Here is a 71828-nt window from a genome sequence, read left to right as displayed (position 1 = left end):
ATTTATGTGCGATAGAGTTTTTATTTATCTGCCCTGCTCACCTCGACAAGAGCTGGACATATTCCTCAATTAGTTCCATACTTCTCGAAATGACATGTATCTCCTGCAACTTGAGGCCAGGGAACAAAGACACTCGAGCCTCGGCTGAGTGGCCTTTTTAAGGAGAGGAGAACCTTTATCTCCGTCAGGGCGCCTGAATGCTTTCAGCCGAACGCGTAGTGAAAGGCATTTCAATCTGTTGTTCTGGAACCTTCTCTGCAATTAAAAAAAAAAAAAAAAAAAGATGGAATAGAAGAGAGGCTTTGCTTATTGTTTTTGCTCTTGCCACAGAAATGTAAGTTTCTACTCCCCAAATTCAAGTGTGTTAGGCGAGCCAAGCCCTTCCTTGTCCTGGGCTTCTGAATTCTGAATCCAGCTGCGCGCAGCGAGGGTAGGAGGTGAGTGCCGGGCTGATTTTTAGATTCATTGGCTATTTAAAGTCAGCATGCCTTCACGGAAGGGCTTGTGTTCTCCGTGTTTGAAGTAAGAACGTTTCAAACGCTACCAAGTCTTTTTCTATGCAGAAGATGAGGCCCTGGTCAGGACTTGGGATTTGGAGCACGGAGGTCAGGTTCCAGCCACAGCTCACACGGGCGTAGTGAAGACGGAGCAAGATGGAGCGGAGGGGCAGGGGCGGGGGCAGGCTTCAGGATGCCTGCCCCCGCCCCTGCCCCGCTCCTCCTTGTAGCTTCCTGCCAGCACGCCCTGGGAGGCTACGGTGAGCACTCTATTAGGTGGCTCCCTGCCACTAAGGTCAGAATCCCAGATTGAATCTTGGATTCATCCCAGCCCAGCCCTGGCTGCTGTGAACATTTCCGGAGTGAGCCAGTGCACACAAGATCTTCCTCTCTCTCACTCTCTCTCTCTCTCTCCCTCATCCCTTCATTTAAAAAATGAATGGAGCAAGAGAGCCCCTTCAGAGTCAGCCCAGCAGCAGCCAGTGTGAAGGCCGGGAGGTTGGGACAGAGAGCCGGGTAAGGCAGGGCACCTAGGAGAGACTCCCCACCCAGGCTGGAGAAAGGCTCTTGGGCCCTGGGCCATAGAGCAAGGAAACACAGCTGGAGGTGAGGGAGTTAGGCCAGCTGCCAGCAATGGGAAGCTCCGCCCCGTCGCCCCCCCCCCCCCAGCTAGACTCACACCCAGAATAGCCCCACCTGGGGTCCTCGGGCTGGGGAGCACACCTCCCTCCATCCCTGCAGGACACATCTACCTACCCAGCAGGCTTACCACTTGCCCCAGCTTCCCCTCCAGCTCCATGTTCTCATGCATAGTCCCTGAGTCTCTTCTAAGTGCAGACAAAGGGGAGTGCGAATTAGAAAAAGGCACAGAGGAGGCAAGGTTTTATCTGAGTGAAGACCCCTGGAATTGGCTCTTCAAAATGGGGACAGAGTGGGTAAAGGAGGCAGAAATACTGAGGAATGGTGATAACAAGGTAATGTGTGCAGTGTGGAGCAACTGTTTTGGCCAAGCACTAATGCGCTCCCCACGACCTATGAGGTAGGAACTGCTGTTAGCCCCATTTTACAGAGGAACAAACTGAGGCCCAGGCACATTATCTGAGGATACTTCGAAAAGTTCACGGCAAATGGAACTGAGAGCTAAGTTTGTGGTGCATTTTGCTGGAAAGGGAAAGAAACACAGGCTTTGTAGAACTCCACCCTCCCCCGTGAGTAGCTATCTGACCGTGGACCGTCTTTCTCCCTTCCTTGCCCTTCTCCACCTCTCTATGTCTGGAAAGCGCGTGCTGCTTTGCACCTGTCACGGGGCCATTGTAAAGATTAAGGGAGCTCGCTAGCTCAGGGCAAGGGAGTCTGTGTCTGACCCAGAGGAGCCGCGCTGGTCACGCCAACTCCATTCTTCCCAAGCCTATCCCGTCTCGTAGGCATTGTTCCTTTGTCACAAAGAATTTTTAAATAAATTTAGATTTTCGATCTGCAGCTACTGTGGGAGATAGTACAGTATGTTCCACAAGCATTGTCAGCATCTTCAACTGGTACGTTTATCACACGGAATGAGACCGTTCTGAGACATTGCTAACTAAGTTCATACTTCCTTGAACGTCTCTCACCTGCCCCGTCATGTCCTATTTCCACTCCGGGACCCCATCCGGGATACCACGTGGCATTGAGTCACCTTGACCCCTGAGGCTCCTGCTGGCTGTGACAGTTTCTCAGAACATCTTTGTTGATGCCTTGAGGAGAACTTGCCGGAGCGTCCTATAAATCGAACCTGTCTGGTGCTTCTTCTCATGACTGGTGCCTGGGGAGGAAGATCGCAGAGCTAACAGTGTCATCCTTGGCCCGGCCTACGAAGGGTAAGTACTATCAACGCCACTGAACTCTCGCGGTGTTGACCTTGACCCCCGGCTGGGAGGCCTCTTGGTCAGATTGCTCCTCTGTGAAGTTACCTTTCCTGTCTTCCCACACCGTGCTCCTTGGAGGAAAGCTATTATGTTTGGTCCACACTTAAGGATGGGGGACTGACACTCTGTCTCTTTAAGAGCAGAGACTCTACCCAAGCTCATGTTCTACTGGACACAGAGATTTGTCTGTGCTCCCGCACTTGTTGACTTATTCACACAATTTATGGCACCTTGAGCTCATGGACTTTTTTTATTCTTTAGGTTATAATCCATGCCTCTCCATCGTGTTGCTCAGGTTACTCTCCCCATGGCCCCCACGTCCTGGATCCCTTTGATACAGTCGCATCATGGGGGGTTTGGTGTTTGAGGTTACGTTTGTTGTTTGTGTTTCAAGCATTTCTGACTTTCGGCACTATGAGATGTTCCAGTCTTGTGTGTTTCCTGTCCCAATCCTGGAATTGGCCATTTCTCCCTGCCCTGGACAATGATGTTGGAAACCAAGCTCTCAGCACTGGATGTGGACATTTTAAGTAGCTATGGGTGTCATGACTTTTAAGCCATTTCCGCTAAGGGAGCAAGGGGGTACGCGTATACTAACCCATGAGTATGCACAGAGCTATAAAGATGCCCACCTGTATCTGGTGAAGCTTATCGTGAGCTCATTCTGATGTCTCTGATCCATTTCCTAATGGCTTCTTCTAGTGCGACCTTGCAGATCTGTAACATCCCACTGCAGCCCTGAGAAACAGGGCTTTACCATCTGCCATCCTTTACGTCATCGTTCAGTTCCAGCACACGGCTGTAGAGCTTGTGGAATTGTGGATGCCCACCTTTGAGGGAGACAACTGTCAGCTGGAGAATGGTGTTTGTATTTACTTCCTTTGCCCTTAGCCTTCCACACCCCACTCATTGCCTAACTTGCTTATTTCACACCCGATCCTCGCACCTACTCCAATGAGTTGCTTCATACACTTGCAGTACAGCGGGATTCCTTCCTCACATTCTGCATTCCACTTTGACATTCCCCAACCTCCTAAGTTTTATTCTCAACTTGGTAGATGAAGCCTTCTCTTTGTGCTATAAAGTTCTGTGGGTTTTGACAAATACCTTGAATTCACCGTTACAATATCCTACAAACCTTTCCCCCACCCCACCTTGAACCTCGATACACATTGATCAAAAACTGTCCCTATAGCTTTGACTCTTCCGGAAGTTCACGTTGCTAGAACCATGTGGTAGGTAGCTTCTTCAGATTGTTGTCTTTAGCTTAGCAATAGCTTGACTATTCACCCATGACGTTTTGTGACCTGAGAACTCGTGACTGCCACATAACGTCCCACTGTATGTACATACCACATAACGTCCCACTGTATGTACATACCACAGTGTCTTCACTCATTCATCTATTGAAGGACATCTTGGTTGTTCCAGATTTGATCGTGGATAAAGCTGCTATGAACATCCGTGTGCAGGTTTCTGTGCAGAAGTGCCTCCAAATCAGTTGAGTAAATACCTTGGAGTTCAATGGCTGGATCATATGATAAGATTGCATTTAGCTTTATAAGAAACTACTCAGTTTTCTTCCCCAAGGATTGCACCATTTTGCATTCCCACTGGCAATGATTAAAAATTTCTGTTGCTAAACATTCAGCAGTTGATATTGTCAGTTTAGCCACTCCAATAGATGTGAAGCGATATCTCATTTGTGTTTTAATCCTTAATGACAAATGATATGGACTATTTCTCGTATTTTCCTTTGTCCATCTGCCCAGCGTTTTTGGAGAGGCACCTGTTCAAATAGTTTGCCCATTTTTTTCAAATGCGCAGTGGATGTTTTCTTGTTGTTGAGTTGTAAGGGTTCTACACTTTGTGTGTTTATTCTGACCCATTTTCTTGTCATTGTCACACTCCCTGGGACAGCTCTGTGCATGTTGACCTTGCAGCCTCACAGCTGTAACTATCCTGTGCCCAAACACAAGAAACATGCCGTCACCCCGGCCTTGCAACCCGGGCTCCAAGAAATAGAAAGAGGCAGCTCCCAGTGCAACCAGCAGGCTCTCTGCTGAGCCCTCACCCTTCTCCACATCCCCAGGGCCCCCAGGGAGTTTCAGAAATGGCCCGTGTACCTCACAAGGTCCTGTTCCCAGGACAGACGCCCATCCTCATTCTGGAGTTGACTCAGCAACAATTCTGGCTCACTGCACCTGTAGGCTGCACTTGCTAAGTTGCAAGGGTTCTTAAAGAGCATTCAGTACGTTTTATAGATGAATCAATTGGGGTTCTGCTCAGCCGTGTTACCAAAAGAAGGCAAATAGGGATTGATACCCTTAGGATGAAACACAGCTAAACTCTTTAACTGGGCTACATGAAAGGCAACATCAGCATTTCATGCGAGCCTATCAGAAATACAGAGTCTCAGGGCTGGCATTGTGGTATAGTGGTTCAATTGCCACCTGTGGTGCCAGCACCCCATATGGGCTCCAGTTCGAGTCCCGGCTGCTCCACCTCTGATCAGGCTCCCTGCTAATGTGCCTGGGAAAACAGCAGAACATGGCTCAAAGTGCTTGGGCCTCTGCGCTCACACAGGAGACCCAGATGAAGCTCTTGGCTCCTGGCTTCTGTCTGGCCTAGCCCTGGCCGATGTGGCTATTTGGGGAGTGAACCAGGGGAAGTGAAGATATTTCTCTTTCTGTCTATCCCTCTCTCTGTGTAATTCTGACTTTCAAATAAAATAAATAAATCTTTAGAAAAAAGGGGCTGGCACCGTGGCTTACTTGGCTAATCCTCCACCTGCGGCACCTGCATTCCACATGGGTGCCGGATTCTAGTCCCAGTTGCTCCTCTTCCACTCCAGCTCTCTGCTGTGGCCTGGAAGGGCAGTGGAGGATGGCCCAAGTGCTTGGGCCGCTGCACCCGCATGGGAGACCAGGAAGAAGCACCTGCTCCTGGCTTTGGATCGACGCAGTGCCAGCCGTAGCGGCCATTTGGAGAGTGAACCAATGGAAGGAAAGACCTTTCTCTCTGTCTCTCTTTCTCACTGTCTATAATTCTACCTGTCAAAAAAAATAAAGAAAAAATAAAATAAATACAGAATCTCAGGTCCCACTCCAGGCTTCCCGAATTGGAACTTGCATTTCAACAGGACCCCCTACTCCCCACTGGCTTTGAGTGTTCACTGAAGTTGAGGAACATTGTCTTAACCCAGGGATTTCTCCAATCATGGAGTGTCTGCTCCATGGTGCTAAGTATCAGGGATTCCTTACAAGACAGAGAGCATCCAGCCTCGTGGAACCAGTCCTCCCTGGTCATGGACATCACAGGAACTGGTTCCTCAACTCCGCTGGAGATTTCTACCACGAAGGGAGAGTGTAGTTGAGAATCAGCGGCCGAAGGCTGCGTCAGATGGAGCCAGGCTGAAGCCAACACAGAAGAAGAGAACAAACCTGCAGAGACCCCCATGCCTTGCTGACCCCCGCCTTCGGCAGAGTGTTTTGGGGGCACTGATGTTTTGCACAACAACACTGTTTAGAAGACGCTCTCTTGCCAGTTACGTGACCCACCCCGAGAGCCAAAAGGATGGTAGACCCGGAACCCAACCCCAGCTCTCCTGCCGCCCAAAACCAAGCCTTTCCCTTCAGCCACACTACCCCGTCCCGGTCACCGGGAGTACCCCCTGGATGACACGGAGGACCGAGGCCCTGGGCATCCGGCTGGCTGCCAGCCAGGCTGGACACACATGTGAGTTATTTTCATGGGGCAGCAAATTCTGGAAAATGTGGTTTAGAAGCAACCTAATTATCATCCTCTAAAATTAGGCTCATAGTCTAAACAACCCCAAGTCTTCCTTCTGCAAAAAAACAAACAATTCCAGGCAGGAAGGCTGCAGCGCCGCATGTCGTGTGGGCCAGCAGGCCCGCGCATCTCTCCTGCTGAGCTGAAAAGGCAAAGTAGCATGGAAAAATGTAAATATTACGTTCGCTTTCAAATCCCACCTATTCCATTCTCACCCCAGCTGGCTCCGTCTATCCACCCTGGCACCCTCCATGGTACCCACCCCAGCCCCCATGCCTCAGCCGTGAAATGCCTAGATGTACTTTTTTTTTCAGAAGCCATTATCTAAACTGCTGATGTAATAAGGCCCCGGTATATGAAATTCACTTAATAACTCACGCGTAGTTATTTATTGTGAACCTGGGTGCCTTCTCCTTGATTCCACTTCCCCACGAAATATAAGTGCAGCTTTCATCATGAGCGCCTGAATTTATGGCAAACAGACCAAGTGACATTAAGAAAGCCGCACAATCCCTTCATTCAGTCTTTAATAAGGAAGCCAAGGAAAAATTATCCTAGCTGGTTTGCGGGTGACAGCACAAGAACTTTCTGGAGTCAGAAAGTTAGCACTGCGCCTCCTTGTCAGCCCATTAAAAAGCCAAGCTGGCATGGCATGATATTAGAACCATGTGTTGAGCAGAAATTCCTCCTCGGATAAGACATTCCAAATACTGTCTCCGAGCCAAAGACTTCGGTGTTAGACTAATTTAAGCAGCATGTTGAAATCAGCGCTCAGAACTTTGATCATACGGAGATCGTTTGTTACAAATTGAACTAACCCAGTCTCTATTTCTGGCGGATCAGAACTTTGGATTTGTTGAATTAAATGCCTCATTTAGTGCCGTTTGCACATGAAAAGGAACTCTATGCTCAGGCATCTGATAGTGAATTTTTCACCTAACCAACAGGTCCACGTTTTTATTACTTTTAAACCTAATCCATACTCCCGTCCACGCCGGTCCCAAGAACCCCCGGGGCTGCCGGGAGTGGAGTTTTAAATCAACCCCCGTGTTATTGGGGGCTGGGGGTGGGTGAGGGACGATGGCAGGACCATCTCTGAATTATCAGACCCTGTAATAAAGAACATATTGGAACCCGGTGCCAAAGGAACAGCAAAAAGAAAAAGGAACAGAAATTAGTTGTTATTTACTGTCTAAATAACCCCGTTTCCTTTCTTGACAACCGTGAGCTAAAATAGCAAAATGATTTCGCAGACCTAGGATTTCTGTACTGTGGCCTGTCTCGTCCGGTTGAAACTCGGAGGAAGGAGGGTTCAAAGGGCACAAAATAGACCACTTCCACATATGGCTACACTTTCTTTTCATTTTTGAAGTTATAATATCTTTAACTGTAGATAATGATATTATAAACTGTCATTTAGTGCATTTTAAGTATATTACATACATGAAACAAAGATCTGGAAGGAGCTGCAGTTGAAATCTTAACAAAAACATTGTGACTCCAATCTGCCAAGCAGGAGACAGGTATTGGAGTTGCCGGGAATGTGGCACAGCAGATAATCACAAACACGGATCTCGAGCTGATTCCTGAGCGGCGAGCGGGGGGCCCAGCCGGGACCGGGCCAGGAGGATTTCACAGTAATTAACTGTTCATTATCCGCACGCGGGGGCCAACAAGGTGCTTGGTGGTACAGTTTAACTCTTGCATTATTTGGTTCAGCCACAACTTTGCTTCCCATCATTGATGTGGCTGGCCAAACAGCTCTGCTGTCTCCTGTGGTAGAAAAAAGAAAAAGCCCACTGATATTTAGAAAGGTGAATTTTCCCCAAGCTCCATGTGCAAGCTAATTTACAAATATTCACCTGCAAGCTTAAAACGCCTCTTGAATGATGATTGAGTTCATTTAAAAGGAAAATAACGAATTCATGACTATTTTTTAAAATGCTATAGCGCTTGCGTGCCAGAAAAATCAACAGATGATTCCTTGGTTTTATTGGCATGAAGATGAGGTTGTTTTTTTTTCCCCCATCTTTGGAGAAAGAAAATGGTTACGAAACAGATAACGATAATAAATGTTTTATTGGTGAAAAAAGAAAGATCAAATCTTTAATGAAATCAGGATGGGCTAAGAGATGAACTCCATCTGAACTCGCCGGGATTCATGGAACTCCAATTAAAACTATTTCAGAAGGGCAGCTGACAGCAAGGCGCTTGGAAGTATAATTAAAATTGAGCAACATTTTAGCACCGGGTTTTCTGGAAGGGTCTTGGGAATGTGTGGGAGCCTAGGGGAGGCGTGCAGTGCAGGGGAAGGGGTCTGAGAGAAGGGGTGGGAGTTCGAGGTAGTGCAGGTATGAAATCCCACAGGCACCAGCTAACAATATGTTATTTTTTAATCCACTGCTTTCACCTTCATCCATATGGTTGTAGAGGGGCAATTTCAACCTGATTCTTGAAAAAAAAAAAAAAAAGAAAGAAAGAAAAAAAAGCCTTTCATGAAGTTACACAAAAGAACTCCAGTTAGAAGATCACATAATGTTTCAATTAAAAGCATACACTCCAGAGTCAGAATTCCTGGGTTCCAATCATGCTGTTCCATGTTCCAGCTGTGTGACCTTGGGCAAGTTTCTCAACTACTCTGAGCCTCATTTTCTCAGCTGAAAAGCAAGACGGTGATAGCTGTTAAAATTGTCAGGAGCTTTAACAAGACAGTCTATGAGCAGGGCTTAACTCAGTGCTTGGCACCTAGTTAGCACCCCATAACTGTGGGCCAATATTGTCATTTATTGGGGCTGAAGTTAGAGACGGTAACTCCTAAGCCCAGCTTCTCCTTTAAGAGCCTTCTACCAGATGTGACAGCGGTAGCACAACACAGACAAAAGGCAAGGTCTTCGTGAGGAGACAGAGGGCCCCTCGGCCAAAGCTGGGGAGCCTTACCTAGGAACCCGGAATAGAGCTGATGGCCACCTCGTAGAGGGGTAGGGCTGGGGAGACGAGGAGCAGAGGCCTGGGAACTTGGAGAAATGCTGGTGCATTTCTCCCGTGACCAGAGAAAAAGGAGGCAAGAGAAAGGGAGAGGACCCAGGGGAGGGAGGGAGGGGAGGAAGGGAGGGCTTTGGTCCCCAGAACTCTAGCCCCAGCTCGGCCTCGTCGTCTTGGGTTCCACGAGAGTTTTATCCCTGCAATAAACCCTTGTCTGACTCAAGTTAGCCTGAGTGGGTCCCAGTCCCTTAGAAAACATCCTCCCATCACTGCGGAATCACACTAAACACCAGAGAGGGATCCTCCAGCTCTGCCAAGGCAAAGAAGCCATGTTCCCGGATTCCCAGTCCCGCAGAGCACAGTGGGAAGAGCAGCATGGACACACGGGCTCCTGGGGGTCCTGGAGAATCACCTAGAACAAACACAGCAACACTCAGTAGCAGGCCAAACCCCAAACAGGCACCACAGCCCCCTGGGGGGAGATTCTGTCCAGCCCTGCGCAGCCCGTGGCCAGGGCTGACTTAGCAGTCTGCCTAAGGTTGACAACCTCTCTAGCAAGAGCTCCATATTGGCTTTGCGCAACTGGCTCACGATTGGACATCAAGTCAACCGTCTAATGGTATAGAGACTCCCAACTTGGGAGCAATGGGGAAAGCATTAATTACACGTCCTTTGGAGTGTTCTCTGTGGGTTCAGTTCTCATATATCTCTATTACTGCAGCAGCAGAATTGCTTGCCAAATTATATTGGCCCAGGTTATGAAAATGACTTTTGATTCCCAAGTACGCAGCAATCGACAGCAAAGTGGCGGAGCTGAACCACTGGGATTTTTTCCTTTCTATGTTTTTTGTTTTGTTTTGTGTGTGCGCTGCTTTTTAAATAACACCACCAACACCAACAACAAAACTTACTACACATAAGCCACATCCAGATAACCAAGAATTGACTGTTTCCATTTCCAATTAATCCATTTCCTCTGGCGTCTGCTGCTGGCTTCTAGACTTTGCCAGTTTATGGTACCAACCAGCACTCTTTTAATACTCCAAATCCATTAGACACTTTCCTTCTCCCTGGCGAACAAAGGAGAAATGTTTTCGTGCAACTTTATGGAAGCCATCAATCTCCTTGAGTGGCTTGCCACGCTCAACAGAACCCACATTATAACTTATGCAAAACAGAGGCTGGGAAGCGAGGGGGGAAACCCCGGTTTCTTTGAGCAGTAGCAATGCATTAAAGAAAACATGCATTTCTGCTGAAATTCATATTGGTAAATGGATTTCTCATCTGAAACATTGTTTTTCACTAAGAGAAGCTTTTAATCCCCTTAAGTTCCTTTCTAATCTGCCTTGGAAGTGCTTGTCTCAGGAATAGAACAGTGATAATATAACAGATTTAATTTATTAGAACGAAAGAGCAGCCAGCCCGCAGCGTACACAAGAGTGCACGGCCGCCGGCTGAGAGAGGCTGTCTTCCTGGGTAGCTTAGGCTCCTCCAGTCCGCTCCTGATCCTGCCCCATGGCGCTGCTGCCCACCCAAGTTCCACGCAAGGCTCCTTGGAGCAAACACCCCAGCTTCATGGGATGTAGCCCTTTCTTCTCTATTGGTCAGCCAAAGAAGGCAGGTAACCATCCCTAAGTAACCATCCCTGCCTCTTGGCTGCTCCCACTGCCCCGGGAAGCAGGGGGTCTGGGTGGGAGTGGAGATCCCCTAGCCTGTGCAGGATCAGCGCGGTAAGGCTTGGTGCACCAGGATCTCCGTGGGACATTCCTTTCCCACTACCTGCTCTGATGGACCACATGGGTCGCAGAGGGCCCCAGTGGGCCAGGAGGTGCAGAAACCACTCTGACCACAGCCGATCTTACTCCCAGTGAAGTAGAGACAGGTAACACCACTCCCCGGTGCAAATCCTCTTGACCTGGGGAGGCAGCAGAAGTTAATTCTTAGGGCTTGGCCTGCTCCATTCTCCAATCCAGCTGATTCGGTGTCCTGACACAGGGTGGGGGTGGCTGAGCCCACCTGGCCAGCCTGTGTCCAGACCAGCCTGGCGGCCCCGGGTACAACCTCTCAGAGCCCCATCCCCTCGTCCCTTGAACAGAAACCTGCTCACTTACTCACTCAGTGCCTCTGGTTAACGTTCTCCTGAGCTAGCCTGCCCCTCATGGGGCCGACACTCTTGCAGCCCCTCACGGGCACACAGGATTTCAGCACAGGCGGCCCCTCTGCTGTCCCACACAGAGTTCACTGTGTCAGCCAAGAAGGCGGCTTCTGGAAGCAGAATGGGCTAGAGCCAAATCCCAGCTCTAGGAGACATTGGGAAATTCGGCCTCTCTGAGCTGAAGGTTCACAGGTGGGTTGACTCATCTGTAAAATGGGACCATGACCGTCTGCCAGCAGTGAGGAGTAAATGCATCATTTTGCGAAATCCTCAGCAGTACCTAGCACACAGCAGGTGCTGAGGACTTCTGGCCATTATTCTATACATAGATTTACGTGCAGGCATATTTAACTCTTCTGTTCAGTCATTCATCCCCCCAGACACTACTGAGCACTTACGATACCCTTGGCTCTGTGTTAGACACCCAAGGGTGCCCCGTAGAAATAATCCTTGATGGGAACACAACTTTGTATTCGTTCTTTCATCTTCACTTCATGCCCCCATCCCCCAAAAACCACTCCCATGTCACCGTGCAGCGGACAGAGTCAGTTAGACCAGGAGACTTTCTCGAATGGCAAAGCACGAGGCGTCTGAGACCAGCCTCCACCCACATTTTTCCTCCAGTAGGCTTTTCCAGAAGATGATGATACTGAATCCGGCCACTGTAGAAAGAGTAACACAAAACCCACGTGGCCGTGACCCCTGGAGCCCTGGGATGCATCCCACCCCATGGCGAGTGTGTGCTTAGGTCGGAAACCGTATCCCACGCTCGGCGGGAGCCGAGACTCAGCTGTCTTCCTCACCAAGGAGGAGACCAGGAAAGAAAACGCGGCTCTAGACCTTGACACTTATTAAAAGCACTTGCTCGCAAGCTGCGCTCAGACCCACGTGGTCCCCAAACCCAGGGACCTGGGCCACAGCGGGGGTCAACGCCCCATCCTGACAGGCGTGAGCTGGGGAGTCTGGGCAGAAGATGGATGAGGGCGCCAAGCTGGCCTTGTGACAGCGGTAATCCGCGCGCCCCAGCAGCCCCGGCTGGTGTTTTGGCCACTTCCCTAACACTTTTTTTTTTTTTTTTTTTTTTTATGGGCCCAAAGTGGAGGGAGGGAATTTTCATCAGTTCAGACATAAATAACTCTGGGAACAGAGTCGAGATCGGACACCTGAAAATTAACCTGCTCCCTGCAGCGCCAAACCTTCAGCTGGGCTGCATGGATTTCCCAGGCTGGGCAGGGCTCCAGGGTGCACTGCAACTCAGCGGGCACTTCACCCCGTCCCTGGTGAGGCCCAGGTCCATCTCAGAGGGACACCAGGCCTTCTCCTGCCCCATAGACCTGGCATAAGTTCCTTGCCACCCACCCCGGGCTGACAACCTGGTTGCATTCTTCGTGGAGGAAATAGAAGCTCTGGAATTCAGGCTCTCCGTCCCCTCCACCTGATCCCCGAGCCTGCCTAGACGTGCGCTCCCCTCTCCGCCGTCCTCCCAGATGGAGTGGAAAACATGGGTCCTGAACTCTTCTCGGAGCATCCGCCTTCCAGCTCTCTCCGCTCGCACATATGCAACAACCCCTCTACCCCTCTCCCCCGGCTCCCTCTCGCCAGCCAGCCATACTTCCAGAAGTCCCATCTCAAACGAAACAAAGCAGCTCCCTTGATCTTGCTCCAGCTATGCCCTTCTTTTCTAAGTCCCCTCTTAGAAAGTATCTGGCAAGGCTTGTCCCCGAGGCCCATCTATACGTCTTCAATCAAATCCAATCGGACTTCACCACCACTCCAGAGGAACTGTTCTCGACAGGTTTATCAATGAGCCTGTGACGTCAACACCAGGGGCTCCCTGTCCTAGTTATCCGCTGACCTCGTCCCCCACCCCCACCCCAGGGCATCTCTCATCTCAGTTTCTCCTTGTCCGCTCCCTGCTCTTGCTGGCTCCTGCCTGCACTCTCTCTCTCTCTCTGCATCTCCTCCTCTCGCTCTAGGTGTTGGGGTGTCCCTAGGTTCAGTCCCCAGGGATCTTCCCCAGCTCTGTTCATCCCTTCTCAGGTGACCCTGTTTGTTCCCATGGCTTTAAATACCATGCAGACTGTCAGATTCTGACCCCAGCCCAGAGAGCTCCCCACCGCTCCAACTTGTCCACCTGGAGGCTGAGTCGGCCACTCAGCGATGTTTCCACGTGTAGGCGATCTGCAAACAAGAGCGGAACCGGCTTTGTAGACATGTCGGGGAAGCTTGGGCTCACTGAGCGCTCAGAAAAGGCAAACCACAACCACAGTGAGATATCTTTCACCACATTTCAGCAAAGAGCGATCAAAACACGTAAAAACACTGTTGATGAGTACTGGAGGGACAAGAGACCTTGTAAATTAGTGGCAGACACAAGTTGGTAAGATCCCTTTGTGGGACAAATTGTCCATGGCTACGAAAACAAAAAATGTGCGTCTTCTTGATGCAGCCATTCTGCTTCTAGGAATTTATCCAATAGACATAGTCAATTAGTGTATCCATAAGTGAATTTTTTAAAAGATTATTTATTTGAAAGGCAGAGTTACAGAAAAGTAGAGGCAGAGAGAAAGAAAGAGAGAGAGAGAGAGAGAGAGGTCTTCCATCCGCTGGTTCACTCCCCAAATGGCCACAACAGCCGGAGCTAAGCCTATCTGAAACCAGGAGCCAGGAGCTTCTTCCAGGTCTCCCACGCAGGTGCAGGGACCCAAGGACTTGGGCCATCTCCTACTGCCTTCTCAGACCATAGCAGAGAGCTGGGTCAGACGTGGAGCAGCCGGGACTCAAACTGGCACCCAAATGGGATGCCGGCACTGCAGGCAGCGGCTTTACCCACTACGCTACAGTGCCAGCCCACTCTGCACATCTTTGCACCCCCTCTGAGGCCCTGCCCTCTCTAACTCTGCATCCTGCCTCTTTGGGTGGATGTGCTTGTCACCACCCAAAACCTTCCGTGGTTTTCCGTCTGTCTCTCATTGGCCTTCCCGCATTGGAAGGGAGGTACCAGAGGGGTCCGTTTTGTTCCCGGCTGCATCTCCTGCAGCTACAGCAGTGCTTGGCCCATTGCAGGTGCTTAGCAAATATTTGTAGAACTCACGAAGGGTTCTACTGCTAAAAAAATAAATACAAAAATAAGTAGATAGACAAACAAATAAAATGACAGGGAAAGGCCAAAAATCTGGAGAAGGAAATATCTAAAGCCACCAGTTAAGTGCAGGGTCTAAAATTCACTGTTGGATCACCACCAGCACCTCTCTGCCAAGGGCCTGGGGTAGCATCACAAAGCACCAAGCGGCAGAGAGACGATGCAGGGAGCATGAGTGAGTGGCTGAAGCACAGAGCAGCAGAGATAGCTTCATTACAGCAAGCAGAGGCACGAGGGGCCTTGGCACCCCCCCCAGAGGAAGCACCTCGCCTTGTCAGCATCTCTTGGCCAGGGAAATTGGAGCTGGAGAAAGAAGAGAAACAAGGCAGAAGACACGGAGGCCCTGGGCTTTCTGTTCCCCTGCCTGAGCTGAGCTCGGGCTTCTGATGGATGATAGTCAAGGTGTCAAGCAGGCAAAGCCAAGGGAGGCAGTGAATGAATCATCAAATTACTTAAAACCTCAGAGATCTGGCGCAGGGCAGCGAGGCCATGAGTCAGCAGGTCCCTGGGAATCAGCGACGTTAGTGGCAGTGCGGGCAGTGCGGGTCCTTGGGAGGACCCTGGCATCCTGCCCCTGACGCAGCCCCTCTCTTTGCTGGACAGAGATCGGGGTCAACACCACGGCTCCCACCGACTTCAGAACACTCTATTCACAGCCCTGCTGCTTCGGAGCCAGCATCCATCCAGCTGCGGCCTGCTGGAACCTCAGGAAACCTCCTGTTTTCTAAATCGCACTTTTATGCGCAGCAAGCCCTCGGGCTGCCTGGGTAAAAGTTTACATTCAAAAGCCTTCATAATTGGTTTGTTTGAATGATGCCCTCTGCAGAGTCATCATGGCTGGCCGAGTTCATTAGCAGCAGCTCCCACGGAATCCAGGCAGTGAAACGTCAATCAGTCCAGGGCTGAACACCAGCACAAAGGGATCCAGGCGGGATGAGCCTGGTGCCGCGTGGTGCGAGCTAAGGTCTCACCTCCTGAGTACCACTGCCACTTGTTGCCAGGAGATTCTTGGGGAGAGATTGTGGGAAGGTTAGGGAGTTGGCCTCTGCTCTGTAGGCTGCTTAGCATCATGCTTGGCCTCTACCCACTAGATTCCAGTAGCACCTCCTAGTTACGGCAACCAAAACTGTCCCCAGACATGGCTCAGTGTCCCCTGGGGGGAACCGAAATCACCCTGGATTAAGACTCACTCTTCTAAGCATCTATTTGGCCACCTGGCATTCGGGAGAGAAAGTCTTCAATTCAGAAAGATGCTTCCCGAGGGCCTGCTCCATGCAGGCAAGAGGCCATGTGAAGAGGCAAGAGACGCAAGGCCCCCGAGCAGCTCTCTGGCGAGAAGGGAGGCCCAGCCCTTCGCTCCTTCTCCATGGCCTGGTTTCAAGTGCTGGGCTTCCAACAGGAGGCCATGGGCAAGATGAAGTCAGGCTGTCTCATTATAAGAGAGTTGGTGAAACTCCTCCAAAGAACGGGCCCGGCCATGCTTGCTCTTAGCTCCTCGTGTCAAGGGATGTCGCCGACTTGGAACAGAGCACAGTGGGCACACGGCAGTGAATCATCTCAGGTAATTATAGAGATCACCACAAAGCTGTGCAAAGCCCGGCCAAGCTTAGCTTGCAAAACCAGGCAGCAGCAACAGCCGCCGATGGTGATGTCCACGTTAATAACTGGCACTGACACAGCCACAGAGCACTCCCTGCTCCAGGCCCACGCCAGGAAAAACAGAGAAGGAGTCAAGAAAAACATGGTAGCGTGTATCACACCCTCAAGTGAAAGGCAGCCACCATTTTCCTCCACTGTGGCCTTGGAGACTGACTGGTGGACCCACGGGGTGTTACTGAGGCTGGGCGCTGGGTTTGTGCTGGGGGCAGGTGCAGCGGCCAGGAGTTAGACAGCAGAGAGATGAGGAGGCACAGGCCTAGGCAGCTTCACCGCACTAAGGGTTCGATCAAGCAACGGCACAACAAGCCCAGGAACTTGGCACTGAGCCAGATGAGGTCCCCAGCAAGTTTGATGAATAAAATCGACAGGCGCTGGGTAAGCAGAGCTCTCCCTGGAGCAACCGAGGACGGCCAGCGTGCAATGGGGCAGGGGGATTTGGTTGCCTGAGAGTAATTTTAAGCAGCCAGGCCAGGGAGATGACGCAAATGTAGCATATGGAAGGCTACGGAGGGTGGAGTTGGCTTAGAAGAACATGGCCAGCTGTCCTAGGGGATTCCGAGAGGGCTTGGGGGTGGTTTGAGGACACAGCTTTCCTTCCACTGGCTCATACGGGCGGAGAGGTGCCCCTTGTGAGTCTTTTAGTCGACCAGAGGACGACAGAGGGAGCAAGTCTGGGTTCGGTGCTGGATCCTCCCCACAACTTCAACATGAAGTCACCATTTCCTTGTTTGGCAAAGAAAAACAGATTTAGCTCAAACCTTGAGCAAGCAAGGATACCTGGCCAGAATTTAAAGACCCTGGCTTTTATTTTTCTTTTTTAAAATCAAATGTATCACGGCAGACTCTACACAGAGTACATTTCACCTTTTTGATGTCTAGTCTTGAGTTGTGGGAAACACATAGGTAGCTATAAAACCACAATCCCAATCCAGAGAGATAGGATTTCCACCACCAGAAAGATCCCCTGTGCTCCTGGAGGTCAACTCTCCATCCACCCCACCTCCTGACAACCAATGGTTTCTTTTCGGCCCCTGTACTTTAGTCTTTTCCAGAATGCTATAGAATTGGAATCATGCAGTATGTACACTCTTTTGGGTTTCATCTTGTATTTAGCTAGATTTATGAGATAGCAACTGGCTTTCCATTTAAGGTAGTTCAGAAAGTTTTCTTTTTAAAGTAATCAACAGTTTGAAAGAAGGATATGTTTCATGGAGCAATATTTTTTTAAAGATGTTTTTATTTATTTGAAAGGCAGAGTTATAGAGAGGCAGAAGCAGACAGAGAGAAAGAGAGGTCTTCCATCCACTGGTTCACTCCCCAGATGGCTGCAAGAGCAGGAGCTGAACTGATCTGAAGCCAGGAGCCAGGAGCTTCTTCTGGGTCTCCCACGTGGGCGCAGTGGCCCAAGGACCCAGGCCATCCTCCACTGCCCTTCCAGGCCATAGCAGGGAGCTGGACTGAAAGTGGAGCATCCAGGACCTGAACTGGTGTCCACATGGGATGCCAGCACTGCAAGCAGCAGCCTCACCTGCTACACCATAGCACCAGCCCCATAGAGCAATATTAAGGCAGCAATTGTGCAAAGATCCTGCAGCTATGGCAAAAATCAAGAAGATTGGATGGGAATTGTCCAGAACTGGGAAAGATGGGAATTCTATCCCCCTTGCAAGTTATATGAGCTTACAGTTTCACAAACACTGGCAGAAGATTTCCTGGCTAAGGAGCTTGATTCTTCTGGCAGCAGGAGGGTGAGGCAGGTGGTCGGGATGGGTGCCTGCCTGCTAGGGACTTGCATGAGAGGAGAGAAACCCTAAACTAGGGAAACCAGAAGCTTTTATAATGGGCAGTATGCATACCTGCGCTTTGTCTGAGAAGGAGACACCATCTCCCTCTTCTTCTGATGTTTGTTATACAAACATCCTTTGGAAGATAACAAAGACCAGGAAGCACTTCCCTAGCAAGGCAGGCAACAATGAAGAGACCCTGGAGACTTACCTCCCAACAGGAATGACTGAAATCTGGGCTACGCTGGCTTACAGGACAGAAAAAGAAAAGCTAGGTAGTCATACAGGGAAGAGGATATCAGCGTTGAACACTGCATTTCTTTCTAGAAGATTCCTTTGGAGAGATTGCAGGCTTCAGATCAGCTGAGACCAAATTCTAAATCCCTTTCTTCCCACTTCATACTTTCCAAAGCATTAGATTTTGGTCTCCTACAAGTGAGAAGGTTCCTTGCTTTGCCCATGTGACCCTGTCTTGTTCTCAAATAGCTGTAGTTCTGATTGTCATCTAGCTGGTATACACTCAGGTTTATACCTCAGACTCAATGTTGGTTACTATGAGTCAGTTTTATTCTGACTTTGCCCATGCTATTGAGCTTCTGATCTTGAAAAGTTGAGAATCTGATCCCCAAACTGCACGCAGTGAAATGAATGATAAAAAGATCCACAGAGACTTCAAAGAGCTCATGGAAAAATAATTAAAAGATAAGTTTACTTTGGTGCCAAAATTATTTTGAAATTCATGCATAGGGTTCTTCTTAATAATATGCATTTTCCATGAACTTTTGGAGGCAACTTTTGGAGTGCCCAGCACCCATTATATGTTCTGAGATCTTTCTAATCCATAATCTCATCGGATTCTCCAACCAGCCATTGGTTTGCTAGGGTCATCTATGAGCCCCGTTTTACAGATGAGGGAAGTAAACACAGAAAGGGTTGATCAGTTAACTGTGGACTCACAGCCGGAATCTGAATGCAGTCTGCCTGAAGCCAGTCAGCTATCAAGCCACTCATCAGCCTATGACGTCATCAGGGCAGCTCTGCGTGGGAAGGCCTGGCAGGTGGCCTGCCAATCTTCTCTCTGGACCCCCCACCGCGCTGTGCGCTCTGTGCTGAGCGTGCCAGGGAGCCAGGAGCAGGTGAAACCTCGGGCTCCCTCTGGGGAGATGCCCTGAGAAGGAGTCTAAGCAACCGCCAACTCAGGATGCGTGGTGCTTAGCAGCACACTCAGCCCTTCCAAGTCAAGCACACCTAGAGATAGTCCTCTCTCCTGTCCCTGGCGCACTTTCTCTCATGTCCAGTGCATCTAAGGCCACACTGAAGATTCTCATGAAGCTTCAGCTTCCGGTCCAGTTAGTGTGCTTACATAATACATTGCCCCCCAACCAGCTGCTCAAAAAGATGACTTTGTTCTCTGGCAATTTTGCAGGTCAAGAATTTGGGAAGGGCTCAGCTGGGATGTTCTTCTCCCTGGGCATCTTTCATGAGGTTGCCATCAGCTCTCAGCTGGAACTGCACACATCTGGGGGCTGGACCCGGCCGGAAATCCTCAGATGCTCCTCCGCAGGTCTGACACGCAAAGCAAGCCCGGCCTGTGCTCGCGGCCTCTCCAGCATGGCAGACTGGAGTCACGTTGCCTGCACGGTCTGGCTTGCCCCTGAACAAACGACCTAAGGACCACAAGGGAGCTGCACAGCCTTTTCCTGACCTAGACTCGGAAGCCCCATGGACTACCTTCTACCATACTCTGTTGAACGGAGCCTGGCTAGAGTGAGGGGCCCCATCCCTCGATGGGAAGAGAGTCAAAGAATTTGGGTTCACTGGTTTAAAACTGCCCACAGAGTCCCACCAGTTTCCCACTTCCTGGCCTGGAACTGCAGCCTGGGTCTCCTTGCACTTGGACATGAGGAAACAGAAAGTGGAGCAGGACTGGAGGCTGTGTTGAGGGGGGCACAGGTGGCTTCTGGTCTCCCTGGAGGGAAGACAAAGCAACTTTTGACTTCATGGAAGAGTGACTCACTTGCGAGTCAGCAACCTCAGCTATGCTAAACTGAGCTCCCGGCCTAGACACGGGTCTTCAGGAGATGAAGACCTCTCATGTTCATACGGTGGGAAACCAACAGGCAGGGGCCCTTAGTAGCCTGACTCCCCAGGGGCCTCTGTGGCCTCCCTTGCCCCCCCCCCCCCGCGCCAGGATGCCCCAAACAACTCTCCCACTCTCCTCCTTCTTGGTGAAGCTCCAGCTTCAATAGTCAGTGGTGGTCTTGTGGATCTGGTACCAGGTGCTTCTCCCCGCCCCCATCACCCCCGTGACACCCCCTGGAGTAATGATGTTCATGGCTCGAGGATGGGCAGCAGCCAATGGGAAGCCGGCCCTCGGATTCTCTGTCCTCTTAGAGAGATGGTTTCCAGGAGCTCCTGCACCTGCAGGGAGACCTCCAGGCCCTGGGATTTGGGAACAGAGGCGGAGGCATAGCTTTAACTGAGATACTAAGCAAATTCTTGACCAGGCAATGTAGTCTCACCCATAGACAGGAGCTTTGGTGTGCACACCAAGACCCTACCCATCCCGTGTAACGGACAACGCTCTCCTAGATGAGGCACCTTGGGCACAGAGGGAGCCATCACTTTAATTTAGATACGCGCTTTTCCATCCAGTGCACTCCACACACGTCTCACAACGAAACCACGCCCTCTGCACATGCTTCAGGCTGCAAGCCCAATTTAGTATGTGACAAAGATCAGGAGCTGAGAGCCTGGCACCGGGGGCTCAAATGCGGCTCTGCTCGCTTGCCAGCTGTGCGACCTTGCGTCCCTCCTGACCCCCCACTTCCATGCCTTCCTGGGCTAATTAGAGTCGCGCCGTCCAAGGGTCTCTGCGAGAGCTGTGCAGAGTCATGCTGGTGCTACAGTTCGAATGTGTTTCGCCGCTCCAAAGCTCCTGTTGACACAGGGTCCCTGGTGCAGCGGTGTTGAGAGGCAGTGGGCTTTCAAGGGGTGATTAGGTCATTAAGAAGGATTAATGCCTGTCTCAGGTACTGCGGTCTGTTCTGCTGGGAGTGACTTCTCACTCTCACAGGCCTGGGTGACCTAGGAAGCAAGGCTGCCGTGCCTGCTTTGTCTGTCTCTGCCCTTCCCCCGCCTCCATGAGCGGAAGCAGCAGGAGGCCCTCACAAGAAGCCTGAAGACTGTCAGCGTCATGTTCCACAGTCTTGAGCCCAGAGAAGCCGCTTTCCTTTATGAATCACCCAGTCAGTACTGGGCATTCTGTGATAGCAACAGAAAACAGGGGAGGGCTCATTGCGATGGATCGGGTAAAGCTGCCACTTGCAGCGCCGGCATCCCATATGGGCACTAGTTCAAATCCCAGCTGTTCCACTTCTGATCCAGTCTCTGTTATAGTCTGGGAAAGCAGCAGAAGATGGCCCAAGTGTTTGGGCCCCTGCACCCATGTGGGAGACCAGGATGAAGCTGCTGTTTCCTGGCTTCAACCTGGCCCAGTCTTGGCCATTGTAGCCAGCTGGGGAGTGAACCAGCAGATGGAAGATCTCTCTGTGACTCTGATTTTCAAAAAAATATTTTTTTTTAAGACTTCAGGCCCAAAAACCCCTGCAGGAAATTTGGAAGTGTTGCTCACTACACTGGGAAGCCACTTGTACACATACACGAATTATTTGGTATGAGTGTAGCCATAATAATTTTATTTTAAAGCATTTGGCATTCTTTAAAATTATATTTGGCATGTATAGTCTTAATATAATGTACACCACTGTATACCTTTTACATCTCTTCTCCTGACTGCTCGAGATTATTTAAAATGATCTGCAATTTGAAATGCATACAATTTCTGGGTTAAGTGCTGGTTTGCAGAACCTAGCATGCACTGAAGAGGAACGTCAACAGTATCCCACATTACCTTCCTAACAGCACTGGTGTGTGGGCCTCGCTACTGCAGTTCATGGCAGAGGAAAGCCGGGCTCACGGAGGCCTACCACGCCATTCAGTGTCACAACAGCAGAGCCAATGCAGAAGCCGCAGGCAGACCCAGCCCTCTTGAGGGTGCACCCCACTCCTCCCAGCAATCCCGTGCTGCTCCCAGCCCCTCCTGGAATACAGATTCGTCTCACCTGCCCTAAGGCAGTTGGAGTACCTCACCGCAACTTCAACACATCTTGTATGGAACAGCTATTGTTAATGCCCTTTTTAGAAAGGATACATTGAGCTCCATCCTGTAGGGCGTTGCGTCTGTACTGGGTGACGTGTTTGGTTAGGACTCTAGTTGAAAGAAACGCACTAACACAACTCAAACCGACTCAAACAGAAAGAAGAATCCATGGGTTCACATAAACAAGAAGTCTTTGGGCGTGGCTGAGTCCAGACGTGCCGCCGTGTCCAGCCTCTGTCTTGTCCCCCCTCGCTCTCAGCTCTGCGGTCCTGTCTCAGCCATCTCCCTCACCCCCAGTAACCCAGTATTTCTTTTCTAGCAAGTCCCAGAGGGAGTTCTGGGATTGATCTCTTGGACCAACCTTGAATCATGTGTCCTCTAGTATACTGGCTATAGCCAAGTGATTAAATAACCTGATTTGGGGCACAGTGGGTTAGGCCATCCCTTGGGACATCCACATGGTGTATGCAAGTGCCGGTTCAAGTCCTGGCTCCTCCGCTTCCTTTTGTTCACGCAATGCAGGAAATAGCAGACAATGGTTCAAGTGTGTGGGTCACCGCCACCCACATGAAAGCCCTGAGTTGATTTCCGCGCTCTTGGCTTTGGCCTGATCCAGCCCCTGCTGCTTGGGGAGTGAACCAGTGGATGGAAGATTCTCCACACACACACACACACACACACACACACACCCGCCTGTCAAAGATAAGCATTTAAAAACACATATTTTGATTTGCCAGACCTCAATCACAATCCCACCCCTTAACCAATCACAGGCTGGGCTGGAGCTACCCCTGAACCAATCACTATGGGCAGCAGCCGTCAAGGCTCTGATTGGCTAGTCCTGGGTTACATGTTTCTCTGTTGCTTGGCAGCATCACGTCAGCTCCTGTGCAGGTGAGGGGGGAGAAAGCGGGTTTCTCTGGGAGAGGGCGGTACCCCATCCGTGTAAACAGCGGACAGCGCACATCCGAGGGCCCCCGGAGCCGCGCTGACCAGCCGAGGCCAGCATCCCAGGCAGACCCCTTGGACAGCCAGCATGTCTAGAGAGAGGAAGCCGGCTCTGCCCGACCCGCAGCCTGTGACTCCTGCCGGGGCCGGAGACATCTGCTTTGGCTCATTCCCCACTGCGACACCCTGGGAGCTCCGAGTGCGCCTCTCGCCACCCGAGGGCCCCTGACACCCTGTTTAAGGAAGGAAGAGCACCCGCAGGCCCCCGCCAGCCGGGAGTCCGGCTTCCGTGCCTGACCCCTGCCCCTTGCCTGCGGCCCGCAGCCTCTCCCGCGCAGCCTAATCTCAGGAACAGGTGGGCGGCCCGAGCTCCCCGCTCTCAGCTTTCACGGCCAGGAGCACAGCAAGGGGAAACTCATTACATGGGTTTAACAGGGTTTAAAGGGCGTTAAAGAGTCCTGTGGGCCAAATTAAGAGGCCTCGACTTACAAGCTGAGTTATGAAGAGATCTAAGGCGTGTTCAGGCAGAGAGCAGGAGTCTGAAACTCGGCCTAGTGGAGTTGCAGGGAGAAAAAATGCACACCCCCGGGAGTTACCCCACAGAGGAGAAATAACAGGTGCTGGAGGCTGGGAGGCCAGCCTGGGGTCCTTGGGTGGAGAAGACCTAAGGGCACAGCTTTCCCTTTCTTCTGCATAAATGTCATGAGAAACCAGGTACTATTTACCAAGAAGCAGCTAGTTAAATACATGAAGGTATGCCTGCACGCTGGGCTGCTGCACGGCTGCTACAAAGCATTTCACAACTATTATCTCATTTCAGCCTCCTAAACGGCCTGTGATGTTGATACCTCTCACAGTCCCACTTCACACACAAAGAAACGGACAAAGAGCGGTTAGTGACTTGCCCATGGTGTCAGAGGCACACTTGAAGCCTAGCAAGGCCCATGGTTTTTACGCACCGTGTAGTAGGCCCTGCTCGGGCCGCTGCTGCCAAAGGACCAGCTCTCACCATGTCAGAGCAGCTGGATTCGAGAGCAAGATGCAGGTGTATTAGTCACCAGCTATCACCTGTAAAATGGGAATGTTGGCTTGGAGAAGACAGGCCAGTTACACCATGATCTCTGCAAGGCTCCGGGAACCAGGAGCTTTCTTTTTTGTTTTTTTCAATGATTAACTTATTATTTGAAAGGCGGAATTGCAGAGAGACAGAGGCAGAGAGAGGTCTTCCATCCACTGGTTCACTCCCCACATGGCTGCAACAGCCAGAGCTGCGCCGATCCGAAGCCAGGAGCCAGGAGCTTCCTCTGGGTCTCCCACACAGGTGCAAGGGCTCAAGGATTTGGGCCATCTTCTACTGCTTTCCCAGGCCTCAGCAGAGAGCTGGATCAGAAGTGGAGCAGTCAAGACTCGAACTGGCGTCCATATAGGATGCCCGTGTTGCAGGCGGTGGCTTTACCCGCTTACACCACAGCACCGGCCCCGAGCCTTCTGGTAGTTACAGCTCCTATCAAGAAATGTAATGACTGGGGCCAACGCTACAGCACAGAGGGTTAAGTCACTTCTTGGGATGCTGGCATCCCATATGGAGTACCAGTATAAGTCCTGGCTGCTCCACTTCCTCACCAGCTCCCTGCTAATGCATCTGGGAAAGCAGCAGAAGACAATGAAGTGCTTGGGCCCATGCCACACACATCGGAGACTAAAATGAAGTTCCTGGCTGCTGGCTTCACCCTGCCCAGCCCTGGCCATTGCAGCCATTTGGGGAGTGTACCAGTAGATGGAAGATCTCCCTCTCTCTCTGCCTCTGCCTCTGCCTCTCTGTAACTCTGCCTTTCAAATAAATAAATAAATCTTTAAGAAAAAGAAAGGCTATAAAAAATGTTGATTTTACCTAGAGTATGGAAGCAGATAACATTAACTCTTGCCAATGCCAAGCGTCTTGGTATTAGATTGGGTCATATCAGCTGCTGGAACAAACTACACAGGTCAAGAATAATAGGAAACGATTTCTTACAAGTAAAGTCTAAAATGGGTGCTCTTGGCCAGGGCTCTCCTCCAAGTAGTGATTCAAGGACCCGGATTTCTTGTATGTTGTTCTCTGCTGTATTTAACACATGACCTTCATGGGCATTAAGGTATGGGTGGGGAAAGCATGGAGAATTGCAAATGCAAGTGTTCATGGACTGGGCTGGAAGTAGTCCTTAGCTGTTTGAATCCCATTGGCTAAAGCTCAGTCACATGACTCACCTAATCATAAGGGTAACTGGGAAATGTAGTCTCAAAAGAGGACTACAAGGCAGGTCAGTGTCTGAAACAAGCCCAAAGGTGTTAATGTAACCCTATGAGAGAAGCTGGTTCATCCCAGCTCCAGGCAAGATGGCAGAAGTGTGAAGGGAGCCATGTCTTCTGCCTCCAGAGAAGACAGCTCTTCAATGGAAAATCAATCTACTTTAAATGAAGTTGCTCTAAAGGTAAAAAGGGGGGGGGGGGGGTTAAGAGAATGAACTTTACCAACATAGAAATTTATGTGAGAAAGGGATTTTCCTCTTCAAAATCTTTTCCTTTAATAAATAGGTATTGGCCCCAGAGGCACAAACAATCAAAGCCAAAATTGATGAATGGGATTACATCAAATTGAGAAGCTTCTGCACTGCAAAGAAAACACTCAGCAAAGTGAAGAAGCAACTGACAGAATGGGAGAAAATATTTGCAAACTATGCAACTGATAAAGGGTCAATAACCAGAATATATAAAGAGATCAAGAAGCTCAACAACAACAAAACAAACAACCCAGTTAAAAATGAGCAAAGGACTTAAACAGGCATTTTTCAAAAGACAAAATCCAAATGGCCAACAGACACATGAAAAACTGTTTGGGATCACTAGCAGTAAGGGAAATGCAAATCAAATCACAATGAGGTTTCACCTCACCCCAGTTAGAATGGCTTTCATACAGTAATCAACAAACAAAAATTCTGGTGAAGATGTGGGGGGAAAGGTACCCTAATGCCCTGTTGGTGGGAATGTAAACTGGAAATGCCACTATGGAAGACAGTATAGAGATACCTCAGAAATCTGATTGTAGACCTACCATATGTCCCAGCCATCCCATTCCTGGGAATTTCCCAAAGGAAATGAAATCATATGAAAGAGTTATCTGTATCCCATGTTTTTTGCAGTTCAATTCACAATAGCTAAGACATGGAATCAACCCAAATGTCCATCAACTGAAGACTGCATAAAGAAATTATGGGATATGTACACCATGGAATATTACACAGCATTAAAAAAATTCTGTCATTTGCAACAAAATGGACGAAACTGGAAAACATCATACTTGGTGAAATAAGCCAGTCCCAAAAGGACAAATACCATATGTTCTCCCTGATCTGTGATAACTCATAGAGCACCTTAAAGGTAATCTGTGGAAGTGAAATTGACACTTTGAGATGCAATGACTTTGAACAGCCCTTGTCTCGACTGTTTAGGAGTAACTTCCTTTTTCATACTATTTGTTGAACTCTTTACTTAGTGTATAAAGTTAATTGAAAAGAGACCTTAGTAAAAAAAATAAGAATGGGAATAGGAGGGGGAGGAGGAAGAGGGGTGGGAGTGTGGGTGGGAGAGCTGGGAAGAGTGGGAAGAATCACTATGTTCCTAAAGTTGTACTTTTGAATTGCATGAAGTTTATATTCTTTTAAAAAAAAGCTTTCTAGGGAAAAATGACCTCACTAATCTTCAAAAAGCAAAAATAAGTAGTTACTTGGTTCCTCCTCTGAGCTGAGCGTTCAGCTGGCCCTCAGGGATGAATGAATGCTGGGCTCTCGTGGGACGCCTACCTTTTGAGGGAGACGGACATTAGTCCAATAGTCACGCAGGGGAGTGATTCCTGCGCTAGTGCAGCTCCCTCGGAAACAGCTCCAGAGACAAGGATGCAGATGAAGGCACTCCAAAATCGAAAATTCAAAGATGCTCCAAAATCGAAAGCTTTTTCAACAAAGACTTGACTCCGCAAGTGAACTGTTCCAAACCTGACCTCATGTGATGGTTGCAGTCAAAACACAGGTGCATTAAAAAGATTATGTGAAATTACCTTCCGACTGTGTTGTACAAGGGTACTTGAAAAGGGCTGTGGAATTAAAAAATAACTATTTTTGGTTCAACGAAGTTTGAACACCATGCATATGAGTACAAAGTGATAGGAAACATGGAGTGTTCAGACTCGAGTTCCACAACCCCCCTAATGTATTATGCAAATGCAAATATTCCAGAATCTGGAAAGAAAAATCTCAAATCCAAAACATTTCAGGTAAAGGATACACCACCTGTCTCATCGGGGTACTTCAAAAAGTTTATGGAACATTCAATTAAAAGAGAAGTTTATTTTGATGCAGAGAAATTTGAAATTCATGCCTAGTTTTGGCATCACCCACATTTCCCATGAAGTGCCCTTTATTAGGAAGGTGATTCCGGGTGACACCAGCAGGGGAGTCAGGACTCGAGATGAGGAAGGCAGCGAAGTGTGCGTTTTCCAGCAAATTACCACTATGGGCAAATGGGACTTAGTGGCACTGGGGAACTCTGGGCAGGGGGCAGAATGCCCAGCTCAGAGGTGTCCCGTCCGGTGGGCGAGGGAGCTGGGGTATTTATACAACAACCACCGTCAGTCTTGGTATCAGCGTGTTATTTTCTTGGTGCTTCTGGCTCGTTACACAAATGACCAAAGAAATCTTTCAAGGCAAAAAAAGACACAGATACCAGTGGCTTGCAAGTTGGGCTACTAGCTGACACAGACATGATCAGGCCTTAGGGCCGAGGCCAGGGTACTGACAGCACCTGCTGTGTCCCCATGTGCTCTGAATAAGAAGCAGAGGGATAAAGACAAGAGGCTGATCAGGCACACGGGACCGGATAGGGGTATGAATTCTGGAGTGCCCAGCTCGAAACCCTGGTCCATGCACCTGCCAGCAATGAGAACATCAGGCCATTCGCTGCTCTCTGTCTCCTTTTTCTCACCTGCAAAAGAGTCGAATAATAGGGTGGCTGGGAGAATTAAACAGGGGAAGCCATTGGTGGGGAGCTCCCCTGCAACCAGCCCCTGGGGCTGGGCTCCCCATGCGTGTGTCTCTGGAGCAGGTGGCTTCCTTACTGCCACAGTCTTCCTCCGCCCACCACAAATCAGGAGGCGCTCTCCATCCCTCATCTGCAAACCAGGCTTCCCATGCCCCGTGCCCTGGGCAAAATCTGCCGCCCGCCTAGCCGCCCTCTGCGCTCAGTTGATCCCGCGGACACTTGATAGGCCATTTGTACAGGATGGCATTTACCTCCCCATTTGTTGGATTCCAGTTGCAGGCCAGTTCTGAGCACCCGGCCACGGGGAGAACAATGTCCCCTCTGTTCCCCCCAGCCATTCATGTCGACTTTTGTTACAGCCTAAAATAACACCGCCCTAGAGGGTATTTTCTTAACACGCCAAACCCACTGGAAGCTGTGACGGTTGAGCCGCTTGGGGTCTCCGGCTGATAAGGACGTGGTGATGTATAGGTGAACTCCTGCTCCCCCAGGGCCAAGGTGACCCCGGGGATGAGGGCCATGCCTATCTCCCAAGACATCTCGGAGCGCCTGGGATTGCATTTCACGTCGGAGGCCCTGGGGGCTGGAGTTATGTTCCGTGCTTATGAACAAAGTGGCCTGTTCCGAGGCAGGGCTGGAGCGGATTAGGCCCTGATCACTGGGCCTAAACCAAGGACATCTGAGAATGTTGAAGAGAGGAAAAGGGTTCCACAAACCCAAACAAACACGGACTTCAAGCGACGGCCCGGGCACTAAATGTTTTGAAAGGCCGTCCCCGGGCAGAGGTCCCGTGAAGAGTGGGCTCCCACAGTCGAAACCCTCTTCAAAGTCTCTCGCCAAGCTGCCGGGTTGGCTCTCAGCACAGCCTCTTAACAACTCCATAAATCACACCCCGGCAGCTTAATGCCAAAAGGTGCTATTAAAAAAAAATTAAAAATGGACTTGTCCAAAGGGCTTTAAAAAAAAAAAAAAAGGCCCAAACCCCACCACTTTCTTTATTAAAGTTCACAGAAAATAAATATCAAATTTCTTTCAGCCTGAATTTTCTCTCCAACTATAATCATAGAAACTAGAGATGGAGAGAGGAAAAAAAAAAAAAAAAAGAAGTGGGGGAGGACCCTGTTGGGTAACTTTTTCCATAATTTGTGCAGTAAAATCTGTTGCCACAGTCTTTGCGAATTCACCTTCCTGTTTGTCCTCAAAGCAAACAGAACCCCACAAACTGATTGTCGAGAGCAATCCCGGTTCTAGACGTTTCTAAAAACATGGTGGCGGGGGAGAAAAATTAAAGCAAAGCTTCCCTTTGACTACAGAAGAGTTTTCCCCTTCGATTTAGTTCAGCCCAGTCATGAAATGGAATTGAACTTCCTTTCTGATTCATTCTTCAAAACCTCAATGTCGGTTTTATCAGAAACAGATCTGACACTCTGCTGGTGCAGCCTGGGTCAGGCGCAGTCTCAGGTCCGCGTCTTCATTAATGCCCTCGCTGTTTGCTTTGCTTAAGGAGAAATCATAACAGATCGAGTTCGATTTCGTCTCCGTTCGGGGGAAAAAAAAATGCGCTGACCTTTCCCTTGCCTTATTAGGGTAACCAGAGGCGACGAAAGTCACAAAACACAATATTTTTCTAAGAAGGCCTCAAACGTGCAAGCAGAGACGCCCAAGCACTGAAGCAGCCCTGTGTTCTGGATTGTGGAGTTCCGGCCACGGGGACATCCCAGCGCTGGCTATCACCAGCTTGCTCCTTGCCATCAAAGATACTCAGGTGGTTGCAGAGGTCCCTGGGAGCCCCTGGGAGCCACTTAGGTCCCTCCCCCGCCCCGCCTTGGACCTTGGCACAGATGCCTCCTTTTCTCACTAACCTTAACTAAGCCACTTAAAAAGAAAGTGCAGGGGGCACTGGGCGAGCTCTTTATAGATCGCCATCAAACCCTGACCACAAATGGTTCCAATTTGCTGCAGTGATTAAATCTATGTGAGTTTAAGGGTTTTCATTCGGGTCATTTGCTACTTTGGAATTTTGCTGCATGCCTTGCTAAGAAAACGAACTTATGAGTCACCGGCGAGCGCGAAGAAGGAAGAAGGTTGCTAAACAAACTCCAAGCGGAGCTTATGTGGATCTGGGAAGCGAAGACTCTGATTCCTAAATATGGATCGCAGACGAGTGTAGGAGAGATTACCGCTGCCTTTGTGCGTGGCGGGGCAGCCCGAAGCCGGCTCGCCGCCCCCACCACGCCCCCACCTCCCCCACCCCCCCATCCCCACTTGCACAGGGCTGGCAGCCTGGGATCAAAGTCACAGACCCCAGTTTGTCAATATGCTAAGCTGGGTGTTTACACAAAAGTGTCAGCACGAGCTTTCCACCACAAAGGGGCTCCTACATTCGAAGATGGATTACTTCCAAAACAGAGATTGTGGCCAAATAATGGCTTTTCTGAGGCCCAACCTCCTTGGGGGGGATTTGCTTGGCCCCAGGCTGAGATGTGCTGCCCAAAGCAGAAAGTCGGGGGCCTGCGTCGGGGAGCTGCGTGAGGTCCACCTTGACGCCAGCACCTTCCTCCTACCAAGTGCGGTTTCTTGGCATTTCACCGTCCCTGGAATGCGCAGGCTGGACCCCAGGTGGCCAAGAGCCCCGTGGGGGTCATCTGCCTTCTCTCCTTCTCTCTTTCGCTTCTCTCTTTCCTATACTTCCATTGCAAAAGCAAATTTTCTGGCTCACCGCCTTCCCGCTCCTTCCCTGCACAGGCACCGGGAGTACAGGGGCGGCCGATGGAACTCAGGCTCCACGGTGAAGCGATCCCGAGCAAGCCAGTCAATTTCAGACCCCAGTGCCCTTCCCTGTAGAATGGACGTAGGGGACACACGGCCCCCATCCGCCGCACAGCCGCATTGGAAGAGTTAAAGGACAGGAAAGTCAGCATAATGGAAAGTGATAAGGTAGGGTGAGGATGGCAGACTTCTACACCAGGGTTCTGATAGGACCTGTTTTAGCAGATGCTGGAAACCTGCCTGGACGTGGCTATGCGCACGCGCAGACACACACACGCACACACGCACACACATACGCACACACGCACACACACACGCACATCGCCTCACTCCAACAGCCAAGCCTGGAGCCCAGGACTGTGAACTCACTGTGCTGATCATCAACGTCACTGAGAACTCAGTGTGTCAGGCTCCTTGGCGTCTTAAGACTGATTTTCTAGCTTATTGTTTGCTCAACGAGGGGCTCCTGTCACTCGTGGGACAAGGATGGCATTGGGTGGAGCAGCGGTCCATGTGTTTTAAAGAATGTTAGACGAGGGGCCGGCGCTGTGGCGTAGCGGGCAAGGCTTCTGCCTGCAGTGCTGGCATCCCCTATGGACTCAGGTTCGAGTCTCGGCTGCTCCTCATCCAACCAGCTCTCTGCTATGGCCTGGGAAAGCAGTGGAAGATGGCCTGAGTCCTTGGGCCCCTGCACCTGGGGAGACCTGGAAGATGTTCCCAGCATCCGGCATTGGATTGGCCCAGCTCCAGCTATTGCTGCCATTTGGGTTGGCATTGGATTGGCCCAGCTCCAGCTATTGCTGCCATTTGGGGATTGAACCAGCAGGGGAAAGACCTTTCCCTTAGTCTTTCCCTCTGTCTGTAACTCTACCTCTCAAATAAATAAGTAAAATATTTAAAAAGAATTTTAAATAAAAAAAAAAGAACATTAGGACAAACACAGAAGCCCAACAAGATTATTTCACTTCACAGAGAAGGTGACTGCAAAGCTAAGCAAAGGAAAAAAAGAGAATTATTTTAAAAATTACTAAGTAACTAGATTGGGGGTGGGCGAGGAGAGTGGAAGAAAGGAGGAAAGGCGGGGGGTCTTTGCTGTCTGAATGTGAGGGCTCCACGTGGAGATGAGAGGACCTGTGTTTCCCAGGGCTGGCCAGCCTCAGTGCACCAGCCTCCCTGGCAGCGCCGGGCTCTGGACACAGGTGGCTTCCTGTCTACTCACTCCTTGGTTAAAAGGGACGATGACTCAGCAAGGCCCGGGGTGCTGGTGCCAGATGCCAAGGGGTGGCTGCTGACACTGGGCCTTGAGCGCTGTCCCCGGGGTTCTGGGAACCGCTGGCACTGAGGAGAACTTACAAGGAAGGTATTTTATAGGAAGTGTGGAGCAGGGGTTGGCTGCGGGGGGAGGGGGTGGATCTTTCACAAAACCCTCCCTGGAACCCCTGCAGCTTTGCCTTTCTAGCTACGGATGCCAGTGTGGGTACTGGGTGGAATCCTTCTCAGAAGATTCTCTCAGGGTCGAAAGACCGAGGAAAGGAAGAACACAGTCTGGGGAGTGCCATCCTGCATCTCAAACAAAGGTGACTCACTGATCCACCCGTTCCCTCACTCGCTATCCAGCAAATGCTTGCTCAACACCTCTGTGTGCCGAGCACTGTTCCAGGCACGGGGGACAGAGTGGGTAAGGTTGCTGTCTTCAGGAAGCTCACAGCCCGGCAGGCAATGGCATCTAAACCAGGAAATGGGAGATACTAATGACAGGGCAAAGGAACTGACATTAGGTCCCGTGCTGGACCGAGGGTCCCTGAGGACGGGCCTCTGTGGAGTGGGAGTCAGGAGCGGCAGGTGTTCCGGGCAGGAGGAACAGCCCAGGAAGAAGGCAGACTGTGAGCGTGAGCGCAGTGCGGTGAGGGAAGGGAGGTGACGTCACACACATAGGCGGGGCGGATGGCTCCCGGCCCAGTAGGCCTGGCCAGGTAAGAGTGTGGACTGTATTCCAACTGTAGGGATAGGCCATCCAGGGGTTCTAGGGTGGAATCTGATTGATGTTTAGAACATCCCTCTGCCTGCAGGTGGAGAATGGTGCAGGTGGCACTGTGCCCCAGCCACGCTGGCCTCCCTGCTTGTTCCCAGGTGCCTCAAATGTGTTCTTGCCTCAAAGCCCTCACACTCACTTTCCGCCTCCAGGAATGTGCTTGTCCCAGAGCCATAAGACCTGCCCGCACCTGCTTCAGGTCTCACCTCAAATGTCCCTTCTCCTCACAGAGGCCAACCCTAGCACACAATCTACAAAGCAGGAGCACGAAGCTCCCTGGGCCTGAGCACTCAGTACACAGCTTGCATATGTTTGTGTGTGTGTGTATGTGTGTGTTTGTCCCCTCTGCCAATGTCACTGCTGCTGGGACATAGCGAGTGCTCAATAAATATTTGTGGGATGAATAGGGTGACCAAGTAGACTTGGGCTGCTCAGTTAACCTCTGAGAACCCAAGTTTCTCATCAGGTCAGACAGCACGGTGAGATCGGCACAGAGGTTAGGATGCCTACATCCCGTGTTTGACCAAGTCGTTGGGTCGGAGGCCCAGTTTCATTTCCAGTCCAGCTTCCTGCTAAGGCACACCCTGGGGGCCAGCGGATGATGGTTCCAGGGGTTGGTTCCCTCCGCTCATGTAGGAGATCAGATGGGATTCCTGGTTCCTGGCTTCTGCTTGACCCAGTCCTAGCTGTTGTGGGCATTTGGGGAGTAAACCATGGATGGACGATTCTCTCTCTCTCTTCCTCTCTCTCTCTCTTTCTCTGCTTTTCCAATAAATTAATTTTCCATCATTAAATTAAAGGTGATTCATATCCATCCACTCATTTGTGCATTGTTATTCAACCATTCATTATTTAAGACATAGTGAGCAGCTTCCATGTACCAGACACTGTGCTGTAATTAAATGAGATGATGCATCAAAGTAGCTAAATAATCATCAATTAGTTTGATCTACTAGATAATAGGTTAAGGGAACTGATACAGCACCTGCTGTATGCTACAGGTGTCTCCTAGGTGACCCCTATAAAGAGGCAGCCAGCAGCATCACTCGCACAGCCAAGGTAGACACTTGTGCTAGGGCATCATGCTGACTGTCTCCCTGCCTGTGCTGTCACACCACGCTTGCCCCATACCTCACAGCCATTCTCCTCCCCCTCTTTGCCCTGCCTGCTGCCCCATGGGGCTGACCCCGCGACAGCACCTCCAGGCTTCTGGCTCCCAGTAGGCCCACGGACCGCCCTGCCGAAGGTTGAAGACCAGGACAGAGTAGTGACTGTGCTTTCTCTTCCGGCTTTGGGCTGTGGGTTCCGGCAGTGGCTGAGCCCCTCCAGGGCTGCAGCTCTCCCCGGAGACGGAGCTGATCCATGGTCCTCTGCCTCAGAGAACTCTAACGTCCTGCCCTCCCCTGGCTTTCAGGTCTAGAGGGAGCCACAGCTGCTTTCTCAGGCTCTTGTCACCCTCGGAGCATGGCTGACAGCAAGCCCTTTCCTTAAAGACCTTTGACCTCTGAGCTGGAAGCTGCTCTCCATGGGGACTCCAAACAAGAGGCTAATGGATCAGAAAATGGCATTTACCTTGGCAGAACTTGTGGCATGAACCCTAAAGAGCTCAGCCCCTCCTCAGTCGCCCACCCCCACAGCCAGGCCCCCTCTCCCTCCCTCCACACGGCAGCCTGCACGACTCTGGGCACTGCAGAGCTTTGTAGAGGCGTCTACAGCCACCAGCTCCCATTGCCTTGTGGCCCCCACCCACGGCCACAGCTGTACTCATACCTCAGGACAAACTGGTCAGTTTCCTTCCAGCTTATGGATTGCAACTTGTCCTCAGGCCTGGGAAGGAGGCCACAGTGAGCAGGACAGAAAATAGACTTGCGAAACGAACTGTCAGCTCCTCGGGGGTGCTGGGTACATTCGTTCCGCAGAATTCATTCACTTAATAGTTTGTCACCGGCCAAGAACATCCCGGGCACAATGCCAGGCTCTGGGGACCCTGAGATGAATGGTTGGCCAACGCTGGAGGCTTTGGGAAGTTCTGTTGGGGTCGGCGGGTGGGGTGGCGGAGAGAGAGAAAGAGAGGAGCGACGTGCAAAGTGCAAGTGCAAACCAGTTTGCTGAGTCTACATTCTTGGCAGGAGGAATTGCTGCAAGGGGAACAGTAGGTTCCCTTCACTCAGGACCTACAAGAGACCCAAGCAAAGTTCTCCCGAATTGGGAGGACTCTGGGCGACATCTGAGGACCCTCATCATCTACCAGTGAGATCTTCAGGTGGCTGAGGATTGCAAGGCACCGTTCCTAAGGGGGCTGGGAGAGCGCAGGACACGCACACTGCAGAGAATGTGATTAGCATGGTTAATTACAGGAAGATGGAGAGATGGTAAGTGGAGAGCTAGCAGGTTGTTCAGCAAGAAAAATGGGTTGCCTGGTCTCACCGGTGTCCCGGGAGCTGGTGTGGGCGCCCCACACCTCTCCCTTGCTTTATCTCCCATCTCGATCATGTCCATGATTGCAAAACAGAGAAGGTATTATCGCTGTCATCAGCCCGTGGCATCTGATCATAGATAGCATGGAACAAATCAGTTTGCTGAGAGCGGCCCAGTGCCTGGAAGCTGACTTCTGAGTACAGGGTGCCCAGCAACAGGGTGGAGTCTGATGGAGAGAGCCGATAAGAGGGCTGCTTCCCGTCCTCACAGTCTGTTCACAACCCCTCGGTGGTCATTGATTTAGGAGAAATTCTCACCCTCCCACATGGGCTGGGGCAGTGTCTCTGGTCATGGCCAGGAAGGAAAAAACTTGTAACTCTTGCGAGAGGTGTAGTGGGAGCTGGCTTGCCACCCAGGGAGCTGAAAGCTGTGCCAAGGGAGGAGATAGGGCTCAGGGTTAGGCAGAATCAAGCATACTGGCCCAAGCTGTGGTTCTCCTCCAGGCTCCCGGCATCTCACCCCAAGCACATGAAATCCATAGCTCACAACGGAGCAGTGGGTTAAGACACCACCTGCGACGCTGACATCCCAATCAGAGCACCAGTTAGAGCCCCAGCTGCTCCCCTCCCAACCCAACTCCCTGTCAATGTGCTTGGGAAAGCAGCAGAAGATGACCCAAGTGCTTGGGCCCCTGCCACCCACATGGGAGAGACCTGGAAGGAGTTCCAGGCTCCTGGCTTCAGCCTGCACCAGCCCTGGCCATTGTGGCCATTTGGGGAGTGAACCAGCAGATGGAAGACTGAACTCTCTCTCTCTCTCTCTCTCTCTCTCTCTCTCTCTCTCTCTCTCTCTTTCGCTGTCTCTGTCACACTGTCCTTCAAATAAATAAAAATAAATCTTTTCTAAAAAAGTATAACAGGAAAGGCCACCGTGTGAGTAAAGAGATGTAGTCAGGTAGACTCCCTGAAGCTGCTCTCTTTTTGAACCAAGGGGCAGAAGGAGAGGAGGGAAACAGCCATTGAGCCAGCCACGGGAGGTTGAAAGGAAATACAGTCAGTGTAAATACCTAGGCTTTTGGAGAGAGCCAATCACACTCTTTCATGAGCACCCCCGGGAGCTGGGCTGGGGAAAATCGAGCAACTGTAAATGGCAGAGGGCACCTTTCCCTTCCCATGCTATCCTGAGGCTTCCTTAGCCTGGCACTAAGCAAAGAATGGACACAGGGGGTGACTCTCCCTGACTTGCCCACATGTTCCGTGGACAGTCGTACCTGTGTGCACCTGTCTGTTCTTTAAAGCTGCCGTGACCTTTACCCTAAGGTGTTGAAGAGCAGACCTCCATGAGTTGAAAGATGAGCAATACAGAGGCAGGGAAAGCAGGCATTTTGGCCCACGAGGGCTGGAACAGCCACTGAATTCCATGCAGCACGCAGCCTGGCACTGAGCAGGTGCTCCAGCACCATGGGAGTGAAACTCAGCTACCAAGCCCACACACGGGCACCCACGCCGGGCTGGCTCTGCCACAGCAGCCACAGGCACTGCTTGGGCAGCTGCTAGCAGCCAAGCACTTTTCATCTCGTATTAACGCGTGACTGCAAAGTAGGTACTGTTAGTCCATTTCACAGGCGAGATGGCTTGCCCAGGCCACCCAGGTGGTTAGGATTTGCCCTAGAGCCACCTGCTCAAAAGACTGTAATTAGGCAGAGGACAAGTACTGGGTCATCAAGTAGAGAAGGCCCCAGGCACCCAGGCCTTCAAAACTCGGGTCCTGATGCCCAGCCTGTCAGCAGGTGCCCAGCCAAGGGTGGAGGCCATGCCTTCTCCATTTGACCCACTGCTTCCATTCTCTGAACCCCACTGTAACTGGGCTGAAGGTGAGGGGATTGCAGTGTGCCCCAGGGTTCCCAGCTCTCCCACAAGATGCTCCAAGGTGATGGGGACACCATAAACGATGCTGTAACCTCTTAGTTGAAGCCACCAAACAGCCATAGATCACCCTGTCCGGGACTGACAGCTACCCTCTGCTGGTCCCGTGGGAGCCTCCGAAGCTCCACGTGGAACTTGCTGCTGGCTGACTTTGTACAGAGCCCTCAGGGGTGAGCAAGGCAAGGTGCTTGGTTTATAATCGGACGATGGGGCAGTGACCACGACAGTGTGGTGACTTTGCACCCAAAGCGATTAGGACTGATCCACTGGGATCTGCAGAAGTTTGCCAGCCTTTCCTCCTCTGGCGCCCCCACCCACCCACCCACCCACCCCCACACACAGGATCCCTGCAGTGGCTGGCAGGGGCACGTGGGGATGAAGCAAACATCCAACTGCAGAGACCAGTGGTCCTGCTGGCCCCGCCCTCCAGCTCCAGCATAGACTAAGTTGGTGCACTGTAGCCCCAAAGGTAAGCAAGACCTAGATGGGTGCCCGTGGCTTTGGGTTTGCAGGTAGACCTGGTGGTACACAGGTGAGTAGTTCTTACCTTGATATATCCCAATATAAAATGTGTGGATTTATTAACATGACTTGGGAGGAAATTCAGCCGGGGCCATGTTTGACACAGCCTGTTTCAGGGCCCAAGGCCAGACCTCCTGGGTTTGAATCCTTGTCACTTTGAGGAACGGACTTTGCCCTCTATGTCTCTGTTTCCTCATAGGTTACAAGGGAGGAAAATTTTTTTTTGACAGGCAGAGTGGACAGTGAGAGAGAGAGAGAGAAAGGGCTTCCTTTTCTGTTGGTTCACCCTCCAATGGCCGTTGTAGCCGGCGCACCGTGCTGATCCGAAGCCAGGAGCCAGGTGCTTCTCCTGGCCTCCCATGTGGGTGCAGGGCCCAAGCACTCGGGCCATCCTCCACTGCCTTCCCGGGCCATAGCAGAGAGCTGGCCTGGAAGAGGAGCAACCAGGACAGAATCCGGCGCCCCGACCAGGTCTAGAACCCGGTGTGCTGGTGCTGCAGGTGGAGGATTAGCCTGTTGAGCCATGGCGCCGGCCAGAGGAAAATGTTTAAAATGGAAGGAAATACTTCAGTGTGGACTCACCCTCGGGGAGTGGACACTGACCTGGGTGCTACTCAGGCTCCCTCTGGATGTGCAGGTTCTGCGTCTATCACTCATCCAAGTGCAGATTGGGAAGGTTCGGGATAAAAATCGCATCTGTGCTGAGCCCGTGCAGACTGCTTCCCTAAACACAGCAGTCAACAGCTCTTTACACAGCATTCCCGTGGTAGAAGTCGTTTAGAGAGGCTTTGAAGAAGCTGGAAGGGTGTGCCCGGGCTGCACGCAGACCCTAGGCGATTTTCTGTTTACAGAAATATGTCCTTTAGGACATGAGCATCCACAGATGTGGTATTTGATGGAGGGCCTGGGACCAAACCTCCTGCAGATCCTGGGGGGGTGACTGTGTTAGAGGTGCCCACACCGTGCTGGCACAGCCCTCACACTTTCTGAGGGACACTGCCTGTTCTACCACATGGTTGATGTGATCGCTGATCGTGGTGCTGGACTGTGTTGAACAAGTTCCGTGACTATGTATGTTTTTAGAAGATGGGTTCTCAAAAAGCTCTTGGAAAATGCTGACTATAAAAAAACGATGCGTGGGTTTCAAAAAGCATTTTCTGGGACTCCAAGGTGGCCGAACAGGGAGAAGCCACACTCATGTCAACCACAGAAAAATACCAGGACAGCACAGGACAGACCATGTTTCCAGGAGACTGATGGAGGGAAATTGTATATACCCAAAAGACATGAACTCACTGCACTATGTTTATAGCAGCACTGCTCACAATAGCCAAGATTTGGGATCCACCAAGGTGTCCATCATCAGATAAATGGATCAAGAAAATGTGGCCTAGATACACAACGACTATTACTCAACTACAGAAAAGAATGAAATTCGATCACTTGCAGCAGAATGGATGCAACTGGAGGACTTGATGTTGAGTGAAATAAGCCAGAGCCAGGAGAAAAGTACCATGTGTTCCCCCTTATCCGTGGGAGCTAAAAGTTAAAAAAGAAGAGAAAGAGGGAAAGAAAGAAAGGAAAGAAATGCCTATTTAAGATATGCTACTGTATATGCTACTATAGTTTTAATGATTTTGTGGTCATTTTAAAGTCAGTATGAGTGAGGTTGAGCATATTGTCATTTGATTATCATGCATAGCCCTTGCCTATTTCCTGCAAGACTACTGTCTTTTTGTTTTTCATTTGTTGAACGCCTTCTTTCCTAGAGCCATTAAGCCTTAGACTATAAATTTAAACTATGTTATCGAAAAGAAAAATAATAAATAAAATACTAGGTTGAAAACAATTGCTTTGCACAATCTTGTAAAGGACCCTCACATACACATGGGCCAGTGTAGGAACTGCAGGCTAAGGCAGCCCAGGAAGGTGGTCACCACCGCGCTGGCTCTGTCAGCCTGTCTCTCTGCTGACTCCCTGCCTGCTTCGCCCACAACCCCATTGTGTGTGTGTGTGTGTGTGTTTCCGTGAGCTTGAGCTGCACGTCCCCATGTGAGGCACTGTGCCCACGGGCCTGAACCAAAGGCAGCCAGGCTCTCCAGGTGGCCTCCCTGCTGAGTGGAGGGGGAAGAAGATCCCCTTTGTTCCACAGCAGCTCCCTGCTTATCTCTGCTCCAGTTCAGCCCAACTTATCTCCCTGCCTCCAACCAGAGACTTAAAGGGATTTAGCCGGCAGGCGTGGCCTGACTCATGAGACATTGGGTAGCAAGAGACTCCTGGAAGCTTCAGCCCTTCCCACTCTCTGCCCATGTCTCTGATCCTGAGAAACCAGTCTGCGGGGCTGAATCCCATGGGATACCAGGCTCAGCCCTGCCTTGCAGAGTCCCAAGACCCAAACACCTGCTCAGCGTCTTGCCACAGCCTTTGAGAAGAGTCCCCTGCCATGCTCTATGCCCCCTTGGCAACACTCTGCCACTGCCTGCAGGGCCCCCTGCTGACATGAACTTCGAGTAGATCCTGTTTTGCATGTCAGTACCCAATGTCCTTGGAGGGGAACCAAGATTAACTTGCCTTATCTTGAAGTCTGCCTTAGGATGCCCTGAGTTATGGCAAAGCTCCTCTGTAGGGAGAGATTCAGACTGTCCCAGAGAGCCTTAGTTTCCCCCCCCCCCCAAATTCTTCCAAGGCAAGGGCAGCCCACTGGCCCCCTGACCTCCTGCTGGCCACAGCCCTGCAGCAGGTGGGGATCCTCTGCACCATCAAGGTTTGTGCAATCTGACAAGCATGGTCTGGGTCCTCCTGTCCCACTCCCAGACTGTGACCCTGCACATACTCCCTTGGGAAAGGAGAGACGGATGAGTTTGGAGGAGCCCAAGGAGCACCCCATAGACTTGAGACGGCTGAAAAGCTGCCAACAGGAAGCCAGGGCAGAGCTGGCTCCTAGGCTTATGATGGACAAGGTCTGAGCTTAAGCAGTCAACACAGTGTGGAACTGGTCTAGGAGCAAACCAATGCATCAAAGGAAGAGGAATCCAAAGAGCAGGCGCTCGTGCTAGAACACAGTTTACAAGAGTGAGGGCCGTCACAGAATTGGGACAGAAATGGCCTCTTCAATAAAAGATGCTTGGAAAGTGGTCTTGTTGTGGGGATAAGGACACTTAAATTATGTTGTGGGGGAAGCAAGAGCCCTTGCCAGGCTGGGAGAGCCCAGGCTCTTTTAAGAATTCAAAAGGGAGGTGCAGGAGTAGAAAGGCAAAAAGATAGGACACACGCAGATGGGAGTGCGAGCAACCTTGCTAGTGAGAGTTGCCCCTACCCAGGCTGGGGTGCTCAGGGCAGGGCCTGATTGAAGACCCGGAGGAGACAGGATTTGGGGTGGTGCTGCAGTGCATCTCCGCCTCTTGGTCATCTCCAAGAAGGTGTCATGGCATCTGCTGCCTGATGGTTAGACTTGGCTGCATGATGAGGAGTGGTTGTGGCCAGTCTCCAGCCATGCTGAAGCCGCAGAGAAGACGGTGGGATTTGCATGGTGCACACGGCGCGAGTGTTGGCGGTCCTTCCCGACTCCCTGCCCCTTCCCCAACTCATCAGTTTACCTGTCGGGAGGAATAAAATTAAATCATTACCTACACCACACACACACACACACACACACTCCAGAAGGATCAAAAACCTAGTGGGTTTTATAAAAGTATATGGGGATTGTGTTAAGTGAGATAAGTTAGCCACAAAAAGACAAATACGGCATGGTTCCGCTTACAGGAAGTATCTAGAATATCAGATATCAGATATCAGTGCATGCCAGCGTGAATGCTCTCAATGTCACTGAACCATACACTTCAAAACAGTTTGGATGGCAAATGCTGTATGCAATTTACCACCATTGAAACTAATAATAATTTTAAGAAAGAAATATTTGTTGTTGCTGTTGTTGATTTGGGGGTGGTGGGTGGGGAGGAGATCCCCTTCATTGCCTCACTCTCTCAAATAACTGCAACGCCAAGATTGGGCTGGGCTGAAGCCAAGAGCCAGAAAATCAGCCCAGGTCTCCCACATGGGTAGCAGAGACTGAATTACTTGAGTTGCCACCTGCTGCTTCCCAGGGTGTACATCGGCAGGAAGCTGGAGTCAGGAGCTGAGCCAGGTACTGAACACAGGCACTGACGTGGACATGGACACAGGAACCAGCATCTTAACTGCTAGGCTAAATGTCTGCTCCTAAAAAGCACATATTTTTACCAATTATATGGAAAATAAAGAATATAAGAGTTTTCATAAGCTTAGGATGGGGAAGTGCTTTTCGTTCATGGTCTTCAGCAAGATATGAAATAGAGAATCTACGAAGGAAAAGGGTGAGAGAGTTGAAGTCCTAATTGCATTCAGGTCGACAAAGATTGATGAAGATTGCTTTGTTGACAATCAGGAAAAGAACGAGGGACTCAGGATAGATGTCCTGCTAGGGGGAGGAGCGCCAGGGCAGGGCTTCCTAAAGCCCAGTCATCCTTCAGCGCCTGCCCGGGTCAGCTGCTTCATTACTTACCTAGCTTTTCCTTTAAACTCTTAATGACTGCATTCTACAAACAGGAAGATGCCCCTGTGGTCAGTGGACATGGCCATGACGTTGGACAGACCGGCACCCAGACCCATGGCACCTTGTCTACCATCAAGATGGCAATCTCCCTTGGTCCCCAACGAGTGCTCCTGGGCTCCTGGATGGCCATCCCGTGCCCACATGCAAGGACTCTTACTACCTCCCTACTCTTGCCATGATTTGCCTTTCCGAACAAAAATTTTGTTTCTGATTCTTCTCCCTTAACATATGCTTTTGAAATCCATCCATACTGTGTGTGCCTTAGAGATTTGTTCTTTATTACGACTGAGTAGTTCTCCAGTGTGTGACTGCACCACCATTCTTTACCTACCCACCTGTTGATGGACAACTTGAGAGAATTTCTAATATTTCGATATCATAAACAATACTGCTGTGAACTTTTAGATATAAATCTTTTATTTCTCTCGAGTAAGGAGTGGAATTGCTAGGTTTGTGGTAGATGTGCATTCTAAACTAACTTTTAATTTAAATCACTTCATTTTTAAGGAAAACTTTGCTGTCAGTACTCTAATTGAAAGGCATTATCCTCTGTCATATATTACAAGTGTATCATAAAGATAGAAACTATGAATATTTAAATATGCATGATAGCATTATGTTTGGTATGCAAATGCTCTGAGTATAAAATCTTATGCAAAGCTATGTTCTTACTTGCCTGAGAGATACCATTGCCTGCCAGCAACTTTGAGCCTTAGGTTAGTTCCAGGAACTGTACCTGCTAAAAGAGGAGATTAGCAGGTGTTAGAGAGGTGTTAAAGATAGGGCTAAACGCTCTTGGAGGGAGGGCATGATGCTGATTCAGTGTTGCTTCGTGTCATGCACCTGTAATCAGGTAAGGGTGACTCAGAGCCAGGCTCAGCCACCGCTGCTCTCACAGGCGTCTCTGCTCAAGGAAAAAACTCGTCCTGCCACCAAAATCAGTGTGTCTTTCCATTTCAGTTTCCACTCACTTGTATAAAAATTTTTATTCATTTATTTTATTGATTTGAAAGGCACAAAGACTGAGACAGAGAGGCCTCCCCTCTGCCAGGTCACTGCCCAAAAGCCTGCAAAAGCCAAGACTGCGCCAGACGGAAGCTGGCATCCTGGAACTCAATCCAGGGCTCATCCATGCATGGCAGGGCCAGCTACTCCAGCATCCACCACTTGCAGCCTTCTAAGGTGCACAGCAGCAGAAAACTGGAAACAGGACTGGAGCTGGCATGCCAACCCAAGCACTCCGGTGTGGGATGTGGTATGCCAACCCAAGCACTCCAGTGTGGGATGTGGCATGCCAACCCAAGCACTCCAGTGTGGAGTATGGGCATCCCAGCTGGACTCCTAACCACTGTGCCAAATGGCTGGCTTCCATGAACTTTTCAAAGTACCCTCATATCTCTGTGTATATAACCAAAATCATAGATCACTTACTCTGGGCTAGGCACAGATGCAAACACTCATTTACTAATAGGTAGGGTGGAACCACTTGCTACGAGAGGTAAAGGAATGGTAAAAATCATACCTAACTCTTTCAAGTGAGAATGGAATTTTGGTTTGGGGTGCCAGCGCCGTGGCATAGCCGGTAAATCTACTGCCTGCAGTGCCAGCATCCCATATGGGTGCCGGTTCGAGTCCCGGCTGTTCCACTTCTGATCCAGCTCTCTGCTATAGCCTGGGAAGGCAGTAGAAGATGGCCCAAATTCTTGGGCCCCATGCAGAGCCAGAAGAAGCTCCTGGCTCCTGGCTTCGGATCAGCAGAGCTCCAGCCGTTACAGCCATCTGGGGAGTGAACCAGCAGATGAAAGACCTCTCTCTCTCTTTCTCTCTGCCTCTGCCTCTCTGTAGTTCTGCCTTTCAAGTAAGTAAATACATTTTTAAAAAAAGAATTTTGGTTGTTATGGATTTTTAAAAGTTTTATTGACTTATTTTATTTTTTTGAAAGACAGAAAGAGGGATAGACACAGACATCTCCCATCTTCTGGGTCATTTCCCAAATGCTCACAAGATCCAGGACCAAAGCCAGAAGCCAGGAATTCAATCTGGGTCTCCCCCGTGGGAGCAGGGACGGAACTACTTGAGCCATCACCTGTGCGTTAGCAGGAAGCTGAAGTCCGCAGCCCAGGCAGAACTCAATCGCAGGCACTGCAGCGTGGGGCCCAGGGGTCTCTAGGAGCATCTTACGGCTGTGCCTAACATGGCTTCAAGGGACGAGGACATTCAGTTTCCTCATCTGTGAAGTGGGAAGCAAAGTAGGACCTGCTCAGGAGCTCTGTCGACTAATCGGGAGAACGGCATGAGCTAAGGTATGAAAAGTGTGCAGCCCGGTCTGGACAAGTCCTTCCTGAATGTTCGCACTGCTGGTATTGTTGAAGCAAACAGCCACAGTGCACAGGGCACTCCTGCACTAAGCCGGCTACGAGTCCACCTGTCACCAAGTGGTTGCTGTCAGAGGCGCCATGTGCCTGGCGCTGCTTCAGGCTCTGGATCCCCACAGGAGAAACCAGAAGAAAGCCCTGTGCTTCCTGTCCATTGGTCCATTTTGTGGGAGACAAAAAAATAAGCATGAGAACAATAGATAAACAAGATAGCTGTGGACTCCATCAGGAGCTACAGAGATGCCAAACTCCACTAGTGTGGTACAAGGAAATTGGGTATGTGAGGCCAGTTGGCAAGAGCGTTGGTGAGGGCCTGTGAGATTGTCCCCTGTGCAGTGATGAGGAGTCAGAGGAGTTCTTAAACAAAGGAGCATGGGGAGGGCAAGGTGGAAAGATGGTGAACTTTCCGAGTTGAAGGATTAGCATGTGCAAAGGCCCTGGGTTACTTGGTTTGGGAGACAGAATAGTCCAGAGGTGAAAGGTAAGCAAAAGGTTTCATTACACAGGGCCTAGAAAAACACCCAAGATGTTTGTATCTTATTCTGATTGGGACCGAAATCTTTTCCTTAAAGCCAGAGAGCCACACGCCTGGGTTTGAGCTCTAGAGAAGCTCACCCAGTGCACTGTGCATCCGAGGAGTCCCAAGGGGGCAGCGGCAGGGGCAGGGAGTGTGACCCAGAGGCTGGGGCAGGAGTCCCAGGAAGGATTACTGCTGCTGCTTGTGCCCCGGCTTTGTCTGCACACAGAGCAGCTGGCGAGAAGTAGACCTGCACGGGCTGCAACGGTGAAGGGAGATGACAGACAGGCTGATGGATTAGACAGAGGGGGCGCTGGGAAGAGGGAACTCAAGACAGATCTGTGGTTTTTGACCTCAGCATCTGGTCAGCGGTGTTGCTACTTCTGCAGGTGGACAGTGACAGCAGTGGGGCGGGGTGAGATGGGACGTATTAAATCTGAGGTATCTGTTAGTCAGCTGTGGAGGAAAGCACTGGGGAGAGATGCAGGCTAGAAATTAAATTTTCAGATAAAAATTTAATTTATTCTTAAGCTATGGCAGAGGAATATACTCGGCGGGGGGGGGGGGGTAGTGAGAGATAAGGAGTCCAGCTCTGAAGCACCTAGTGACCTATGAGAGAAGTACAGGTGAGAAGTACTGCAAGCCACCTCCCCACCTTGGAGACCCCCAGGACACAGCAGCACACTAAACACGCCCGAGAAGTTGTGCGGAGAGAAAGGTGGTTTCTCTTAGGATTTCCAAATTTATTTGATCATGGAATTGTTGTTGCGATAAAAAAAAAAAATCAAGGGGCCTTAGCTTGCATTGCTGGTATCCCATATGGGTGCCAGTTTGAGTCCCAGCTGCCCCACTTCTGATCCAGCTCTCTGCTATGGCCTGGGAAAGCAGTAGAAGATGGCCCAAGTCCTTGGGCCCCTGCACCCACATGGGAGACCCAGAAGAAGCTCCTGGCTCCTGGCTTCGGATGGGCTCAGCTCCAGCCATTGAGGCCATTTGGGGAGTGAACCTGTGGATGGAACCCCCCCCCTCTCTCTTTCTCTCTCTGTCTGTAGCTCTACCTCTCACTTATAGTAACATAATAAAATTTGTTATTGTAAATAAATCTTAAAAAAAAGTCACGCACGCCATAGAGCACCAAGGTGATCAAGAACTGAGGTTTGGGTCTTCAAGAGTCCATGGAATCGGGGTAACACAGGCCCCAGAGGACATCTAGAGCAGCGCAGGGTGGGCAAACTTCGGCAGAGGGCCAGATGGTATATGTCTTAGGGCCTCGCGGGCCATATTGTTACCGCGGAAACTACTCCCCTCTGACCTGAGACATGAAAGACCGGTCACAGCTGTGTTCCTGTGAGACCCCGAATCCAGCAGCAGGCTGGATGTGGCCCATGGGGTCAGAGTGCATGGACTTCGCGCCTTCAGCTAGGACAAGGAGATCTAACAGAGGCCAAAGGCGAGAAGAGAACAGGGCAGAGTGGGGCAGGAGCGGCCAGTGTCTGGAGGATAGCGAGGGGCACATCCCAGGGACGTGGGGCATCTCACCAACCTAGGATGGAGGAGAGAAGCTTCCACCGTCCCGTGCTGCAGACGCCAAATAGGAGACTCCAAGATTGAGCAACCTGCCCTATCGGAACCCCAGCTCCTGGAGCCGGAAACCCATGGGGGAGAGGGATGTGAAGCCAGTCCCGAGCAGCTGCCAGGCCAGCCTCTGTCCCTCGCCCAGCCTAGGGCCTGGATGCAATGGCCGCCCTAGCCTGTGCCCATGTACCAGCCCCTCCTCCTGCGCTCTGTGAGATGAAAGGGGAAAGCGCTTCACCAAACGGAGCAGATCCGTGAATTAACAAATGCCAGTGCCTCCGGTGCCCACGATAGCAAAGAGAGATCCAAGAAAACACTGATATTTATTTATCTGGTGTTTTCTTTCAGATCTAGCAATGTGACAATAACACGTGTCACTGTCAGCCCAGGCCCTGCTGGCAACACCTTGAAAACTACGCGGAGGTTCAGAAAATAAACAGCCGCCGCTCTGATTCCAGTGATAAAATACCAGTGTAAGGAGCGTCTCCCGGGATCCATAATCTGGAATTGTCAGGGGATAAGGATTGTCTGTCTTTTTGATAAAAGATGTCAGCTACCCCTTCTGGGTTTTAAACAGAAAGAAACCCTTGTGATGATGAGACCGAATGTGGATCACGAAGACTGTTGAAAGGATCCGGGTGCGCAAGAAATGTGCTCCCCTCGCCCATCAACGTCCCGAAAAATTTCTTTATCAGAAGGAAATTCAGCCAAATCAGAGTCACAAAAAGTACACAACTTGAGCGCGCCTTGCTTTTCTCCGAGCGCCTGCTTTGGAAGGCAGAAGGATCCTGATTGCTATTCAGTTCCAAAAGCCTTCGAGGATGGCTCCGGAATTGGCAATTATTATTATTATTTTTTTTAAGGCTTAGGACTAATTAGCCTCATGAAAGATTGTTTTGTTGTTTGCGGTCTGTGGTTGTTCTATGGCTTGTTTTGCCTTGAAAAATGCTGCAATTGCTTTTTTCTTTCTCAATTGAAATTCAACAGGGGAAAAAATAGCCCAATTAGGAATCAGCAGCGGACTGCCTCACACATAACAAGCTGCGAATAAATAAATATTTATTGAATGAGTGACTGAATATTAAACAGCCTCCCAGACGGGGACAGACTCGAGATCTAAAACAAGAATTTAAATAGCCAGCAATACCTGTTGATCCAGCCGAACCAGGGGAACCAGTCTGATTTATATTGGTCAAACTCAGTTGGAAGAGGTCATTTGCTCACCCGACAAATATCCATAGCACATGTGTTCTGCTCCAGGCTCTCTGCTAGGTGCTGGCGATGTAGTAGGGACCAGCACACCTATTCTAGTGGGTGGCTGCAGCCAGACAAAGCAGAAGAAGTGCACAAAGCTAGGGCTGCCATCGAGGTTCGCAGGAGTTAACCTCCTATGTTCTGGAAGGCCACTCCAAGGAGGTGTCATTGAGTCTGCGAATGCACCAGCCATAGGGAGTCCCAGGTGTTTACAGAACTCGAGGGTGCTTCAAGTAGTTTGTGGAAGATGGGATTAAACAATAAATGTAGGGGCAGACATTTGGCTTACTGGTCAGGATGCCATTGGGACACCCACATCTCGTCTCCCGGTGTCTGGGTTTGGGTTGGAGACCTGGCTCCAGCTCCTGACTCCAGCTTCTTGCTAATACACACCCTGAGAAACAGCAGGTGGTGGCTCGAGTAGTTGGGTTCCTGCCACCCACATGGGTGCCCTGGGACCATCAGAAGCATCTGAGGAGCGAACAGCATGGAGAATCTCTCTCTCTCTCTCTCTCTCTCTCTCTCTCTCCCTCTCTCTCTCTGCTCCTCAATTTTTTTTTAAAGACAGGTTTCTTTTGGTACAAAAAATGTTGATGTCCATGCATAGTTTTTTCACACTATGGATATTCCATAAACATTCTGAAATCCCCTTGTATGAATTAAATGTTGCTCAACATGGATACTTTCTGTAGCTTCTGGCAGCTACCAGAACCACGGTGGCTTCAACACAAGAGAAATTGATCATCTCGCAGTTTGGGAAACCAGAAACCTAAAGTTGGCAGCCCTGGGCCTGGAGGCTGTTGTCAGCAGGGCCGGGACTGGCAGAGAATTCCTCCTGGTCTCTCCAGCTTTGGTGGCCGCTGGCACCCCTTAGCTGGCGACAGCTTCCCTCCCATCTCTGCCCTGGCCTGCGCCTCACCTTCGCAGTGTGTGTGTTCTCTTCTGAGCCTTGCACAAGAGGACCCTGAATGGCCACTGTTTCTTCTAACAGCCTAAGACAGTCTAAGCATTTTCTCTTGTGTGCCTTGAAATTCTTCCAGTCTCTAGCCGGTATTCGGTTCCACGTTTAGGTCTTTGTCTCAATCTGCTCCCAGGTGAATGTCTCCGGAGTGGATCGCCATGCCTGCGGGACACTTGGGTCTGGCTCTCTGGCCTGCCTGGGGGACCATGTCCTAATGGAACTTCATAGAAGCCTTGAGAATTATCTCCTGATATTTTAGCTGTTGTATTTGAGATCATGCTTGCAATGTATTGGGTTGTTTTTATTCTTTAAAACAAAGGCTCAATTTAATTTTCTTTTTCCTGGATGGTCCTAGGGTCATTCCCATGAGCTTCTGTTACCAACAGACAAAACCCAACTCGGAGGCTGTGGTACTTGGGGACATCCACACTCAAGGTTCCCAACCTGCTAGATTTGGTGCCTTCAAGCTGCGGCGTCCCCAGAGTGCTGAGATCACTGACTGTTTTTCCACTTGGGTTTTCTCCCAGGCTCCGTGCCAGGACACGGCACCCAGAGTCATCCTCCCACGAGCCTCCACGTTGTAAACAGCCAGCTCGCGCCTGGAGTTCTGCCAAGAAGAGATGAGGCCGGGTGGTTGTGGTCTTTGCCAAACACAAATAGGTATGGCACTGCCCTCCTCCTACTTCTACTCCCACCCTCTCATTTGCATTCTTAAAATCATTTAATAGTTTCTCATTGCTTTTGTGATTAAAAGAAAATCGACCTCTTGTATGGCCTTGGCGTGGCCAGCATGGCCCAGCCTAGTGTGGACTCTGCCCACCGCGACAGACCAACCCCATCCTCTGCACCCCAGCTGTGGCAGCCATGCTGCCAGCTGCCACTGGGCCCTTGCACCTGCCATGACTGTCACCTGCAGTAAGAGAAGTTTATCCTAATGACTCCCTTGGCCCATGTTGTTTTTCTTCGCCGTCTCTCCCTTGTTTTGTGAGCTCTTCTCGTGCCTTAGGTCTCAGCCTCGGCGTCTTTCTCTTTGGAAAGCCTTCTCTAACTTTGCTGATCACATACTTTTTCCCTTTAGGCTCCCAAAGCATTGGGCTGTAGTGCACGTCGCAAAGGAACAACCTTTGTACCTGCATGCGTGGCTCTGTGTCCGTCTGTCAGCCCTTGCCTAGGTCATTTATGCCAGAGGGCCTGTATCAGTCCTATTCATTGCTGTGTCTCCAGGTATCACGTAGTCCCTGGTGCACTTTGCTGAATGAGCGAGGGCATACAGGCCCTGCTAAAGCCCCAGGTCACTAATGGCACACGGTGTCTCCCAGAGCACCGCTTGTGTAAGACAGGACAAGCCTTTCTTCCAGAAAGCTCTCTGCTTCTAGGGAAAATTAGGCCCCATCTCCATTCCAAATACATGTTCTCTACAAGCCACACTCTGCCCCAGCCTGGCCACGCCTAACCCTGCCAGCTGCAAGACAAGCATGCGACATTGGCTGACCTAAGTTACTCTGGGGGCAGATCTATAGCTTGTGAGCAGGGAACCAGTCCCAGCACCTCCTGGGACTCCCCTGGTTCCCTGGAGTTGAGCCCTCGACTCCAGTCTGGTGGGAAAGCACTGGTATGTGTGTGTGTGTGTGTGCGCGCGGGCCCATTGCCCTAATGTTCCTGATTGCCTCATCTTCTGGGAGCTTCTCCATCCCTGCTGGCAGAACCACAGCTTCCTGTAGCAGAGCTGTGCAGGAGGAGCTTCCTGTGACAAGCCACCAGCTCCTCAGCTCACTGGATAGTGGCCCTGCAGAAGCCGAGTTCTCTGGGAGTGAGGCAGGCTACCCCACCTTCCCGGAATGCTGGGCACTGCCCGATCCAGCCCCAAGATCAGCCCGAGAGTGAAAAGGGGAAGGCTTTGACCTTGCAAGCTCCTGCTGGGGAGCACACAGGACCCGCCCCGCTTTGCCCTGTTGTCAGGATATGCATTCCAGACCGCGGCTTCTGGAGTTCCAAGGCAACTGTGTGATCTGCAGCATTAACTTCTCCAGTGCCTTAGTTTCTTTCTCAGGAACATGGACTCCAGCTCCTAGGGTTGAGGGAAAGATGAAATACATTGGTACAGGTCAAGTACTTAAAGCAGGGCCAGACACAGAGGACCAGTGCTATAAGATCAGCTGTCAACAGATAGTGGGGCCCTTGCTGTCTGTAACTGCTATACACCTGCTACAGCATTAGACCGGGCAAGGCAGAGGTGAGCTGATTCATTCGATTTTTCTGGGTTGGGGGGAATGGGGGACAATCCCTGTTCATACTCATTTTCAGATAACGTGCTATCCCAGCAAAGCCCACAAGCTGGATGGCGTGGAACGTCAATGTCATTGGTGTCTCACAGCCACGTCTCAGACCCTGTGGCCCAGGAAGTCCATGTGGCAGTGATGTAGACAGCACAGGGCAAGGCTGGCATTGCAGACTGCGAACAGACCCACCTGGGTTGGGATGGTGGCATTGCTGTTTGCTGGATCCATGGTGCTCTTCCACGTCCTCATGGGGAAAATAGGAATACAGCAAGAGTAGCACTTTTGTCAGAGGGCCGCCGTGGGGATTTAATAAGATAATTGACTTAAAAGCATTCAGCATAGGTCCCAGCAGAGCAAATACTTGATAAATGTTTGCTACTGTGCGTTAGCACTGGACAGAATTCAACACGGTCAGGCCCGGCCTACCCCCAGGTTGTTCTCAGTGGCTAAAGGCGCAAGAGATGCAGGCTGGATCTATCCGGTTTGTAAACGATTTGTATCCGGTTTGGAAATCGTTTTGCCAGGTGTCCTGTTCTTCAACACCCAGAAAGACCCAGAACATGCTGGGGGTGGCAGTCAGCTCACTGCCTCAATTCTGCACTAACAGGAGTGGAGGACATCAGACCTACAGGCTTTGACCAACACAGCGGCCCTGGCTTGCCGCTGGGGGTGGGGTGGGGATTGAGGCATTGTTTTGTTTCGAGTAGGGGATGACTGTCCCTGTCTTCCGGACTCACACCTAATGCCAGCCGGAGCATGGACCAGCTGCCTGCCCCAGACTGGCCCAGCCGCCATCTATCTTGATGAGAAGCAATTTCATAAATTCAAACAGGGCACGTTTCCTACGCAATTTATTTAGCTTAACAAGTTAATCAAAGTGCGCGAGCCCAATTTGTCACCGTGCTGTTTTTCTTTTGCCGGCTGCTCTAATTGTATAAATATGCCCAGAGGTTGGATGAGACTTCTGACACATCCAACCACCGATGGCCTACTTACAGAGGCGGCGTGCGGTGGCCATTCTGAGGCAAGGCACAGCTCCCCCCCCCCGTGGCTGGCAGCCCCTGCCCAGCCCACAGCCAGGCATCACCTGCTGGCTGCTGCCTCGCGGGTGCTTCTGGAACCCGGGGCCTCCCTGACGGCACAGGGGGTGGGGAGCAGCGAAGAGGTGGGCCGTGAGGCCGTGCGGCTGGGCCCTGGATGCCAAGATTAATCCAAGACGTGGGTCCCAGGTGCTGGAGCTCTCCGAGCTGTGTGGAAGAACACAGCACAGCGAGCAGAAACGCAGGCGTCTGTGCCGTCTCCTGGAAGCATGAACCTCCAGGACTTCCTTTGCTTTATGTGGATCTCCCCTACTTGTACTTAAACCCCTGTCTCCTCTGTGGCCGTGTTCACATCTCAACCTAGAAACTTCAATTTCAATAAAGGAGGAGTGTAGCCAGGAGACCCAGGGTTCTTTAAGACAGAGAACTTCCATGTCCCCACTCCACATTTTGTCGTCGGCCATAGATGGTCCCTCTGTCCTCCTGGGGGGTAGAAAGGCACGTGGTATGCCAACTGTCAGATGTCCCACGTGGCACAGGGAGCTGGCACGGAACAGGGAGCTGGGACAGGCCAGGAGGGTGATTGTCCTGGGAACAGCTCGGGAGAACGCAGGCCACAGACTCCCGTCCCCTGGGCTCAGGCTGCACACCCCCGCTGGGACACAATCAGTTAACCTGCTTGGGGGGGGGGGGTGCCCATGCAGCCCTGCTTCCCCTTCCTGGTGCTCTCCAGACCTCCTGGGCCCCAGGCCAGGCCTGCACACAGGGCCCCGAGGACAGCGCCTTCCTGGCCTTCTCTCTGCTGCACACTCCGGGAATTTCCATTCCCCCACGAGGTGAACTGCGCGTTTCCTCAGCTCCCTGAGCCAGAGCCCTTCCTTGCCCATCCACGACCGAGTCCTTGGCCCCCATCCCTGCTCCCACCCGGCTCTCTCCGACGGAACCCAGCTCTCAAAGCACCTCCTTCGGTAGCATCTCCTGGGCAGCTCACTGAACACCCCAGGGGTGACAGTCGGACGTGGCGTGGGAGGCGGGGTGGAGGGGGGACAGGTGTGCAGAGGCCCTGGCCACACTCCAGCCGCTCGCCACACCATCCTAGTGCCCAAACCTCCCACAGGGGGCTCCTATCAAGCCACTGCCATAGTTCACATTCCAAAGGCTCCCATCGGCCGGTGTTTTAATAGGTTGATTTTCATTCCGGTGGGTAATAGGAAGTACACAGCTCTTGTGTTTATAATAGTGACGTAAAGCTGTCTTCTGAAATAACTGGGTGGATCTAAATGCGGTAGTCAGGACCAGCCTGGAGCCCTGGTTGAGAGCAATTGGCTGTGTCCAAGACCGCGCTCTGCAGTTCCCTAGCTGTGTGACTTTGGGCAAATTCCTTAACCTCTCTGCCCTTGCCAAGGTATCAGGGAACCAGTGCTTGGACGATACAGGCTGAGAGCTGTAGGGTGCTGCCGCATCACTGCAGGGGAGCTCCGGGGAATCGCAGCAGGCTCTCCTGTGCCTCCGAGGGATGCTTCTGGAAGCTGAATCTGGCCGTGACATTGCCAGTCTGAAAGCTCTCCCAGGTGCCTGCAGAATGGAGTCTGAACGTCCCCAGCGGTTTCTGTAACTTCTTTCTCTGCCACGGATCATCTGTACCCAATGAAATGGGGCCACTCATGACTGCCCACCAAATGCACTGGTCTATGCCTCTGTGACCACGCCATGCCCTCTGTCCCATGCACCTCTCTCTCTCTCCCCCTCCTAATCTACCAGGCAAAGACTTCCTAGTTCAAGGCTTGTTCAAATACCAGTTCCTGAAAAGAACTTCCTGTTCCACCAGGAACAGGGTCAGGGACTCTGAAACAGCCCAGAGTCCCCACAAGTGACTGCACTGACAACCACCCACGGGGCAGGTGTGTGGCCTGGCAGTGAAGACACTGCCTGAGATGCCCACACCACCCGTCAGAGTGCCAGGGTTCCAGATGCGGCTCTGGTTCCCATTGCAGCTTCCTGCTGATGTGCGGGGAGACAGCAGCTGACGGCTCAGACACCTGGGTCCCGGGTCCCTGTCACCCACGTGGGAGACGCAGGTTTAATGCCTGGCTCCCAGTTAAGGACTGGCTCAGCCTCAGCTGCTGTGGGCATCTGGGGAGTAAAACAGCAGATGGAAGTGCTGTCTCTCTCTCTCTCTCTCTCTCTCTCTCTCTCTCTCTCTCCACTTCTCTGCCTTACAAATAAGTAAAATAAATAACATTTAAAACCACACGCAAAGCTGAAATTACTCACAATTAAAGTTTTAAATTGTCATCGCCAAAAGACCATGTCACAGTACAAAAGGGTGTGATCTGTATATTTATCTTGAGAACATTAATCTGGTGTTTAACAACATGTATGTTTCTGTGAAGTGAGCACTTCTATATGTCAAGTTCATTTATTATTTGTTTTTTAATTCTTAACTTTTTACTCTGGAGAATATAGATGAATATAAAAGTAGAATAGTACCCAAACTGACCAACACATTTGCTTCATTGTTTTAAAAACCTTAACTCTGTTTGAAGCAGGAGTTTAAGCATTAAATAACTCAGTCTTTCTTTCTTTCCCTAAGGCTTATTTATTGATTTGAAAGTCAGAGTTATAGAGAGAGAAGGAGAGACATAGACATAGAAAGATCTTCCATCTACTGGTTCACTCCTCAGATAACCACAACGACCGGGACTGAGCGAGGCTGAAGACAGGAGCCAGGAGGTTCATCTGGGTCTCCCATGTGGGTGGCAGGGGCCCAAACCCTTGGGCCATCCTCCACTGCTTTCCCAGGCCATTAGCAGGGAACTGGATTTGAAGTGGAGCAGCTGGGACACCAGCCAGAGCCCGTGTGGGATGCTGGTATCGCAGGCAGCAGCTTTACCCGCTATGCCATAATGCTGGCCCCAAATTTTGCCTTTAATTTTCTAAATAGCACATTAACACATTAGTCAGACACTTGATAATATGGCATGGAGCCTTCTTGCCCACCTCCCCTAACTTCATGCCACTTGCTAGGAGTGACTTCTATTATCAGTTTTATGGGTTTCCATTCTAGTGTTTTATAAATTTTCATGCATTTATGGAAATATATTGAAAATGGGTTTTCTGCGTACCTATGGAAATACATCCTTTTGCTTTGGATTTGTTTTGCAGTCTTATTTGTCATGTTTCTTGCATATAGTTTCTTTTTTAATTATTATTTGTTTTCATTTTATTTGAAAGGCAGAGAGAAACAGAGACAGAGAAAGATCTTCGATCCACCGGTTCTCTCCCCCAGATTCCTGCAACAGCTGGAACTTGGCCAGGATGAAGTCAGGGGCCCAGAACTCAATCCAGGTCTCCCATATGAGTGGCAGGGACCCAACTACTTGGACCCTCACCTGCTGCCTCCGAGGGTGCTCTCAGCAGGCAGCTGGAGTGGAGAGTAGAGTGGAGACTCTGACCTACATACGCTGATACGGGACGCAGGTGTCCGAAGGAGCCTGGACTGCTGTGCGGACACCCCCTCCACCCCGTGAGAGCTTATATAATACTGAATCTTTCTGCACAGAGCTTTCTTCACAAACAGTAAAGCTTGCAGAGTTTTCCAAGTCTGCTCGTGGATTTCTTTCTTTTTTTTTTTTTTTTCGACAGGCAGAGTTAGACAGTGAGAGAGAGAGAGAGACAGAGAGAAAGGTCTTCCTTCCATTGGTTCACCCCCCAAATGGCCGCTACAGCTGGCGCTGCACCGATCCAAAGCCAGGAGCCAGGTGCTTCTCCTGGTCTCCCATGCAGGTGCAGGGCCCAAGCACTTGGGCCATCCTCCACTGCACTTCCGGGCCACAGCAGAGAGCTGGACTGGAAGAGGAGCAACCAGGACAGAATCAGCACCCCAACCGGGACTAGAACCCAGAGCGCTGGCGCCGCAGGCAGAGGATTAGCGTAGTGAGCCGAGGCACCTGCCTGCTCATGGATTTCTACTCCATCATCATGAAATGTTCGTGCTGACCACAAAAGACTGGGGGCATGAAGTACACCCTGGGGAGGCAAGGGGTCCTGGGACAGTGCCCTGTGAACTATTTCTTACTTGCCTGCTAAACAACACAGCCCTGAAAATCATTGTTTCCTTGGTTCACGTGCAAGCACTTGCCTGGCCTAGATACCTGGAGTAGAATTGTTGGGTCAAAGGGTACAACCACATACATTTCTAATGTTAGTAATTCTGTCAAATTTTCTCAACCAAGGTACACTCCCACTGGATTTTTTGTCATGTTCATTTGCCAGTAGTGTACAATATTGAAATTATTCAACTTTAAAGTTATTTGCAATCTCTTGGCTGAACCAACGTATCTAACTTTTGTCTTACCTTTCCCTGAAAAGTGGTGAGTTTGTATTATCTTTTCTTTCCTCCTTCAGCTACTTTATTTTCTTGCATTATTCAACGCAGACAAGATCATTTGAGGCAAGACCATGTGGCCTGTGGTAGTCACCACTTTCTTGGGATTCATTTCATGCCTCCTGTCCCCTCTGGTCACTAGGAGCCCTCAGCAATGCTGAGTGGGCCCACGAATTCAGCTTTAGGAACTCTGGGATATGGGCTTGACTGGTAGGCATGGGCCCTGACTCCCAGGATCTGAACTGGTTCCAAGGGAACTAAGATTTCCCCAACATTTGGAACCAGGAAAGACTTCTTAGGGAAGAAATAGAACTAAGTGGGAGGAGAGGCCAGGAGCATCCCTAAAAGAGCAAGTTGAGAGGTCTTGGCACTGAAGTGTCCTGGTCCCATGCTGAGCTCCCAGGCACAGGGACAGCCTGCCCCATTAGGGCTGGGCTTTCTGGGACCCAGTGATCCCCAGAGAACAGGCACCAGCCCTGGGAGAGGGCACAGCTGTGAAAGAAGCTAATGTTACAGGTAATTTTGGCAATTAAGAGTCATGTTCAATTAAGCGGATTTGTATCATGTTACGTGGGAGGCCCAGCCATCCAGGGCGGGTCCCAGGCCACATTAAGCACAGAGAACTCCCAGTCCCAAGCCCAACCCTGCCACGGTCTTTCCTGCCCAGAAATGCCAGAGAGGGCAGCAAACCCCCCGCTGGCTGTGTGCTCTGGGGAGCAGAGAGCAGATTCTTGCTGCGTCCTAAATGTCAAGGGTAGAAGGAGAAGCCCGAGCAAGGTGAGGAGCTCGCCTGACATCCGAACAAATTTCTACCACTCAAAGCTTCGGTGCCCCTTAGCAGACTCCCGCCTAAGAGCCATTCCCCACAAAACCACATACCAAGTTCAAGTTCACAATAATAGGCTCAGTTGGCCTTTGCTTCTGGCTGTCTCTCTGCTGAGCGCTACCTCATTGTTCAAGGCAGAGCTCTCGGTTGCAAGTGATGGATCCAACCCAAAATGATGGCATTCAAAGAATTTATCACAAGGCTTCAGAGTCTACTGGGAAAGCCAAAGGCAGGAAAACATGGCTCCTCTGGAAAGGACTAGAACCAGGAACTGGAGAGCCTTCCCAAATAGCTCACTCCATCTCCTGCCGCTGTCCCTCTTCCATTCTCTGCAAGCCACTTCCCTCTGCCCTGCGCCCCACCCTGCCAAGCCATGGTTCCCATGTCTTCAGTTACCATCTTGGGCAACCACAGGTTCGATCATGCTGTCCCTTCATTTGAATCCCTACTCTCCAAGAAGAAAAAATACATTGGCCAGCTTGGGTCAGGGGTCCTACAAAGGAGACAGGGACACTGCACGCCAACCACACTTCTGGGTACCTTTGCCCTGTGGATGGAAGAGAAGTTGGCATCAAAAGTTGCAGTACATTGTCACAGTGAGCTTGGAGGCTACTGTGAAAGGCTTCTACTCGAATCATTTAGAAGCAGAAAGAATGGAAGTCAAGTGAATTCAAAAAATGCATCTGATTTGCTGGTGGAGTTTAACCATGGGACGGTTATGGGCAGACTCATCGAGACACAGCTGCCATCATTGATGTTGCTTGCCATCCCTGAACCAGAATGTGATATTTACCCAAGAGCTGCCCCTAGGGTCTTGGTAACAAGCACACAATCAAGACCGGCCCACACAGCAGTGGGGCTGCTGCAGGACCCCCATGGGTACCTGGACTCCATCATGCTCTCCCAGCTGAGGGGGCCTTGTCTTGCAAACACCATGGTGTGCAGGGGCCCCCAGGCAGGAGGTAATGTGAGAAGAGTAGATCCGGGCTGAGCAGGCCTCCGACCGGGGCAGGAGGTGGCTATTTCCATCCCCTAGCTCAGCGCCGGGCAGTGGTTGAGCCTTCAAGCCAACAAGAGTGGCGGCCAACATACCAGCATCCCAGACGTTCAGCAGATGATGCCGCTGCTCGCCATCTCTCCCAGGGAGCCTGCCAAGTCCCCAGGCCCAGCCAGTGCTGACATTTAAAGCAAAGTGTGTGTCAACCATATTAAACAATATACCAAGCTGTGGGTTATGAAGTGCAGGGTAAATTGACCACAGCAATTAAATTGAGATTAGGGAGTGATCAAGCCAGAGTCCCAGGCTGCGAACACTGTAACATACGGAGGCCTGACTACAACCAAGTGTGAAAGCCACATCAGAAACTTGGGGACATTGCAGGCAAAGAAAACCCCATCCTCCCAGCCCAGTGGCTTCCCATCGGTATTTGGCTTTTCTTTGCTGGATAATCTGACATTCTCAAGAAGATGCGATTTGCTATCTGGTATCTAGGAGTTCCTGGAGACTGCCAAGGAGGGCCAGAGGGACACGTCTTCAAAGAAGTAGATGCACGCTCTCTGCCAGCCCCTTCCCAGTTTGGATGAGTCACAGACCATGTTGGGGGGGGATAGGATTTCCCAGAACTCCAGAGCGTTGTTCCCGGCCCACCAACAGAGGCACCCTCTGACATCTGGTACCTTGGAGCAACAGGCCAGCCAAAGCCAGCCAGGAACATCCCAGGTGCAATGAACCATATCTGACGCCACTGGAAGAGCAAGGGTAGGGTGTCCTGACGCTGGGGACACCCGTATACATCTTAGAATGCACACGCACTGCCCTTGGAGTCACTGGCTCAAGCTCTCTGCACAACAGCCTGTTGGCCTTTCCCCTAGGCCTCTGGCCAGCTCCAGATGCTGAGATGCTACTTGGTGCGCATGGAGGAAGTGGGGCCCAGATGGGGTCCTTCCTCCGGGCCTGGTGGGTCTGATCCCCGAGTCCAGCAAGAGAAATCAGTTGGTCCAGCTTGCCTTTTCCTCCCAAGCATTCCCCAGGCCCAGGGCTGGCTTAGCTCAAGAGCTCATTGTCCCAGCAGCCTCAGGAGTTCAGGACTCAGTGGCTGAGGACACAGAATTTGGAATCAGCCAGAGTGCAATTGAAATTCTGGTCTCATCTCTTGCTCACTTTACGACCTGGGGTGTGTGATCCCTTTTCTCAGCCTCAGCATTCTCACCTGTAAAATGGCCCAATAACAGGGTTGATCGCTTCAAGTAAGTGTGCTTTGTACAAATGCAAAGTTGGGGGGAAGCGAGCAGCACTGTGATGTAGTAGGTTAAACATCCTCCTGCGGCACCAGCATCCCATATGGGCCCTGGTTCAAGTCCCAGCTGCTCCACTTCCAATACAGCTCCCTGCTGGTGGCCTGGGAAAGCAGTAGAAGATGGCCTAAGTGCGTGGGCCCCTGCATTCACATAGGAGACCCAGAAGAATTTTCTGGCTCCTGGCTTCAGAGTGGCTCAGCTCTGGTGGTTGGGGCCATTTGGAGAATGAACCAACGGATGGACGACCTCTCTTTCTGTTTCTCCCTCTCTCTTTCAGTAACTCTGCCTTTCAAGTAAATAAATAAATAAATGTTTTTTAAAATCTTTTTTTATAAAGATTTATTTATTTACTTGAAAGGCAGAGTTACACAGAGAGAGGAGAGGCGGGGGGGGGGGGGTGTCTTTCATCTGCTGGTTCACTCCCCAAATGGGCGCAACGGCTGGAGCTGCACCAATCTGAAGCCAGGAGCCAGGAGCTTCTTCTGGGTCGCTTACGCGGGTGCAGGGGCCCAAGCACTTGGGCCATCTTCTACTGCTCTCCCAGGCCATAGCAGAGAGCTATATCAGAAGAGGAGCACTCGGGATTAGAACCGATGCCCATATGGGATGCTGGCACCTCAGGCAGAGGATTAACCTACTGCACCACGGTGCTGGCCCCATAAACAAATCTTTAAAGAGAGAGCGCGCAAAAAAAGTTGGGGGAGGATTCAGCATTTTATGGTGATTTCAGGCACTTTATGGTGGTGGTTGGTATTATTATTATTATTATATTACTTTTATTATTCCAAGAGAAACTGGCATTGAATTTCTGACTACACTTGACCATTAGAGTTCCTGTGCTAGACTCGAGTATGACATTCTATCAAGGGGCTCTTTCCACGGCCCATGGCTTGCCTTGTAAACAGAACAGCAACAAGGCCGGCGCCGCGGCTCAATAGGCTAATCCTCCGCCTAGCGGCGCCGGCACACCAGGTTCTAGTCCCGGTCGGGGTGCCGGATTTTGTCCCGGTTGCCCCTCTTCCAGGCCAGCTCTCTGCTGTGGCCAGGGAGTGCAGTGGAGGATGGCCCAAGTACTTGGGCCCTGCACTCCATGGGAGACCAGGAGAAGCACCTGGCTCCTGCCATCGGATCAGCGCAGTGCGCTGGCCGCGGCGGCCATTGGAGGGTGAACCAACGGCAAAGGAAGACCTTTCTCTCTGTCTCTCTCTCTCACTGTCCACTCTGCCTGCCAAAAAAAAAAAAAAAAAAAAAAAAAACAGAACAGCAACAGCTCTGCTTCCTGCTCCACACCGTGAAGGGGGGAAGGACAGGGCCGGCCCTGCAGCCCATCTCTGGCCCTCAGGCTCCCTTGAGAGCCAGCCCAAGTGCGGTTGGCCTGTAGCAGGTCCTGATGGGCATCTGGAGAGTGCAGAAAGGGCAAAGCCAGGGCGTTTCTGTGCTTCCTGCCTTAGGTGGTTTTCCGGAGAAACTGCTTCTCTGTGGCTCAGGCTCCCTCCAGCCAGCCTGGCCTCGCTGCAGCTTGCACCGGGAAACCCTGGGCCCTGGGCTCTGGAGACACAACCTCGAGCCAGGAGGGATGGGACTGGTGGCTCTGCAGGGCTGCTGATCTCCTAGCCACTTCACTGTCCTCTGCCTAGAGCCTTCCATCTTCCGCCACCTTAAGCAAATCCCTGTGTTAATCTCCCTCTGTCGAGAGCACTAGAAGTCTTGGGTGTTCCTGCCCGGAACCAGAGGGAGGTACTTGCTCCCGAAAGCACTTGTTGCGTACAATAGGTGAGATCCTGGAGAACTTCCCAGCGCTTAACTTGAAACGTACAATGTGCAAACACAAACAGGACAGGATGGGTCTAGGAGCTGAGAGCCTGGGACTGTTTGGCTAACCCTTGCATTCCCAAGGCCCGGATGCGTGTGCGTGCTTAGTAGTCATCCTTTACTGATCCAAAATGAATAACCAGGGACTGAAAGAAAGAGCCCACTGCAAAGCAGCCTCCTTGTAAGGGTGGAGGTTCCAAGACCATTGTGGAGTTGATTGGGGGGAAAATTATACCTCTCTGTCTTCATCAGTGCTAAAAACAAGAATGGCGTGTAGAGGATTGGGTAAAGAAGCAGACTGCCATCTGTGCTCCCAGCAAGGCCAACGTGGCCCACTGTTACACAGGCTGAACGTGTTAACAGAGTGCCCCGCATGTGCTGGTCCACTCTCATTTCTTCCCCGTTTCTTTGCCCCCTAAGGTTGGCAGTAGGAGACCACCTTGTTTTACTTGACGTATCTGTATAAATTGGCCCAAGTCCTTTCCGGTTAGAGGAAGATCTTAAAAAAACAAATGCAATAATCATGTAACCCAGAGATGTCGTGGGTGGGGAAATGGTTTAACCCAATGCACTGAACCAGTTTGCAAGTGAGCCAGTGATGTCAAGGTGCCACTGACCTAAGTTTTGGAGAATTTTTTGGCTCTGAGTGGTCAAGAAGGATGAGGAATCTCTGCCCCAAACTGAGTGGATTCACAACTAGGAGAGCCTTGGCTGGACCATAAAGAGGCACATGTTTGGTGTCCCTGGGAAAGGGACTGGGGGAGTCCACAGGCTGCCTCAGGCCTTCTCAGCTGCACCACCCCCAGCCACCCTGGAACTGACTTAGAAGGGCTCCAGGTGCTGCCTCTACCTCGGTCACAGTTTATCTGCCCTTTGACATAACCATCAGGACCCGGCTCCCAGCAGTTAGCACATTGAAAGCTTCTGACAACCTAAGGTGTACTGAAGTATGAATGATCCTATGTGGTCTTAATGTGTTTGCATGTGAATGTGAAAGCTGCCTTTTCCAAGAGTTCTAGAACAAGAGCATCGGGGCTGTAAGCTGGGGTATTTCTTGAAGGGAAGCCTTCTCACCGACGGCTAATTGATCTACCTTCAACATGCCCTTCTGGTCTGCGGTTCAGCCACAGTGGAACTTGAGTAAGGCACCTGCCTGAGCCCCGGGTTTCCATGGGATAACATGAGTTAGTTGAATTAGATGGCTCCCTAGGCCTCTTTAACTCCAAAGTTGAATCCTTGAATCTAAGTTTCTTAACGACATTTGTGTCTTTCCATAATGTCACCCTAAATTCAACTTAGTTCTCCATTACTCACCCACAGAAACCAGACTGACCATATCAACGAGGCAAACAGCAATAATAACACAAAATCACTAGTGTTTTCAAGCGTTTGTTGTGTGACAGGTATTATTTGAAGCACTTTTTCCATTTCATCCTCATGAAGGCCTTAATGACAGTCCCATAGACAAACGTGCAAGTTACTTGCTCATATAGCTGGAAAGGGCTGGGCAAGTAAGTTAGGGCTCAGGCTGCAATTCAAAGCTACTCATGCTGAGTAGGAATGGCCCCTGGATAAGTCACAGGTATCGCTCTCGCCATACAGATGTGAAAAATGGGCACAGAGAGGTTTAAGAGCTCGGTCCACACCATGCAATCAGGAAGTGGCCTCTGAAGCTCTCCCCTTGGCTCCACCCTGTCTCCCCTACCCCATCTCCAGACCCAAAAGTGAATGGATAGGAGGAGAAGGGAGGTGGAGGTTCAGCAGAGGCAGCGAGTTGTTCTTCTTCCACAAAAATACAAACCAAGAACATCGAAGTCTTTTAACCTGACACCAAAAAGACACTTCCTTTCTACTGGGTTGGGGCAATAGATGCCAAGTGCTACCTCAGGCCTTTCAAAAACAAAACCAAACCAAACACTGCTAAGTCTTAAACTCCTCTGAGATTCCATTTATAATAAAAACAGTGACTTCCCCTCTCCCTCGGTGGGGTGAATTGCTGTGGTTAAGAAAGCTGTTTTCACAGTCAGGTAATTACCCCCTGAAAACATGGCTGATGATCCAACTTGCACCCCTTGGCTTGGCCAGAGACTTCACCAGCTTGGCTCCAGAGGGCAGAGGGAGGAGGGCCAGGCACTCAAAGGGTGAGAGGGGCCAGGCTGGATGTCCTGGAGACCTCCACCTCTCAAACTCTGGAGCAAGGACCCTGGAGTCCACAAAAATGGCATCCACTGGAGCATGTGCCAGCTGTGGACAGCTCAGGTGGCTTGATCTTCCTGAGGTTAAATTCCCTCCTCTGTAAAATGAGACTGCCAGTGGTGCCAGGAGAAAATGCATGGTAATGCTAAGTTATTCCTTTCTTTCCTGCCCTGCTTTTCCTTTTGTTCCTAGACAACGTGACACGAAACAGCCTCACTAGGCAGTTGCTGCTTCCAGAATGTTCTTCCCCAGTAATAATCATAATACTTAGCAAGCATTACTAACTAGCAGGCATTTTAAGTGGTTTATGGCCACCTTATGGTGGGGGTGGCTGGAGCTGGGCCCCACTCTAAAGGGCAGACAGTTTCTCAAGGTGCTCATTCAGATGAGACAATGGGGCTTTCCCTTATGAATACCCAACAATGAAGGAAGCCAGGAAGAGACAGAGGAAAAACGTGGCAGGCAGGAGCCTCCTTCAGGGAAGGTCTTTCTGAGGAGGTAGCACAGTAGCATTGACCCTTAGGAGCAGAGGGAGAATTGGCTGTGAGGAAGTAGGAGGAGCAAGGGCACCAGCAGAGTCTCCCACAGTTGCAGGAGCCCAATGTTCTGGGAGGAGCCCTGTGTGCCCACAGGTGGCTGAGTGAGGGCAGCAGGAGAGCCCAGGTCACCCAGAGCAATGGGAATCATGGGAGAACTTTGGATTTTACTTTTTTTTTAAGTCGGAATTAGAGAGAGAGCTCTTCCATCCCCAAATGGCCGCAACTCCCAGGACCTGGCCAGACTAAAGCCAGGAGCCAGGAGCTTCTTCCAGGTCTCCCATGCAGGTGCAGGGACCCAAGCACTTGGGCCATCTTCTGCTTTCCCAGGCCATTAGTAGGGAGCTGATCCCACCTGCAAATCCCATAGCATGTGAGACTGGGTTTCAACACATGTATTTGGAGGTTGGGGAGACATAAGCATTCAGACTATAGTGATAGTTTTCCCTGTGGTTTTCTGAGAAGTCACTGGGAATGGAAGAAAAAAAGTGAAATGCACCTGATTGCTGTCTCTTAAAATTTATTCTTGGGGCCGGCACTGTGGCGTGGCAGGTAAAGCTGCTGCCTGCAGTGCCAGCATTCCATATGGGCGCCAGTTCAAGTCCAAGCTGCCCCACTTCTGATCCAGCTCTCTGCTATGGCCTGGGAAAGCAGTGGAAGATGGTCCAAATGCTTGGAACCTTGCATCCACGTGAGAGACCTGGAAGAAGCTCCTGGCTCCTGGCTTCAGATCGGCACAGCTCCAGCCATTACGGCCAATTGGGGAGTGAACCAGCAGACGGAAGACTTCTTTCTCTCTCTTTCTCTCTGACTCTCCTTCTCTCTCTGTGTAACTTGGACTCTCAAATAAATAAATAAATCTTTAAAAAATACTTATTGTCTGAAAACGCCAGCACTCTCATCTACACATTCTATCCTGTGATTTCCATCTCTGATGGTATCTAGTGGGTTATTATATTTCTGTTCCCTTGTCCCCTAGAAACTTTTCAGAGAGAGAGAAAGACTGGGAATGGGTTTATTAAATGTTTGGGGATCATTTTTTACATTTTTTCTCCTGTTGAAGGAGATAGTTTTGATATTTACCCCCTTGTTCATAGTTTTGCTTCAGTGTTAGGTTTTCCTACTACGTAAGTAGAAGGGGTCCATTATGTGTCTTCTGCACCAGGGATCAGCAAGCGTTTGGTTGTTGCTGTTGTTAAGAGCTGGCCAGCAAGCAGTTTAGGTGCTGTGGACCTTTAGTGCTCATTTGGTACCCACACAGTTCTGCTGTTACATTATGAAAGTGAACTAAGGCCGGCGCCGTGGCTCAATAGGCTAATCCTCCGCCTTGCGGCGCCGGCACACAGGGTTCTAGTCCCAGTCGGGGTGCCGGATTCTGTCCCGGTTACCCCTCTTCCAGGCCAGCTCTCTGCTGTGGCCAGGGAGTGCAGTGGAGGATGGCCCAAGTGGTTGGGCCCTGCACCCGCATGGGAGACCAGGAGAAGCACTTGGCTCCTGGCTTTGGATCAGCGTGATGCGCCGGCTGCAGCGCGCCGGCCGTGGCGGCCATTGGAGGGTGAACCAACAGCAAAAAGGAAGACCTTTCTCTCTGTCTCTCTCTCTCTCTCTCTCTCACTATCCACTCTGTCTGTCAAAAAAATTTTAAAAATTTTAAAAAATTTAAAAAAAAAAACAAAATGAAAGTGAAGTAAGACAACACAGAAGCAAATAGGCCTGATTGTGCCCCGATAAAACAGTATTTATAACAACAGAAGGAGGTCTAGATTTTGCTTATAAGCCATTGTTTGCCAACCCCTATGTTGGGGAATGCAGACTTAAAAAAGGAAAAAAAAAAACCAAAACCCCTGAAATTCCACCACCAAAAGAAACCCAATTCTAGTATTTGGGTGTGTATTTTCCAATCTTTTGTCCATGCACAAAAAATTTATCTAAAACAGAATTATTATCTATGTCCAGTTTTAACCTATTTTTCCCACTTAATAGCTCATATATATGCTATTGAGCAATCTTCCACAACATGACTCTTAATAGCTGAGAAAAATTCCATTATATAGATGCATTGCACTTTTTAAAAAAGATTTATTTTTTTTTTTAATTTTTGACAGACAGAGTGGACAGTGAGAGAGAGACAGAGAGAAAGGTCTTCCTTTTGCCGTTGGTTCACCCTCCAATGGCCGCCGCAGTAGATGCGCTGCGGCCGGCGCACCGCGCTGATCCGATGGCAGGAACCAGGTGCTTATCCTGGTCACCCATGTGGGTGCAGAGCCCAAGCACTTGGGCCATCCTCCACTGCACTCCCTGGCCACAGCAGAGAGCTGGCCTGGAAAAGGGGCAACCGGGACAGGATCGGTGCCCCAACCGGGACTAGAACCCGGTGTGCCGGCGCCGCAAGGCGGAGGATTAGCCTAGTGAGCCTCGGCGCAGGCCTTAAAAAAGATTTATTTATTTATTTGAAAATTAGAGTTACAGAGAGAAAGAGGAAGAGACAGAAAGAGAGAGAGAAGTCTTCCATCCACTGGTTCACTCCCCAGATGGCTGCAATGGCCAGAGCTGGGCCCAGGGTGAAGTCAGGAGCCAGGAGCTTCTTCTAGATCTCCCACATGGGTGCAGGGGCCCAAGCACTTTGGCCATCTTCCGCTGCTTTTCCTAGGAGCTGGATCAGAAGCAGAGCAGCCAGAAGAGGAATTGGCACCCATGGGAGATGCGGGTATCGCAGGCAGTGGCTTTACCCACAATGCCACAACACCAGCCCCCGTATCACACTTTCTGTAATTATTTCCTTATTACAGGAAGGTTTTATTTTTGTTCTATTTTCACCTTCATTGTCAAGAATCACAGCTGAGATTTCATTGCTTAGGGTGGGTCCAACTATATCAGCACCCTAGATTTGAGTGGCAAACCAAAGGAGGTATTTATTCTGACTGGCTGGTATCCTGACACTGGCCAGTCGTTAGATAGTTTTAGCATCAACCCTATAAACAACACTGGAATAAACACCATCAGAATCAAGTCTTGGTGCAATTTAATAATGGCTTATTTAGTATAAATTCCTACTTACTGTCATCAGTTTTTTACATCTTTGTATTAGTGTTTCATCACTTTCGCTAAAGAGAAACTACTTGAAAAAAGAAGAAGGTTTATTTCAGCTCATAGTTTGGAGGATCACAAACCAAGATCAGGAAGCCGCACTGGGCTGCCTGTGTTGGAGGCTGGCACTGGCAGAGCGTGGATGGGAGAGCATGTGGTGAGCCAGCAAGCAGAAAGAGAGGATGGGCTATCCTGGCTCAGGCTCAGCCCACCCGTGAGAAGTACCTACTGAGGACAGGCCCCCAGTGACTTAAGGACCTCTAGCAGACCCATAGTTGAACCAAGCTTCTATCCTTAATCCATCAACCATTAGCTTTATTCTATTAACTATTGACGTAAGACTTTGGGGACCAAGCTCCTGATATCTGGTCCTTTGGGGAACAACCAAACTATTCTGTAAACCACACCAATTTGTAACATCAACTTCCAGAAAGACTACACCAATATTTAATCCCATCAGCAGAATATAGAAGTAGCTCTTTTCTACAAAGGATCTTTTTAATAAGTCATTTCACAAGTTATCATTAGTTCTTAAACTCGTAAGTAATAACCAAGACTAATGTAATCCTGGATCCTGGCTGTAATCCTCTTCAGCATTGCATGGAGCAAGCGCTCTCTAACACATCCAAGGCGTGTGGTCTTTGACTTAGCTCTTCCCCAGAACTGTGCTCCGTGGACACTCATTGGGAGGAGGTGTGCCCAGAAAAGCTAATTCCGTGGTCAGAGAAATGCAGGAGACACTGCGTGCTGTCATCCCCTTCCCGGAGCCTCAGAACTCACCAACACATTAAAAATATGGTAAAGACCTACATTCCATTTGGATCACTTAACTCTTTAACCTAGAACTTCCCAAATGAAATCTTTTTTTTTTTTTTTTTTTTTTTTTTTTTTTTTTTTTTTGCAAGTAGTGCCTAATAGAGACTCAACTGAGTAGTTCTTCAGAACAAACGGGGATCGTTACTGATGGTGACTCAAAGCCATCACCTTGTTGTTGGCCATTGTAGCATCCCCACCCAGTGATCCTCCTACTATGGCTCAAAACCGGAGGGAAGATGAACATTATTAGCAAGCAATCTGGTGACTTTATATGAGAACAAGCATAAAAAATGGAGACTACCCATTCTCAAAAGAGGGGGGACTGAAGGGGGCATAACCGAGAGAGAGGAAGGTGGTTACCACATTCTGAGATACAGAGACAGGAGATAGGGACGTTGTCTAACCTTCACAAAGTTGAAGAACTCATTACCCCATAAAGTGCAGGGAACCTTTAGGCTAATTCGTGGATGTCAGAGTCATAATGGAGTATTTGAAGAGAGCTAACGATTTAGAGGGAAGAAAACATCTCTGACCTTTTGGAAGCTATCATACAAAAAAAAAAAAAAGCACGTTGTTCCTTCTTTCTAAGCCAGTCATCACGTAGTTCTTTTCTTAAAGGTCTTCAAAGGAACAGTGGCTGGCTTCCTTAATGACCTCCCTCATGCTACTCCATCATTAATCGCTAAGAAAGATGGTTCTTCGAGCTCATGGAAACCCCTCCATTTCCTTTTCCTATCAGGGGCTGAAAAATACCAACTTAGAATTCTTTGCTTTATCAATCACTATGAAAGAAGGGGGAGATAGCCAGATAGTGGGGAAGTCCCCTAAAACCCCATCTTCCCAGTGATTTTCTTTCTTTCTTTTTTTTTTTTTTTTTGACAGACAGAGTGGACAGTGAGAGAGAGAGAGAGAGAGAGAGACAGAGAGAAAGGTCTTCCTTTTTGCCATTGGTTCACCCTCCAATGGCCGCCGCGGTAGGCGCGCTGCGGCCGGCGCACCGCGCTGATCCGAAGCCAGGAGCCAGGTGCTTCTCCTGGTCTCCCATGGGGTGCAGGGCCCAAGCACTTGGGCCATCCTCCACTGCACTTCCCTGGCCACAGCAGGGAGCTGGCCTGGAAGAGGGGCAACCGGGACAGGATCGGTGCCCCGACCGGGACTAGAACCCGGTGTGCCGGTGCCGCAAGGTGGAGGATTAGCCTAGTGAGCCGCGGCGCCGGCCTTCCCAGTGATTTTCAAGACTCTCTCAGGGCCACATTGAATTTTAGAACTCAAAACATGCTTCGCATTCAAAAAAACAGCTCGCCAAGGTGCACCTGTGCTGTCAGTGATTCCCAGAGTGAAATAATTTTCTGGGGGGTGGGAGGGCTGGCGCTGGGGCACAGCAGGTAAAGCCACTGCCTGCAGTGCTGGCATCCCATATGGGCACCGGTTCGAATCCCAGCTGTACCACTTCAGTTCCAGCTCTCTGCTATGGCCTGGGAAAGCAGTAGAAGATGGCCCAAGTCCTTGAGCCCCTGCACCCACGTGGGAGATCTTGAAGAAGCTCCTGGCTCCTGGCTTCGGATCGGCACAGCTCTGGATGTTGCAGCCACTTGGGGAGTGAACCAGCAGAATGGAAGACCTCTCTCTCTGCCTCTCTGTAACTCTACCTTTCAAATGAATAAATAAATCTTTTTTTTCTTTTTTTTCTTTTTTTATTTATTTTTTATTTTTGACAGGTGGAATGGATAGTGAGAGAGACAGAGAGAAAGGTCTTCCTTTTTGCCGTTGGTTCACCCTCCAATGGCCGCTGTGGCCGGTGCATTGTGCTGATCCGAAGCCAGGAGCCAGGCGTTTCTCCTGGTCTCCCATGGGGTGCAGGGCCCAAGCACTTGGGCCATCTTCCACTGCCTTCCCGGGCCATAGCAGAGAGCTGGCCTGGAAGAGGGGCAACCGGGATAGAATCTGGCACCCCGACTGGGACTAGAACCCGGTGTGCCAGCGCCACAAGGCGGAGGATTAGCCTGTTAATCCATGGCACCGGCCATAAATCTTTTTTAAAATAATTTTTTCAAAAGCATTTGCTCAAATATTTCTCTCTCCAGCTGTCCCTTTCACAAACAGGCATTCAACAGAATCTCTTAGCACCAAGCACCCTGTGTGCAGGGGCACCATGGCCACAGCACGGATAAAGCAGGAGACGTCTCGGAAGGTCAGCGTCCCAGGGCCCTCAGCTACTGAACTCGGTAACTTTCTCAACCTTGACAGACGGAGCACGTGGAAGGTGGATCGTTCCCTCATGGAGAAGACACAGTCTCATGCAACACAGTTCATTTTAGATACGCATGAATCGGGCCACGATAGCCAGGGAGTTACCGGAAGTCACTGACCCGCACGGCTGGCATTAGAGCCCCGTGTCTCCTCCTTCAGCAGAGAACTCTGTCTGTTTGCTCTGTGCCTCTCTCTACTCAACACTTCTTGTCAGGGTCAGGGGTGGTGGGTCCAAAAGGTCTAGGAAGGTTTCTCTTGTTGTGAAAAGGATGCTCCTGGCCCTTGAGTCTACAGATACCATGTGTATCTTATTGTGGGTGTTAAGGCCATTGTCATGTTTGTGTTAAGAGTTAAACCTTTGGTCGGATAGGAATCCTTCCAGAACACGCTCCAAGTGCCCAGCAAGTTCCTCCCCAGACTTCCTTACTTTTTTAGGGAGACTTTTTCTAGCTAGGCTGGCAAATAACCTTACGGGACCGAAAACAAAACTGGGACATATTAATCTGTCTTCCACTGACTGTACAGCCGTAGTTTGGCTTTAAATCTCTCCATTTTCCATGGGTATCGGCAGCACTGGATTAGTAATGCTAAAAAATTTATCTTTACAACCTATTGTCTTGGGTAAGATTGTATCAACGCCTCCAGATGGACCAGTCTCGGAGAATAATTTCACTTCCCCTTATCACTGACAGGAATCACATTTACATATTCTACTGGTGGGCGAGATAATGCAAAAATGATTAATGTCCCTCGATGTGCAGATAACTGTAGACTGTTTGATCAATGTCTCCCCAAGAAAGTGTCTTTCATTCCCGATGCTCAAAGTCCAAAAATGCTCCGTGATTAATGTAACTAAATGTTTGGGGTCGGCGGGAACTACGGGCTCTGTCCCTGCAGCTCCGTCACAGTGAAGAGAGGTCAGGAGAGACTGGATTAGCCATGTGGAGAAAAAGTCTACGGGACGTGTATGTGCGTGGGCTTTCCAATGCGCCTCTCAAGAGACAAATACAGTGGCCCCTGGGACCGCTCTAGAGGCCCTGCATGGAGAAGAACACACGGTCTTTTAATGCCAGCGTCCTGTCCGGGTAGGAAACCAAATGGATCTGATTCTGTGTGTCGAATTGGAGTTGGGGGTGTATGCTGAGCTAGTTCACACAGTTTGTTAACCAGGGAGACCTGGCTTCCTCCAGTGAACTGGAGAATCAGCCGGAGTAAGGAAGCCAAGAAGAAGCTATATTGTCTTCCTAATCCTCTAGATTTGCCT

The sequence above is a fragment of the Lepus europaeus genome, chromosome 19 (assembly GCF_033115175.1).
Source record: "Lepus europaeus isolate LE1 chromosome 19, mLepTim1.pri, whole genome shotgun sequence".
Lineage (NCBI taxonomy): Eukaryota > Metazoa > Chordata > Mammalia > Lagomorpha > Leporidae > Lepus > Lepus europaeus.
Note: the sequence above shows the minus strand (reverse complement) of the source record.